The sequence below is a fragment of the Bufo bufo genome, chromosome 6 (genome assembly GCF_905171765.1).
Source record: "Bufo bufo chromosome 6, aBufBuf1.1, whole genome shotgun sequence".
NCBI lineage: Eukaryota > Metazoa > Chordata > Amphibia > Anura > Bufonidae > Bufo > Bufo bufo.
In genome coordinates this window covers 405,233,165-405,305,253 of record NC_053394.1, presented here as the reverse complement: position 1 = coordinate 405,305,253, position 72,089 = coordinate 405,233,165, and the positions used below count along the sequence as shown (strand labels likewise).

The window sequence follows — 72,089 nt, the reverse complement described above, 5'->3', positions numbered from 1 at the left end:
CATTTCAATAAGGCTGTGTACATAAGCGTTGTTTTTCACGCATCACTTCTGTGTTGCGTGAAAATCGCAGCATGTTCTATATTCTGCGTTTTTCACACAGCCCCGGCCCCATAGAAGTGAATGGGGCTGCGTGAAAATCACATTGCATCCGCATCCTGAGCCAATCCGTCACGCCCGTGTGAACCCAGCCTAATAAAGATACCTGTCACGCTAAACTTAGTGTACAAAAATGTAAAAAGAAGGAAATTACTGTATTTTTTTTTTATTGTAAAACAAACTTTTTAGCAAGAAAAAAGAAATCTTGCTATAAAGTGCCTATGATTTACAGTCTGCAGTCAGAGTGATGCAGCTTCATTATTGATCAGGCTGAGCGCTCCTGCCCGCTTCTCTTTCCCTGTCTGACATCGATCTGTGTGATCAGTGCAGGAAAGAAAAGAGACTGAGTGAGAGAAACACAGCTCTCCATCCTGAAGGTAGGGGGGTGAAAAGATCGGGCTAACTGCAGATTGAGGACCTTTACCCTAAGTTCACACTTGCGCGTTTTACAGCGCGTTCGAACGCGCTGTAAAACGCATAACCGATGCAAACCAATGCTTCCCTATGGGACTGGTTCACATTTTCGCGTTCTACAGCGCGTTCGAACGCGCTGAAAAACGCCCGACGCATAAATAAGTTCTTGAGCTTCTTTGCGGCGTTTTGGCCCCCCTTTTTCGGCCATAGGACACTGCTGTCAATCACACAAACGCGCGTTTTTGTCCATAGTCAATCAAATACGCTCAGGTCTGAACCCAGTGTTAAAGTCATAAATGGAAGGAGTCAGACCAGAAAAAGCTGTACAGTGGGTGTGCAGAAATACGTTTTTATTAGCCCCTTTTACCCCGGGCCAGCTTTCATCTTCCTGCCTAAGGGTACTTTCACACTAGCGTTATTCTTCTCCGGCATAGAGTTCTGTCACAGGGGCTCTATACCGGAAAAGAACTGATCAGGCATATCCCCATGCATTCTAAATGGAGAGTAATCCGTTCAGGATGTCTTCAGTTCAGTCATTTTGACTGATCAGGCAAAAGAGAAAACCGTACCATGATACGGTTTTATCTCCGGCGGAAAAAAAAAACTAAAGACTTGCCTGAATGCCAGATCCGGCATTTTTTTCCATAGGAATGTATTAGTGCCGGATCTGGCATCCGAAAAAAAGTAAATGCCGGATCCGTTTTGCCGGATGACACCGGAAAGACGGATCCGGCATTTCAATGCATTTTTTTGACTGATCTGGCATTTTTAAGACTGATCATGATCCTGATCAGTCTTACTAATGCCATCAGTTGGCATACGTTCGCTGGATCTGGCAGGCAGTTCCGGCGACGGAACTGCTTGCCGGATCTCACTGCCGCAAGTGTGAAAGTAGCCTAAGGCATTTTGTGCAAATCTGACGTGTGTCACTAAGGGTACTTTCACACTAGTGTTTTTCTTTTCCGATATTCCGGCTCAATACCGGAAAAAAACTGATCAGTTTTATCCTAATGCATTCTGAATGGGGAGCATTCTGTTTAGTGAGCATCAGTTCAGTCCCTCTTACGTTTTTTTTTGCCGGAGAAATTACCTCAGCATGCTGCAGTTTTCGCTCCGGCCAAAAATCCTGAACACTTGCTGGAATGCCGGATCCGGCATTAATTTCCTTGAAAGCATTCCGGCAAAACAGATCCGTTCTTCCGGTCCGCGCATGCGCAGACCTTTAAATCTGTGAAAAAAATAAATACCGGATCAGTTTTTCCGGATGACACCAGAGAGACGGATCCGGTATTTCAATGCATTTGTCAGAACTGCCGGCCGGAATTCTCTGCCGCAAGTGTGAACCCAGCCTTAGTGGTAATAATTTTGGAACACTTTTACTGATCCAAGCCATTCTGAAATTGTTTTCTTGTGACACATTGTATTTCATGACATGGTAAATTTGAGTTGATATATTTCAGCTTTATTTGAAAAAAAAAATAATCCCAAATTTCCCAAAAGTTTGGAAAAATTGGGAATTTAATTATTTTTTCTTTTTCTGCTTTTAATATTCCCCATATTTCAGTCAATGCCATTTTATTTTTCCCCTGTTTGTTTTGAAGGATAACACGGGCTGACCAAAACTATTAACCACTTCTACACTAGATCCCAAAGTGACTGGCCTCCACTATACGTCACACAGAGACAGCTCCGCTACATACACATCACATAGAGACAGCTCCGCTACATACACATCACACAGAGACAGCTCTGCTACATACACATCACACAGAGACAGCTCTGCTACATACACGTCACACAGAGACAGCTCCGCTACATACACGTCACACAGAGACAGCTCCGCTACATACACATCACACAGAGACAGCTCCGCTACATACACATCACATAGAGACAGCTCTGCTACATACACATCACACAGAGACAGCTCCGCTACATACACATCACACAGAGACAGCTCCTCTACATACACATCACACAGAGACAGCTCTGCTACATTCACATCACACAGAGACAGCTCTGCTACATACACATCACAGAGACAGCTCTGCTACATACACATCACACAGAGACAGCTCTGCTACATACACATCACACAGAGACAGCTCCGCTACATACACATCACATAGAGACAGCTCCGCTACATACACATCACACAGAGACAGCTCTGCTACATACACATCACACAGAGAGCTCCGCTACATACACATCACACAGAGACAGCTCTGCTACATACACATCACACAGAGACAGCTCCGCTACATACACATCACACAGACACAGCTCCGCTACATACACATCACACAGAGACAGCTCTGCTACATACACATCACACAGAGACAGCTCTGCTACATACACATCACACAGAGACAGCTCTGCTACATACACATCACACAGAGACAGCTCTGCTACATACACATCACACAGAGACAGCTCCGCTACATACACGTCACACAGAGACAGCTCTGCTACATACACGTCACACAGAGACAGCTCCGCTACATACACGTCACACAGAGACAGCTCCGCTACATACACATCACACAGAGACAGCTCTGCTACATACACATCACACAGAGACAGCTCCGCTACATACACATCACACAGAGACAGCTCCGCTACATACACATCACACAGAGACAGCTCTGCTACATACACATCACACAGAGACAGCTCTGCTACATACACATCACACAGAGACAGCTCTGCTACATACACATCACACAGAGACAGCTCTGCTACACACACATCACACAGAGACAGCTCCGCTACATACACATCACACAGAGACAGCTCCGCTACATACACATCACACAGAGACAGCTCTGCTACATACACATCACACAGAGACAGCTCAGCTACATACACATCACACAGAGACAGCTCCGCTACATACACATCACACAGAGACAGCTCCGCTACATACACATCACACAGAGACAGCTCCGCTACATACACATCACACAGAGACAGCTCTGCTACATACACATCACACAGAGACAGCTCTGCTACATACACAAATACTGATGGGACATTCAGCTCCAATGACAACCAGCACAGCAACACCTGGTCATGTGATCTCCTGACTCCTCCTACATATGAGCACATGGTCATGACATCATCACAGGTCCTTTACCTCCTCTAGCGACACACCTTGGAGTATGACTCCTCCCACATATGGTCACATGGTCATGACTTCATGAAAGGTCCTTTAGCCCACTAGTCTCTCCCTTCCCTCATACATGTAGTGCACTAATACAAAGAATGTATGGGCTCCTGAGAGGTTTAGGACAGCTGATGAGGTCATGTGATTCTGAGCTAAGTGGTGGTGATAAGTAGCCTTTAGGTAAGTCTGTGTTCTGGCAACTGTGGCTTCTTCTAGTCGTTCTGCGTGGTCTCTCCTGTGTTAGAAATAGGGCTCATGCACACAAATGTATTTTCTTTCCGTGTCCGTTACTTTTTTTTTGCGGACCGTATGCAGAACCATTAATTTCAGTGGGTCCGCAAGAAAACGGAAGTTACTCTGTGTGCATTATGTTTCCATATGTCTGTATGCCCGTCCGGCAAAAAAATAGAACATGTCCTATCATTGTCCGCATTACGGACAAGGATAGGACTGTTCTATTAGGGTTCAGCTGTTCAGCAAAATACGGAATGCAGACCGGTGTCATCCGTATTTTTTGCGGACCGCAAAATAAATATGGTCCTGTGCAAGAGCCCTTAAGGAGAGGTGTAGAGTGAAGGTTGTATGGCGGAGAACATTAGTTATTAGGATAATTTGGGGGCGGGGCTACATTCTAGACGTAGCCATTGTGTCCAGCAGTGCAGGTATGTGTCAGTGTCACCGTCACCGCCATTGTCTGTCAGGATTACTGGGGCAGAGGGGCCATTAACCCCTTCACTACCAGCTCTCTGATCTAGAGTCACCGCCTGGTCACTAAAGGGGTCCTCCGAGCACAGACCTCCTGGGAGGATTCTCTCTGTAGTGTACAGCGGAGGGACTTTTATCCTGCATTGATCCGTTATCTATGTGCTATATAGCGGAGTTATTTCTATACTGTGAGATGGAGTTATATCAGGGGCCACATAGACCTGAGGTGGGTCCCGCTCCTGTGTACACCTCTGGCCCCTTACACCATCATAGTGATGGTCCCAGCCCTTCTGGACCTCACTGCCTCCGTTACAGTGTGTCAGCATGCTTAGAGGACCGCACCCAATAAGCCGCTGATTGCCTCCATCTTACCAAAAGCTCTTCCAGGGTGAGATCTTCCTGAAGTTGCTTGGTTTCTAATTTTAGCTCTGTGCCGAGAACTAGGGAGCCACTCGATTGCTTTAGCAGCCTTGGGACTTCTGCAGGCTCCGTGGCCTGTCATAGCAAAGCTCCTATATAGCCCTTTCTTTGGCAGGATGTTTTGCTGATAACATCAAGACTTCAGATTTGGATCTTTAAAGAGACACTCTTAACTGCTGAGGTTCATATGATTTTATTAAATATAATAATATTAACCCCTTAAGGACTCGGCCCTATTTCACCTTACGGACTTCGCCATTTTTTGCAAATCTGACCAGTGTACTTTAAGTGGTGATAACTTTAAAACGCTTTGACTTATCCAGGCCATTCTGAGATTGTTTTTTCGTCACATATTGTAATTCATGACACTGGTAAAATGAAGTAAAAAAAAAATTCATTTTTATTTATAAAAAAATACCAAATTTACCAAAAATTTGTAAAAAAATACCAAATTTCCAAGTTTCAATTTCTCTACTTCTATAATACATAGTAATACCTGCAAAAATAGTTATTACTTTACATTCCCCATATGTCTACTTCATGTTTGGATCATTTTGGGAATGATATTTTATTTTTTGGGGATGTTACAAGGCTTAGAAGTTTAGAAGCAAATCTTGAAATTTTTCAGAAATTTTCAAAAACCCAATTTTTAGGCACCAGTTCAGGTCTGAAGTCACTTTGCGAGGCTTACATAATAGAAACCGCCCAAAAATGACCCCATTCTATAAACTACACCCCTCAAGGTATTCAAAACTGATTTTACAAACTTTGTTAACCCTTTAGGTGTTCCACAAGAATTAATGGAAAATAGTATCCACTTACTTTGTATACCACATTCACGCATAAAGCGTACAATTTTAATGCTCATTATAAATAAAGAATTATTTAAAAAAAAGAATTAATGGAAAATAGAGATACAATTTCAAAATTTCACTTTTTTGGCAGATTTTCCATTTTAATATTTTTTTTTCCAGTTACAAAGCAAGGGTTAACAGCCAAACCAAACTCAATATTTATGGCCCTGATTCTGTAGTTTACAGAAACGCCCCATATGTGGTCGTAAACTACTGTAAGGGCACACGGCAGGGCGCAGAAGGAAAGAAATGCCATACGGTTTTTGGAAGGCAGGTTTTGCTGGTCAGTTTTTTTTGACACCATGTCCCATTTGAAGCCCCCCTAATGCACCCCTAGAGTAGAAACTCCATAAAAGTGACCCCATCTAAGAAACTACACCCCTCAAGGTATTCAAAACAGATTTTACAAACGTCGTTAACCCTTTAGGTGTTCCACAAGAGTTATTGGCTAATGGAGATGAAATTTCTGAATTTCAATTTTTTGCTAAATTTTCAATTTTAATTCATTTTTCCCAGTAACAAAGCAAGGGTTAACAGCCAAACCAAACTCAATATTTATGGCCCTGATTCTGTAGTTTACAGAAACACGCCATATGTGGTCGTAAACAGCTGTACGGGCACACGGCAGGGCGCAGAAGGAAAGAAATGCCATACGGTTTTTGGAAGGCAGATTTTGCTAGACAGTTTTTTTTTACACCATGTCCCATTTGAAGCCCCCCTGATGCACCCCTAGAGTAGAAACTCCAAAAAAAAAGGCCCCATTTTAGAAACTACGGGATAGGGTGGAAGTTTTGGTGGTACTAGTTTAGGGTGCATATGATTTTTGGTTGCTCTATATTACACTTTTTGTTAGGCAAGATAACAAGAAAGCTGTTTTGGCACCGTTTTTATTTTTTGTTATTTACAGCATTCATCTGACAGGTTAGATCATGTGATATTTTTATAGAGCAGGTTGTTACGGACGCGGCGATACCTAATATGTATACTTTTTTTTATTTATGTAAGTTTTACACAATGATTTCATTTTTGAAGCAAAAAAAATCATGTTTTAGTGTCTCCATAGTCTGAGAGCCATAATGTTTTCAGTTTTTGGGCGATTATCTTAGGTAGGGTCTCATTTTTTGCGGGATGAGATGACAGTTTGATTGGCACTTTTTGGGGTGCATATGACTTTTTGATCGCTTGCTATTACACTTTTTGTGATGTAAAGTGACAAAAAATTGTTTATTTAGCACAGTTTTTATTTTAAATTTTTTACTGTGTTTATCTGAGGGGTTAGGTCATGTGATATGTTTATAGAGCCGGTCGATATGAACGCGGCGATACCAAATATGTATACTTTATTTTTATTTATGTAAGTTTTACACAATAACAGCTTTAAAAAAAATTAATAAATATGATGTTTTAGTGTCTCCATATTCTGAGCCATAGTTTTTTTTATTTTTTGGGCGATTGTCTCAGGTAGGGGCTCATTTTTTGCGGGATGAGGTGACGGTTAGATTGGTACCGTTTTGGTGGGCAAACGCCTTTTTGATCGCTTGCTGTTGTACTTTTTGTGATGTAAGGTGACAAAAAAATGGTTTATTTAGCACAGTTTTTATTTTTATTTTTTTACTGTGTTTATTTGAGGGGTTAGGTCATGTGATATGTATATAGAGCCGGTCGATACGGACGCGGCGATACCTAATATGTATCCTTTTTTTTTTTTTCCCTACAGTTATTTGGTCAGTTATAATGAGCCAAAACCAGGTGCGGATTGAAAACACAGAACAGGTGCAGATCTCTCACAATAACTGATGGAAACACGTGACCAAATAACTGTAGTGTGAACTTGGCCTTAGCTTTTAAAGTTTACCTAAGGAAGGAGGTGAAATATTCTACCGACCAAGACTGCTTCGATGTGTCGCTGTCAGATGATGTGAACTCAATCGGTAATGTAAGTTTTCTAATCTTTGTATATACTATACTTGCAAAAAGGACATTACATCCCTATATATATACTTTAATATTATTATATTTAATAAAATCATATGAACCTCATTCACACATCAGTGTTTTGGTCAGTGATAGGGATGAGCGAACTTGTGTTTCAAGTTCAGCGTGCAGGGTTCGGGTTATCTAAGAATTCCGTAATAGATTCCTCTACCACGGACCATAACTTATTGTCCGTGGTAGCGGAATCCAACGGAATTCTTAGATAACCCGAACCTTGCACGCCGAACTTGAAACACAAGTTTGCTCATCCCTAGTTAGTGATTTCTTTAAGTGATTGTGAGCCAAAACCAGGATTGGAGCCTCCACAGACATAAGGTATAATGGAAAGATCTGCACCTGTTCTGTGTTTGATCCGCACCTGGTTAAAAATCACTGACAGAACACTGACTGAATCCGGATAAAATGTGTTTTTCCCTGATGGTTGCTAGAAGATGTTACTTGTAATGCCTCACTCACACATCAGTGTATGGTCAGTGATTTCCATCAGTGATTTTGAGCCAAAACCAGGTGCGGCTCTAAACACAAGAACAGGTGCAGATCTTTCCCTTATACCTTATCTCTGTGCCGTCTCCAATCCTGGTTTTGGCTTACAATCACAGATTTTTTTCGAGCGAATGAAAAACGCATCAAAACTGATTGCACCCGCGTGGATAAAACGGAAACGCTTTACGCAGTTGCAGACAAAACTGACAGAATTTGCTTGCAAAATGGGGCGAGTTTCACTGAACGCACCCTGACACAATTCGTATTGATCATGTGAAAGAGGCCTAAGGGTTAAAATTTATATTTTGTTTATCTATTATTACTACAGACCTTGGAAGCCAATTCCCAGATCTGCAATAAATCAGAATTCCAAAATAACTTTGATAGACCATGCTTAACTCTCTTGCACAAACATTTCAAACAAGTCTCTTTCATTCATTTTCGCATAAAACTTCGTACAGTATTAGAATGTATTGGCTCAGATGAGCTGAAGTTATTACTTCACGAAGTCTCGCGAGACTTCGGGTAATAACTTCAAAAATTAATTTCTACCTTATTTTATTATTCACTGTTTGTCTGTTTTAACATGAAATGGAGAGAAATTAACTGGATTTCTTCTCCATTTCATGCATCATACCCAACTGGCCTGATGTAATCCTTCCCATGCAGATGCACAGAGTACAGCCACGTGACCTCTCTCCGATATTCTTTACTTCATTACATATTTCCGGCATAAATCTGTGACAACCCCTTTAATGGCCAGCATAATGAAGGCGACTGAGTAGTCACAGACTGTAGGAGTGCTCCCAGTCTGGTAGGAGATCCTTGGTGACAACCACAGCAGCCAGCATCACAGCAGTCACAGGGGTTGTCACCCACTTTCCCTGAAGTTCTCAATGCCAGCTCCTCCCACTTCTGCTCTGGATGGCTCTGCTTATGAGAGGCGGCCATATTGGCTGTCACACAGCTTTCTCAGAATCAGATGTGGCTGGCGAACATAAGAATGGACTGCAGTACCTGGGCTCCGGCAGCTCCTGCCATCTCTCCACCTCCAGCCCAGCTTCTTGCAGTTCCCTGAGGATAATATCCAGAACCCCAGCCAGAGGCGGCCTCCTCCTGCCGCTGCCGAGTCAGCACGTCCCCAGGTGTATAATATCCACTGCCATCCCCACGCTGATCAGCTGGGAGCAGCGCCACCGCCGACCGGAAGAGAAGATGGGACACGCCGCTGCAACCGCCGCCCGGATGAAGATGGGACACGCCTCCGCCACCGCTGATCTGGGCCATGAGGTATCGGCCGTGGTATCGGCGACATTTGCACGAGTACAAGTACTCGTGCAAATGTCCGGTATCGGCTCCGATACTGGTATCGGTATCGGGACATCCCTAGTTAGTAAATACTACTTGTCTTGCCAAAAACAAACCCTCATATGGCTAGGTGATCGGAAAAATAAAAAAATTATGCCTCCAGGAACATGGGGAGCAAAAAAAGAAAATGCACGAAAGGAAAATCGCGGGGTCTTGGGTGTGGTCTGGAGTGGCAGTAGGAAATTAAAAATGGGGATCTGGGCTCCTTCTATATGCAGCACTATTCATGTATTACCTCAGATAATAGTCCAGAATCTTGATGACAGATTCCCTTTAATGCTATAGGGCATATCTGTACATCCTACGCATTAAGGGGTTGTATGGGGTGGGCTGACACGCTGACCTGAACAGCAGACACCCAGGGCTAATGTCTGAGGATAACGCAGATCACAGACATTGAACCCCTCAGAAGCTGTGGTCGAATGTGACCATGGCACCTGAGAGCTGGGGTGCCTTCATTGTGATCGGGTAAGACGTTTCTTAGTAGTAATAGGCCTAAGCCTGTACAAGGCCTTATTACAGGTATATACTGAATTTGTAATGTATTATATTGAATTGTAATGTATTAGATTAGAGTGTTACATGGGGTTTTGTATGATTTTTACATCTTCTCTCCATTCAGGTTCCTACAATATAGGATCTGCTCAGTGGAGATGTTCTATATAAGATCCTTCTCCTGACTGACCCATCAAGGATGGATAGGGACAGGGACAAGATGGTGGAGAGTATAATAAATCTCACCCTAGAGATCCTCTTCCGGCTTACTGGAGAGGTGAGAGATTCTGATGATGTCACATTACATCATCTTATCTATGTTACTAACAGATGGACATGACTGGAGAGGTGAGGGACTCTGGAAATATATGGTCTTATATTTATTACTGTGTCTCTCCATAACCAGGACTACACAGTAGTGAAGAAGACCTCTAGTGGGCACTGTCAGGACCCTGTGTCTGAAGGATGGGGAAGAACCCTGAGCCCGATCACGGGGCCTCCACCTCACCCCCTGATACATGAGGAAATAAATAGAAAGAAGATCCTAGAGCTCACCAACAAGATGATTGAGCTGCTGACTGGAGAGGTGACACTGCTGGGAATGCTGGGACATTATACAGGAACGCTATGAAGGGATCTGGGTGATGACTGTATCATTGTGTTGTCAGGTTCCTGTAAGGTGTCAGGATGTCACCGTCTATTTCTCCATGGAGGAGTGGGAGTATTTAGAAGGACACAAAGATCTGTACAAGGACGTCATGATGGAGGATCACGGGCCCCTCACATCACCAGGTAATACACATGACTAAATACACACGTCCTCTCATCTGTATGTAAGGAATGAATTCAGTCACTGGATGTGTTTCCTGCAGTTAAGGAAGAGAGGAGATGTCCCAGCCCTCTTCTTCCACAGGATGGTTCAGAAGAACATCACAATGTCCTACAGGATGATCAGGTAGATGGAGACAAGGACGTCATGATGGAGGATCACCGGCCTCTCACATCCCCAGGTAATAGACATGACTAAATACACATGCCCTCTCATTATCTGTATGTAAGGAATGAATTCAGTCACTGGATGTGTTTCCTACAGTTAAGGAAGAGAGAAGAACACCAGAGAGATGTCCCAGTCCTCTTCTTCCTCAGGATGGTTCAGAAGAACATCACAATGTCCCACAGGATGATCAGGTAGATGGAGATAAGGTCTCATGAAATGTCCCCCATGATCTTTAGAAGGCTGTGAAGATCTTGTGTTCAGTCTTGTTTTATCCACTAGTATTATATGTTTTATCCTTCTATAATGAGAATGGTGGAGATGGCAGGATTACAGCTGACCGTAGACATTACATGTTGTCTGGATCTTCTCACAATTTTCTGGTTATGGAGACTTCTGGTTGTAATAAGAAACCAACAGGTTGGATTTATAAAGAGGATGTGGATCTGCTATGTCTCTTGAACGGGTTTGACTTGGGGGTACTCCTGACGGTGTTATCTAAGTGGATGCACTGGTCTTCACCATTTAACCCCTGTACCGGGTTCTGGACTCTGCTGCAGGGGAATCACCAGACTGCTACGTCTTAAAGTATTTTCTGTGTAAGTGACTACTGACCCATGGGGATCAAGAGACACCGATGCGGAGCATCAAGGGATCAGACAGAACCGTAGTCGTAGACAGGCTGAGGTCAGGACAGGCAAAGTATGTGCAATTTGATAAATAGTCCATTGTCAGGGCAGGCAGCTCAGGGATCATACTGGAGATCAGGCAAGGGGTCAGGTCAGGCAGTGAAGGGTCAAATCCAGAAGTTGGTCCACAGGCAAGCTAATGGCTGATCTTTGCAGGAAACTAGTGCACTAGTATCTAATACTCGGGCTGGAAAGATTAGGGTGTACGTGCTGGCCATTTTAGAGACCGAGAGTGAGTGCACATACCCTACTGGCATCGACAGCCATTTTTGGCAGGAAGCAGTCCTCGGCCTGTGTGAGGATCCGCATTACTTCTGCAGCTGGGACCACTGGGCAGGGATACAGGGATGCCTGTGGGGCCAGTCTGCTGAAGTCCTGAAGCTATGAAGCTCGTGAGCAAGGCAGTGGATATACCAACTGGCAGGAGAGGGCGGCTGTAGACACGGATAACTGCTGTCATCTCATCACTGGTCTTTATGTTAATTACTGATCTTTCTCATCACATAAAACATTCCACACAACTTCTCCAACCGTCTGATGACTTTTACAATATTTCTTTCACAGCTTGTGAATCCGGGTAAAGATCTGAACATTATATATGTTACAGAGACAGATGTGAGGGGTGATGAGCAGAGTATAGAAGACATTCCTACAGATAACCACCCAGGTGAGTAGTAACCACTAAATAAAACATAAAGACTCACAGATTCTACTCATTCACTGGATACTGATTACTCATTCCACTGTCAGGTACTAGTGGCAGTTTGGGGGGCACATACTTTCTGACAGGTTCGCTTTACTTGCACACAGTTCTTCATACTACATGGGGTCCTGCAGAGTATTGATCAGTAGTTTGGGTTTATCACATTTTTTTCTAACTTCTATGAACCCTCTTTTCGCAGTACTTAGAGGATTTACTTACACTTTAGAATTTTTGGGAGTTAAGAAGAGCCTTATGGCAGAGCCACCACCGGGGCAGAATAAACAGGGGGAATGAAAAGATCCACCACTGATCATTAGCAGCCGACTGTCTGTCAGTAAAGATCTCACAATGTCCTGGAGTAAGGAGGTAATCACAGGAAAGAATCCCCAGTGGTCAGTGACAGCTTGCTGTGGTGTTCTGCTCACCCTCTCCTGATAAAGACTTTAGTGCTATCCCCCATCGCCCCCTGGGACTCTGACCAATCTTACTATATGTCGCCCCAAAATATCTCATGGTGGCTGTTTAATGATCCCCTTGTAGACAGTTCAGGGAGCACGTTGTGAAGATAGTCATGGCGTGACATGGCAGCATATAGAATTATTGGATGTACAGAGCGGTTTTATAGCTGAGCAGTTCTGTATTTGCGATTACCAAAATAGCCTCAAAAAGGGTCCAGGGTATATGAAATATACTACAAAATTAGGCCTGAGCTAAAGAAATCACTGCAAAAAATGCACCAAAATGATACGCAAATGACAATACTAGCTAATTCCTCAGGCCGATGTTAAAAGCTGAGAACTTTGCCAATATCGTCCAGTCAGGAACATATCGGAGCCCCTCATGCACCACGTCACGGTGTCTCAGCACGCATGGGGTCCTACAACTCAACTGCCCGTGGTGTGTGAACAGGGTCTGAACCCTGCTAGAAACCAACTCGCAGCCAGGCTCTCACATGCCTCCATAGTGGTATCACCAATGCATTGTGAGGTCGGATAAAGCTGTGAGCCGCACCCACAACAGACCATGTGACACAGAAGCTTTTAGGTGCAAAAGAATGTTACCAACAAAATGAAGTGCCACAGTCCATACACATAAAGTAAAAAACTCACTGAAAAAAGTTGCCTAAACGGGTGAAAATGCCTCAAACCCAGACACTGTAGCGTGTCTATAACCGGGGGAGCAATTCCTACGCATGCGGTTCGCAGACAATGGCAATCCCCAGCAAAAAATGCGTACAATGGAGGATGCCGGGGTGGACCGCATGCACCACAAGAACATCTTACACAAAATGATACATTGTGTCTGTTGTCTGTCAGAGCAGGTCATTACAGATGCTTTTGTTTTTTTGCGGGATGTTGTGACGTTTTCATTGGTACCATGTTGGGATGCATACGCCTTTTTGATCGCTCAATATTACACTTTTTGTTTGGCAAGGTGACAAAAATTGCTATTTTGTGACATTTTAATACACTGACAGTTGCCTAGGAGACCCAGCTTGGGACTGGGTCTTCTAGGCATCTGTAGCTATCAGGCTCCGATGCCTGTGTAAACCATCTGGGCTGCCAAAGCAACCATCAGCCCCCTGTCACCACAGCGTTGGGGGAGGGCAATGGGGTCAGAGAGGCAGCCCCCTCCCCCTGCAAAACCCGCACGTGCTTTAGTTAGCATTGACCACGGCACCTGAAGGCTTAATATGCCGGCATCGGCTCTTTCAGCGATGCCAGCGGATATAGAAGTAAGTCAGTAACAGCCGGACCCATGCCGCTGATCGAGTAGGCGCAGCTCCTGCACCCGCCCAATCAGAACACATACATGTACGTGAGAATGTGTGAGGTATTATTCTCCTCCAGTGTCCGTCTATCGCGGCCTCTGTGATGTACCGTATTTTTCGCCCTATAAGACGCACCTGCCCATAAGACGCACCTGGGTTTTTGAGGAGGAAAATAAGAAAAGAAAAAATTTGAACCAAAAGGTGTGCTTTTGGTAGGTTTTGAACTACCGTAATGGTGGTCTGTGGATGACACTATTATGGGGGATCTGTGGATGGCACTGTTATGGGGGCATCTGTGGATGGCACTGTTATGGGGGCATCTTAGGATGACACATATATAGCATCTTATGTGTCATCCACAGATCCCCCATAAGTGTCCCTGTGTAGTGAATGGGGGCCGGCATCTATTTCTGTAATAGCAGCGGGGCCCGGTGCAATCACTGTATTCTACTAAATCGGGCCCCGCTCTCTGTAGTATACGGTAATCATATCTAACTTGTGGGTATTGTTAAAGTATTCCAATCATCTCAAATCTAGTGCTGTACTACTTACAACTAACTTCTTGGCAGTCAGGAGGCCGGGTGGGCGCTCGTAGCGTAGCTCACTGCGCCTGCGCCATTCATAAAGTGGGCGGCGCAGGCGCAGTGAGCTACGATTGCCAGCCCGCCCGGCCTCCTGACTGCCAAGAAGTTAGTTGTAAGTAGTACAGCGCTAGATTTGAGATGATTGGAATACTTTAACAATACCCACAAGTTAGATATGATTACCGTATACTACAGAGAGCGGGGCCCAGTGTAGTAGAATACAGTGACTGCACCGAGCCCCGCTGCCATTACAGAAACAGATGCCGGCCCCCAGCCCCTCCTCCCTCTCAGCATATTCACCGGACAGTCGCAGCATTCGCCCCATAAGACACACTGCTATTTTTCCCCCATTTTTAGGGGGGGGGGGGGGGGGGTCTTATAGGGCGAAAAATACGGTATTCGGTATGTAATAAAAGTTAAGTTTTAATGCATAGTCAGTAACAAGATTTCTTTAGCTCAGCCACCTATAGACTCCATCCAGTATCCGAAAAATAATTCTCCTCTAACTTTTGTCTTGCATGAAAATTAAACTTTTATTATTCCTGTAAAAATGTTTTAGAACCGTCCGGTATATTACACATAAAGTGCAACCATTATTAATAATCGATTAGTGTCTGCTAATCCAACTTATTTAACAGAATTATCTGCATTTTACCGAAAGAGCAGCTACATTATCAGCAGATAACACTGTGTCCAATAATTACAGTCATGTGCACATTAATTGGGACATTAAAGTGAATGTTGTGAATTGAAGCATCGAAAGTGGAATTCAATTCGAAGTTTAGGAAAAATTTGATTCACCACAAATCAAAATTGAGAACGAATCTGATTTTTTCTTAAAATGGCTGCTGCTCATTTTACAAAGTGAAAGTAAGAAGCCCGGGAATGCAAGATCACCCATAATGCCTTGCAGCCAGCCAATCAGCAGATAGCCATCCCCTGTGATGTCACAGCACAATAAAACCCTAATCTCTTCTGCCATTCTCTGTTCATGTAGCCATCAGTGTGTGAAAATAGAATTTTGCTCCATGCCTTGTAATTTGTATGGAATTTTTGAAATATAATGTTAAGGTTATATTATTTAAAGTGAATAGAAATCAAATTTATTATTGGCAGATGACTGTACCAGGAGCACAGAGGAACATTTGATATCTTCAGATTTTAAAGTAGATGATCGTGGCACCAAGCAAGATACCTATGAAAAGCATGCCATTATCCCAGATGTAGCCTCCATCAGCCACAACAAATATCCTTCATCTGATACTTTGGCTCGAGTCCAATCTTCTGATTCATCACACGCTGTTAAGCTAAATAAAAATCACAGAAGTAGTGTTCAACATCAAAGAACTCACACAGAGAATAATGCATTTTTATATTCATGTGGCAAATATGTTAAATCAGCTCTTGTTACACACCAGATAATTCACACAGAGGTGAAGCCATTTTCCTGTTCAGAATGTGGGAAATGTTTTAACTATAAATCACATCTTGTTAAACATGAGAGAACACACACAGGAGAGAAGCCATTTTCCTGTCCAGAATGTGGAAAAAGGTTTATCCAGAAATCAGATCTTGTTAAACATGAGAGAACTCACACAGGAGAGAAACCATTTTCCTGTTTAGAATGTGGGAAATGTTTTAACCAGAAATCAGATCTTGTTATACATAAGAGAATTCACACAGGGGAGAAGCCATTTTCGTGTTCAGAATGTAGAAAATGTTTTAAAAATAAATCGCATCTTGTTACACATCAGAGAATTCACACAGGGGAGAAACCATTTTCATGTTCAGAATGTGGAAAATGTTTTACAGATAAATCACATCTTGTTAAACATGAGCGAATTCACACAGGAGAGAAGCCATTTTCATGTTCAGAATGTAGCAAATGTTTTACCGATAAATCACATCTTGTTAGACATCAGAGAATTCATACAGGGGAGAAATCATTATAATGTTCAGAACATGACTATTGTTTTAAAAAGAAGTCAAATCTTGTTAGATGAAAGAAGTCAAACAAGGAAACAATTTTAACCACTTAAGTGCCTCAACTCTACTTTGGTGTTTGAGAAAAGGACTTAACAGTTCAGCCTGAACAGAGCTTAGACAGCAAGGTGGTGGGGGATGGGAGGGTGGCTTTAGGATATGGGACTTATCTTGTTTGAAAACTGGCATTCCAAGCTTTCAAACAAGACCAGCATCACAGTATTATCTCTACTACATCTCAAAATCGGATTGGGAGGGAAAACAGTGAAACCTAAATTCTACACTTTCAGCTACATTTACTGCAAATCCGATTTCTAACAGCTATATTTTCTGATATAGTGGAGATCATACTATTATTCTGGTCTTATTTGAAAGGCCCATATCTCTAGCTGTTACCAATTCTGAGATATGAGGGGTTAAAGCATACCTCCCCTCCTCCATCTGGTGGGGAGGGGGGTAGCTAGGGAGCTGGCTGCAGGAAGAAAGAAAAATCTACATATAAATTTGGCATTATCATATTTGTACTAACAAAGTAATGATAAAATTGCTGTTTTTATCTGTCCCCCTAAGAATAAAATAATAAAAGTTATTTAATACATTACATGTTCTCACAACTCATCCTGCAAAATCATGAAAAAATTTTAGAAGTAAAAATTAAAGAGTTATGACTGCTGGAACACAGAGGGGGAAGATGTTACTGATCCTTAAGGCTAAAATTGGTTATGTCACTAATGGGTTAAAAATGCAATGGTCTCCCCGGGGTCGTGTGCCAACTATATTTACTTTAGACATATATTAAACATCTACAATAAGAAAGAGACATTGTCGGGAGGGTTTTTCCAATTTCATCAGGTATCCACAACCGAAGCTTATTAGGAAAAATCACTAGGGAGGTAGAAGGATGCTCTCATGACCCTAAGAGGAAGTGGTGAGGGATGGCATGCCTGGATGAGCCAATCAGTGCTGCAGCAGGCAAGGAGGAGCACTTGCAGAACATCATTCGATGTTTGGCTGTGAATAAGATTGGACAGATCTTGCAGTGTCTGACAGAAAAACGATCATAGGGACACTGTTCAGTCAAAATCAAGCTGCTATTCTACTGTAAGGCTCTGTACGTTTTAGCCATCCGTTTAGCTTATACGAAAAACATATTTTTTACCAGACTCTGCAGGACACGAAAGCGTGGTGTTTAACAGATGTCAAAAACGGAATGTGCACCCACCTTTAGGACATTGAGGAGAAAGGCTAGAATGAAGAATTGTGTACAATGAAAAAAGAACAATTGTGTAGAATAGGGAAAGCTGTCAGCCAGGGAGTGAGGACCTAAGGCTGGGTGTGCCTGCTTCCGCCCTTGCTGGATCCTATTCTGTGGAATGCTTTGCGTTCCAGATATACAGTACAGACCAAAAGTTTGGACACACCTTCTCATTCAAAGAGTTTTCTTTATTTTCATGACTATGAAAATTGTAGATTCACACTGAAGGCATCAAAACTATGAATTAACACATGTGGAATTATATACATAACAAACAAGTGTGAAACAACTGAAAATATGTCATATTCTAGGTTCTTCAAAGTAGCCACCTTTTGCTTTGATTACTGCTTTGCACACTCTTGGCATTCTCTTGATGAGCTTCAAGAGGTAGTCCCCTGAAATGGTTTTCACTTCACAGGTGTGCCCTGTCAGGTTTAATAAGTGGGATTTCTTGCCTTATAAATGGGGTTGGGACCATCAGTGGCGTTGAGGAGAAGTCAGGTGGATACACAGCTGATAGTCCTACTGAATAGACTGTTAGAATTTGTATTATGGCAAGAAAAAAGCAGCTAAGTAAAGAAAAACGAGTGGCCATCATTACTTTAAGAAATGGTCAGTCAGTCAGCCAAAAAATTGGGAAAACTTTGAAAGTAAGGGCTATTTGACCATGAAGGAGAGTGATGGGGTGCTGCGCCAGATGGTTTGGGGTAAGCTGGACCGCAGAGTGAAGGCAAAAGGGCCAACAAGTGCTAAGCATCTCTGGGAACTCCTTCAAGACTGTTGGAAGACCATTTCAGGGGACTACCTCTTGAAGCTCATCAAGAGAATGCCAAGAGTGTGCAAAGCAGTAATCAAAGCAAAAGGTGGCTACTTTGAAGAAACTAGAATATGACATATTTTCAGTTGTTTCACACTTGTTTGTTATGTATATAATTCCACATGTGTTAATTCATAGTTTTGATGCCTTCATAGTCATGAAAATAAAGAAAACTCTTTGAATGAGAAGGTGTGTCCAAACTTTTGGTCTGTACTGTACATCACGTGAGAGGACCATGCTTGAACTATTTTAGTTATAAATAATGGTCTCTCATTATGCAGATGTATATATACTATTGTATATTTCCTGCAATGCAGCCACATATTACTTCTCCTTCATTCAGCGCTCATAACATGTATGACCTAATTGCACTCACGGACATGCGCAACTGCCAACCCAAGCTTTAGTGCATGTGCGGTTCGCGCTTTCGCCCTCACAGGAACTCACCCGGTGAAACGCACTGCGTTCCACACGTATACCGTGTGCGTGTGCTTCATTTGAATTGTTAGGCTACTTTCACACCAGCGTTCGGGGCTCCGCTTGTGAGTTCCATTTGAAGGGTCTCACAAGTGGCCCCGAACGGATCCGTCCAGCCCTAATGCATTCTGAGTGGATGCGGATCCGCTCAGAATGCATCAGTTTGGCACCGTTTGTCCTCCGCTCAGCAGGCGGACCCCTGAACGCAGCTTGCAGCGTTCGGGTGTCCGCCTGGCCGTGCGGAGGCAAACGGATCCGTCCAGACTTACAATGTAAGTCAATGGGGACGGATCCGTTTGAAGGTGACACAGTATGGCTCAATTTTCAAACGGATCCGTCCCCCATTGACTTTCAATGTAAAGTCAAAACAAATCCGTTTGCATTATCATGAACAAAAAAAAAAAATTTTTTTTTTTTTTTTTTGTTCATGGTAATGCAAACGGATCCGTTCTGAATGGATCTAAGCGTTTGCATTATAGGTGCGGATCCGTCTGTGAAGATACCAGACGGATCCGCACCTAACGCAGGTGTGAAAGTAGCCTTACACACTTAAACAATGTCTTTTTCCAATCCAGCCATGTATCACCACCTCACTTTTATTACTCCCTTGATTCTTAAGAAGTATTACCAAAGGGATGACCGCAATTTGAAGACCCTGGTCTGTACATAACGTTGATACAGTTGTGTTCAAAATAATAGCAGTCAGACATCACTAAGCTGATTAATCACTGTTTTTGGTAGAAATTATATTTCTACATGGCAAATAATTTACAAGCAGGTGTAGTAAAGTAATAGAAACACAACAGACCCAACTGTCATGACATGCATGCTGCTGATTGTAATTCAATCACTTATTGAAAGGGGCATGTTTAAAATAATAGCAGTGTGGAGTTCAATGAGTGAGGGCATTCATTCTTCGAAAAACAGGTGGCAATTAATGCCCTTATTTAAGTAAGGAAGGCAGCAAATGTTATACATGCTGGTTGCAGTGCATTTCTCTATCAAATTCTGAGGAAAATGGGTCGTTCCAGACATTGTTCAGAAGAACAGCGTACCTTGATTAAAAAGTTGATTGGAGATGGGAAAACATATAGAGAAGTGCAGAAAATGATAGGCTGCTCGGCTAAAATGATTGCAAATGCTTTAAAATGGCAACCAAAACCTGAAGGATGTGGAAGAAAGCTAAAAACTACCATTCGAATGAATAGAAGAATAGCAAAAATGGCAAGGACTTAGCCATCAATCAGCTCCAGGAAGATTAAAGAAGGTCTAAAGTTCCCTGTGAGCACTGTTACAATTAGAAGACGCCTATGTGAAGCCCAAGCTATCTGCAAGAAGCCCCCGCAAAGTCTTACTGTGGAAAAAAAGACATGCGCTGAAGAGATTACAATTTGCCAAAGAGCACATTGACGGCCTAAAGAGACATTTTGCGGACTGATGAAAGTAAGATTGTTCTTTTTGTGTCTAGTGGCCGGAGACAGTTTGTCAGACGACCCCCAAACACTGAATCCAAGCCCCAGAACACTGTGAAGACAGTGAAGCATGGTGGACAAGCATCATGATATGGGGATGTTTCTCATACTAAGGTGTTGGGCCTATTTATCACATACCAGGGATCATGGATCAGTTTGAATACATTAGAATACTTGAAGAGGTCATGCTGCCTTATGCTGAAGAGGAAATGCCCTTGAAATGGGTGTCCAACAAGACAACGACCCCAAACACACCAGTAAACGTGCAACATCTTGGTTCCAGACCAACAAGATTGACGTTATGGAGTGGTCAGCCCAATCCCCGGATCTTAATCCAATAGAAAACTTGTGGGGTGACATCAAAAATGCAGTTTCTGAGGCAAAACCAAGAAATAGAGAAGAACTATGGAATGTAGTCCAATCATCCTGGGCTGGAATACCTGTTCACAGGGGCCAGAAGGTGGTTGACTCCGAGCAACACAGATGTCCAGAAGTTCTCAGAAACAGCGGTTATACAACTAAATATTAGTGACGTGATACAAAGGAAAGCAAAATCTTCAAACATTTTTCAGTTTATATAGTGAATGTTTGAGTTTGTAAAGAAGTATACAAACACTGCTATTTTTTTGAACAGTCTAATATTCACTTTTCTTAAATTTTTTTAGAGGAACAACACAAATTTGATATATTTTTCTTCATGTTGTGATTTGGAATAGAATGTCTAGTGTTCCAATGCATTTGTGTGTATGGAAATAAAAGCTATTAGAAGGATTTTGAGCTTTATTCACTTTTTTAAACACACTGCTATTATTTTGAACACAACTGTATGCAGAGGCATGCTCTTTTTCCCTACACTCCACAGTATTTATATTGTGCAACCAATGTATACTATGTATTTTTGTATTATTCATTCGTAATGTTTTGTAATATAGTTAGCTGGTTCCACCACCTTGACCCCCACAATGACATGGGGTTAATTGGTAGACCGGCCCATTGTGATGATGTCACTGGGTGGGTATTTAAACCCCACTTCACTTGGTGTATGCATGCTTGACAAAGGCTTCTCGGCTGAAACGTTGCATCTGGACGTGCTGTCTCCATCCTTTCTTTTTCATTTTATGTAGACGACCCTATTGTATATGGGGAAGCTTACCAATTCCCCAGTAGACGTACAGCCATTGCTTATTTTCTCAGGAGTGTTGTTTACCCTGTTTCTTTTTTGCTTTGGGATCTGGTGATGCCACTGACACTGTGGTTGGGACAGGCCTCTTTCACACTTGCATTGTTGGGATCCGGCATGCACTTCCGTTGCCGGAGGTGCCCGCCGGATCCGGAAAAACGCAAGTGTACTGAAAGCCTTTGAAGACGGAACCGTCTTCCAAATGCTTTCAGTGTTACTATGGCACCCAGGACGCTATTAAAGTCCTGGTTGCCATAGTAGGAGCGGGGAGCGGGGGAGCGGTATACTTACAGTCCGTGCGGCTCCCGGGGTGCTCCAGAATGACGTCAGAGCGCCCCATGCGCATGGATGACGTGCCATGCAATCACGTGATCCATGAGCTTGGGGCGCCCTGACGTCACTCTGGAGCGCCCGGGGAGCCGCACGGACGGTAAGTACACTGCTCCCCCGCTCCCCGCTACACTTACCATGGCTGCCAGGACTTTAGCGTCCCGGCAGCCATGGTAACCATTCAGAAAAAGCTAAATGTCGGCTCCGGCAATGCGCCGAAACGACGTTTAGCTTAAGGCCGGATCCGGATCAATGCCTTCCAATGCGGCAAGTGTTCCGGATTTTTGGCCGGAGCAAAAAGCGCAGCATGCTGCGGTATTTTCTCCGGCCAAAAAACGTTCCGTTCCGGAACTGAAGACATCCTGATGCATCCTGAACGGATTTCTCTCCATTCAGAATGCATTAGGATAATCCTGATCAGGATTCTTCCGGCATAGAGCCCCCACGACGGAACTCTATGCCGGAAGACAATAACGCAGGTGTGAAAGAGCCCTAAGGCCCAAAATGTGCCAGGGTGAAGCCGAGCTCAGGGACCGTACATGGCTTTCATGGCCCACAGCTCATAGCCAAGCTATGAGCTGTGCGCTGCGATTGGCCAGCGCTGCAGCAAGGGACACGCCTCATACAAGAAATCAGTCAGAGGGAGCGCAGACACCGGAGCCTATACCGGGCGAACGGAGCGGCGCACAGACTTACTAGTAAGTGCAGGGGGACCCCTGGGCGCCACTCTGCCCACTGATCTAGTTAGTTTTTAGTTTCTACAGTAGTGAAAGGTCCTCTTTAACTGCAGACTGTCAGCTTTAATTTGAGGGTATTTACATCCAAATCAGGTGAACGGTGCAGGAATTACAACAGTTTGCATATGTGCCTCCCACTTGTTAAGGGACCAAAAGTAATGGGATAGAATAATAATCATAAATTAAACTTTCACTTTTTAATACTTGGTTGCAAATCCTTTGCAGTCAATTACAGCCTGAAGTCTGGAACGCATAGACCTCACCAGACGCTGGGTTTCATCCCTGGTGATGCTCTGCCAGGCCTCTACTGCAACTGTCTTCAGTTCCTGCTTGTTCTTGGGGCATTTTCCCTTCAGTTTTGTCTTCAGCAAGTGAAATGCATGCTCAATCGGATTCAGGTCAGGTGATTGACTTGGCCCCTAAACAGCTCAGTAGACATAAGTATAAAAGAAGTTATGGGGGTCAGAATATGGTGATATAAAAATTTATATTTTTACACTATTTAGACATAAAAAACTTATACATATGGGGTATCGTTGTAATCGTACTGACCCAGAGAATGAAGGGCATGGGTCAGTTTTGCCGTCAACAAAACACCGTGGGAACAAAACCCGTAAAACGGTGGAGGGATTGCTTTTTTTTTTCCAATTTCACCCCATTTGGAATTATATTACCGCTTCCCACATTTTATGCCATAATTAATGGTGGCATTAGAAAGTACAACTTCTCCCACAAAAAATTAGCCCTTATACAGCTATGTGACTGGAAAAATAAAAAAGTTAGGGCTCACGGAAAATAGGGAAGAAAAATGAAAACGCAAAAACGAAAAAACCTCCAGTATCCAACGGAACAAGTTGTCCTCTGCCAGTGTCAAAATAGCACTTTTCTCAAAATGAACCAAGCCTGGATTCAGGAGGATTTTCACATTCCTCCGGCTGAAGCCGATAAATAGATCTGGCCTTGGTGACGGAGCTTCATCTTGCCACTGTTGTTGTCTGCCTGACTTCCTGCCTACCAATATGTTGCTTGTCTACCATCATGTTTCGTATGGCTGCCCCATCATGCTACTGCTGCTGCCTGCCACCATCATGTTTCGTACAGCTGCTGCTGCAGCCCCCATTATGCCACTGCCCCCATCATGCCACTGCTGCTGCCTGCCAATCATGTTTCGTACGGCTGCTGCTTCAGCCCCCATTATGCCACTGCTACCTTCATGCGACTGCTGCTGCTTGCCTACCATCATCTTCCGTAAGGCTGCTTCTGCATCCATCATGCTGCTGCCTGCCAACATGTACCATATGGCTGCTGCTGCCTCAGCTGCTAAATTCCTACTGCCACCACTATTAACGCTATACATCTGCCACTACTATGGCTACTATTACTACTACCCATAGACAGCCTACCTACTGCCTTGTATGTTCCGTGCTATGCTTATTCTGGTGTCAATTGCTGTATGCCTCAAATACACTACCCTTTCCACATTTACACTGCACTGCTTCTGCTCCCAATTAAGGGTCCACATCCACGGATCCGCAAAACACGAACAGCGGCAATGTGCGTTCCGCATTTTGCGGACCGCACATCGCCGACACTTAATAGAAAATGCCTAATCTTGTCCGCAATTGCGGACAAGAATAGGACATGTTCTGTTTTTTTCGGAAACGGAATTGCGGGTTCCACAATTCCGATGTGCTGCCCCATAGAAATGAATGGGTCCGCAATTCCGTTCTGCAAAATGCGGAACGAAATTGCGGACGTGTGAATGGACCCTAAAAGGGAGAATTTTTCTAGGCTCGTTCACAACAAGCCACTTTTTCTTCTGACAATCAACACTTCTGCGTTTCATATGGGCAGGCATTCTGACCCTGTCAAGGCATAAGTTTGGATGCTTGGTCCCCCAACAATACACTTTTACATTTTTTTTATCCCATAACACCGTGTGTGTTTAAACATCATCTGCCCCAATAAGGGACAATTTTTGGAAGCTTTGGAATATGATAAAGCATGAGACGTGATGGCGCAGTTTGTTTTAAAAAAAGCTGTTTGTTAACACTGTCACCATGCGTTTACCCACAGCTACCGTGTTTCCCCCAAAATAAGTCACTCCTCCGTCACCTACAGATCTGGGGCAGATGAGACAGCACCTACAGCAGCTGTCACGATGGGGTAACGTAGGAGAGACAGCACCTACAGCGGCTGTCACGATGGGATAACGTAGGAGAGACAGCACCTACAGCGGCTGTCACGATGGGGTAACGTAGGAGAGACAGCACCTACAGCGGCTGTCACGATGCGGCAGATGAGAAGGGCTGCCCGCGTCTTCTTTACCGCTCTGCGCCGGTACATAGCCATGCCCATCACTACGGCTTATTTTCGGGGTATGTCTTATATTGAGCATATAAGCTGCAACCCTGCTACAGCTTATTTTATGGGTATCTCTTATTTTCGGGGAAACACGGTACATATGTCAGTGTCTCTATGACATGATTTACTAACGCTGTCATTGCGTTCAACAGCTTAGGGAGGGGGGAAGAATAAGTAAAAATTCATAAAAAATGAATGTTTTCCTAAAAATTCCTAGTCCTAGAAGACTATATAAAAATTTAATTCAACCCCTTTCCCCAAAATTAAAATAATCAAAAAAATGAACATCATAGGCATCACCGTATCTGAAAATGCCCATGCTATTAAAATACGGTGAATGACATAACAGAAAAAAAATATCAATATGGCTGATTTGCCATTTTTACATCACTTCCCACAAAAATAAACTAAATAAAAAGTGATTAAAAAGTCATACACACATAATGGTAACAATAAAAACTAAAGATTATCTTACGAAAAAACACATCTCTGTAGACGTAACTATAAAAAAATAATGGGTGTCAAAATATGGAGATGAAAAGAAAAAAAAAAATTTCTCCCCAAAATTTTTTTTTTTCTGTATTAAAATACAATATGACTGTGGTAACGCCTTAATCATACTGACCAAGAGTATGAAGAGAACATGTCAGTTTTAACACATACTGAATGCTGTAAAAACAAAACCAATAAAACTGTGGTGGAATTGCATTTTTTTTTTCCCAGTTCCATCACATTTGGAATTTCTTTTCCAGCTTCCTACTAATATTCAATATTAAATGGTGCCATTAGTAAAACTTGTCCCGCAAAAAAACAAGCCCTCATACGGCTATGTGAATAGAAAAATATAAAAAATATGGCTCTGGGGAGAAATTATAGCACAATTTCTAAATTGCTAACGTGTCTAATTGCTAAGCACAATTTATTTTTCTTTGAGTGTTCACTGGCAGGAGTGTCCACATGTCAAGAGGGATTCAAGTGTATGAACGTTTAATATTGAGCAAATTAAAATAATTACCCGTAAAAAAAAATATAAGCATTAAATAATAATTAAAATAACATTGAGCAAATATACAATAAGAAGACAGCACATATAAATTGGAGAAAGAATAGATCCTTCTGCAGGTGTACATAGAACATCAGAGCTAGTGAGATCCATGCAGCTGTTTCTGGAGCATGTTCATGGATTTCTGAAAGCCTCATTCAGATGAATGCACTCGAAATCTCAATCTTTGACCAGTTATTGAATGGAAAATGATAAAACTCTTTTGTTTATCATTAACGGCATCTTTTAAGTGGACATAAAATTATAATTTTTCGGCAGCATGTCCTCTCATATAAACGGCACATGCTCCAGAGGATGATAACTGTATGGAAAGACTCATTGATCAATCACATAAATGAACCTCTCATGAAAATCTCAGCATGAGTATATGAGTATCAATCAAATCGCTGCAGGATCATTCCCTGCCCGGGTAAAAGGAACTTAGGGGAAGATTTCTCACCTCCTTGCATGTTTGCGTTTTTTTTTTTTAAATTGTTGCAAGTGGAGGTTTTTATGCCTCCTTTGCCACCTTTTCAAAAGGGGGCATGGCCATGAGCAGTGAAAAATTGGGCAATTTTCTGGTGCAAATGAAGCCAAAAATCTGTGGCAGCTCTGAGCTATCATAGATTAGTACTGACAGAGGATACAACTAATTTGTGATGGGACGTGCGCCTCGCCATAAATTAGGCATATCCACCCTACTAAAGTCACTTTCATGTGTCAGTTTTTGCATCAGTATTTGTAAGCCAAAACCAGGAGTGGAGAATAAACATAATAACTATGATGGAAAGATCTGGATTTGCTATGTTTCGGGCACGTTTCCGGTTTTGGCTACAACTTGTCACGAGTTGGAGGTCCAAGGAGAGACCTCTGCGTCGTCAAGCAATAAACAAATAGAAATCCGGTACAGACACACAAGAGTTTATTGCACAAACAAAAACCAGGGAAGGCAGCACAGACAAAACATGAGCTCTATGTACCGTCAGCACAGTGGGAGAAAACCCCCATCGCGCCACTGTCTAGTAATACTCCAGAGGGGCGTGACTAAGCAACTCCTGGTATTCACTAGGGCCCCAGATGGTAGGGTTAGACTTTGCAGCAGGAAGTTGCCAGGGTCCACTCCAGAGCGTGAACTAGACAGTGACAGCAAGAACGAATGGACAACAGGTACCAGAAGGTACCAACGGCACATAGGCAAACATAACATAGACAGGCAAATACAAACAGGGCAACTAATAACACAAGCAGGAGTACATAGCAAGGAAACAGGAGTGACAATGAGCAGAGAAGGACTTGCTCCACCAGTAGTAAACTGCATGGCCTTGCCCATGGCACTCTGCTGCAAAGAAAGGTGCAGCAAGGGCTTGCTGAACAGAGACATGAATACACACAAGGTAACTAAAACAACTGGCAGAACAGATAACAGAAACACAGGAAAGAGGACGTCAATGAACAAGTAGGAAACCCACAGAGCATAGACAGACACGGATCCCATGGGTCAGCAGCATGGGAGAGTGAGTACAAACTGGGAGCAGGACAAGACAACACACACCAGGAGAGCTGACACAGAACTGAGGAAACCTCAGCCTTATATATAGGTTCCATGGGTGCAGCAGAGAGGCCACACGCATGGAGCAGACAGAGAGGATTAACTCCAGATAGGAACACAAGGGAGTTAACCCATAAGGAATCACAAACACACAGGAACGGAACTGCAGCGAGAGCATAGACAGAAGGTCACAGCCAGAGGTAACGACTGTGACACTCCCACCCCTCAAAGCCCCCCCATCTCCTCCCCAAACAGAAAAGGGGAGGAAGTGGGGCAACAAACCAAACAGAACCAGGCAAGGGGATAGAAATCAAAGGGGTGACGAGGTACATGGGCAGGAACACACACGACGACCGCAACCAGCCCAACCCCTGAAAACCAGCCTACACGGAGGGTCCGCAGCCAGTACGCCAGGGGAAGATAGCCAGCCAACACGGCATACACGTCAAGTGAACCGCACCATGCAGTTACCTCCCCCTCCACTCTCCCTCTGGAGAATGACATGTCTGCCAAGAACTGATTGGCCAGACTTGCAGTCACCCCCGTCCGGAGGAGTGGGACCAGGAACGGTAACCAGACTGGAATACAAAGAAAATCGGAATCAAAGGGGTACAGAGGTACACAAGCAGAACACATAAGACGACCGCAGCCAGCACGCAGCCCCTAGCAACCAGCCTACACGAAAAACGCAACAGGAGTGGCAATGAGCAGAGAAGGACTAGCTCCACCAGTGGTATACTGCGTGGCCTTGCCCATAGCACTCTGCACGCCAAGGGGAATGCCGCCAAGCCTACACGGCCACAAAAGTCACGGTGAACTGCAGTGTGCTAACACCTCCCCCTCCACTCTCCCTCCGGAGAATGACTTGTCTGCCAAGAACTGATTGGTCAAACATGCTGACACCCCCTTCCGGAGGACCAGGACCAGAAGCAGATACCTGCGCCGATAACGGAAAACACGGCCGTAGGCAGAACTGCAAGCTAAAAAGGTTAAACCAAAAGCATACACGGAGAACACCGCAGCCAGTACACCAAGGCAACCAAATCCGATACCTAAGGGCACCATAAAGAGGGAAACAAAAACAGAAAGCACACACCACAGATAAGCAGAAAACAGAACACAAAAACTCTGTGAAAGTTCACTTGTTCATTCTGTCACGAGTTGGAGGTCCAAGGAGAGACCTCCACGTCGTCAAGCAATAAACAAATAGAAATCAGGTACAGGCACACAAGATTTTATTGCACAAACAAAAACCAGGGAAGGCAGCACAGACAAAACATGAGCTCTATGTACCGTCAGCACAGTGGGAGAAAACCCCCATCGCGCCACTGTCTAGTAATACTCCAGAGGGGCGTGACTAAGCAACTCCTGGTATTCACTAGGGCCCCAGATGGTAGGGTTAGACTTTGCAGCAGGAAGTTGCCAGGGTCCACTCCAGAGCGTGAACTAGACAGTGACAGCAAGAACGAATGGACAACAGGTACCAGAAGGTACCGACGGCACATAGGCAAACATTACATAGACAGACAAATACAAACAGGGCAACTAATAACACAAGCAGGAGTACATAGCAAGGAAACAGGAGTGACAATGAGCAGAGAAGGACTTGCTCCACCAGTAGTAAACTGCATGGCCTTGCCCATGGCACTCTGCTGCAAAGAAAGGTGCAGCAAGGGCTTGCTGAACAGAGACATGAATACACACAAGGTAACTAAAACATAACTGGCAAAACAGATGTTGTGGAAATTTTATTAGGATGTGTATTTAATATATTGTGTATTGTCATTATGTCTCTCAGTGTCAGGGTAAACCATTGGAGTGGATATCTTCCCGTGTATGTCCTGTCACAGCTGCTGGGCGCAGAGGTCTCCGTCGGCGAATGGTCCATGTGCTAAGCACTGGGCTGTGGGCCGGGGGAGACTGATGTGTTCAGCAGAGCAGTGTTTTGTTGGCTGATGTGTGGACGCCGGCTAGGGCCCCCGCGCAAGACACAGATTTATTGGCTTGGCGTGGATGCTGTAACGGACTGTTTCAGCAGACAAGGGGTTAAAATCCGTTTAGGCGATATGCCCCTTTCTGAGAGACAGGCACAGCTACTGCAGAACACCAAACCCCCGAACTGGATACAAAATAGCACTCCAAACTGGAACCTCACGAATAGCTGCTAGCAGACGAACAGGAATCAGCTTACACTCCTGGCAATCAATCTCTAACAGCATACAGCGGATTCCCCCAATAACGAGACAAGGCTCCGTGTTGAGGGTCAAGCAGTGGTCTGAGGTGCTGGCACACCCAGCCTGGTTTTTATTACAGTTGTTGCAATTACAGGTCCGCCCACAGGGAGGTATAAAACAACCAAGCCCATCTGGTGTACACGCCCCTAGGGGACCAGAATGAAGACTGTGACATAGGACAGATAAACAGCACTTAGGACACACAGACACAACACATCCCCACAATGCATCATGGTTTCCTCCTCTCTGCCCTGGAGACACCCGAGGCGTAATCTAATTATCTCTCAAGACAAAGAGAAGTCACCAATACACATGTGCAGACAACAGGACAGACATCACCATTTAAACACACAATGGGACAATGGCACAATAGAAACACACCTAGCATTTTCCTCCCAAGCTGACAAGTTACACTTATTATAAATTGTTACAACTTTGTGAGTTTACATTGGCCATACATATAACTTACATCAATTTAAACAGTATAACTTGGGGACAAACCTATCCAAAATTCACTTGAATAGGTTCAGGGGTTTAAAAGTTAGTATATGGCCCATAATCCTGGGGCAAGAGGCCAGCAGCCAGGCCTCTCCAAAACCCAGTGGCGAGGTTGGTTTCGCCACACATCTCCCCCCCCCCCAGGGAAGACTAACCAGATACCTGACCTCACGCCGGTCGGTACCTGAGTTAGTCTGGCAGCTTACCCACAACCCAATACTGGACCTGTTGCATTTGGTAGCCTGTCTCTGTCCAGTGAGTCCACCATGGTTATGTTGGAAGCTGGTACTCCCGGTCTCTGTGTTGCTCCCTGGCTTAGAGTCTGGTTGTTGGAGGGGGAGACCGACTGTCTCTACCCCCTGTGCTGTAAGTGCAGAGACCACGGTCCCATCTGCACTGTTGTGGGGCTTACTGTCTCCCCCTGGTGCGTTAAGCTGCCGCTGGGGAGAGGGGGTAACAGGCTCCTCTCCCATACATACTTTCAGCCGCTGGGGAGGGCGACCGACCGCCTCCGCTCCCAATACAGTGTCCTGCTGCTGGGGAAAGGAGACTGGGCTCTCTATTCCCTGCTGGACACTCTGCCGCTGGGGAATGGAGACTGGGCTCCCAATTCCCGGAACATCACTCTTGCTGCTGGGGGGCAGGAACTGCCCCCTGTAACTCAGCCTGCCGCTGGGGAGGGAGGACGCTGCTCTCCTCTCCCTGCACTTCACACTGCCGCTGGGGAATTGAGACTGGACTCCCAATTCCCTGCAGGACCGGTGGAGAGACCTCGGTCCCATCTCTACCGGCCACCTGGGGTCCTTCCCAGTAACACTCTACAATATCTGCCCAACTGAATGGGTCTGGATCTGGGTCTGTCACCTTACTGTCCTGCTTAGCCTTCTCACTGGCGTGGAACAGCTGCTGGTAGCCCTGTTCCAGCTCCATCTCCCGGGTCACCAGGTGGACCAGATCCTGCTCAATCTCATGAGTGTCGTCCCAGTCATACCTGCTCTCCCTCCATTCCAAGAGATCATGGAACCGGGCTTGTGTAGGGCTCCCAAACTCCAGCTCTGAAAAAGTCTCCCATAACAAGCCAGGACCATCAAACTCCTCTCCCTCCGGCTTGTCATGCTCAGCTGTCCTGGGTAGGTACTGTGCCCCATACCACCAGAGCGCCTGGTAGGCATCTTCCAGCCACAGCTCCCGCCATGCTAGGAGTTCCAATTCCTTTACCCATTCCTCCCGTGGCTGCTCTCCCAGGAAGGGCATCCGCAGGGCTACTCGCTTCTGCAACCGCTGGTCTTCCGTGGGGAGTCTCTCGTCCTGCATATACTCCACAATACCCAGTACCTGGTACCAGATGCCTTTGCGGACTGCATCTCGGTCATCCATGACACCCTCATCGTACTCCACTGCTGTTTCCATTCTGGTGCTGTCAGGGTCGCTGTACTGGGACATGCGTTGTCCTCAAATTGTAATTTCAGGGAATGATGTTTCTTTGTAGCTGTCCTTCTGGGCTGTGGGAATGATCCCGCTGCTTGCCACCAATGTAACGGCCCGTTTCAGCAGACAAGGGGTTAAAATCCGTTTAGGCGATATGCCCCTTTCTGAGAGACAGGCACAGCTACTGCAGAACACCAAACCTCCGAACTGGATACAAAATAGCACTCCAAACTGGAATCTCACGAATAGCTGCTCGCAGACGAACAGGAATCAGCTTACACTCCTGGCAATCAGTCTCTAACAGCATACAGCGGATCCCCCCAATAACGAGACAAGGCTCCGTGTTGAGGGTCAAGCAGTGGTCTGAGGTGCTGGCACACCCAGCCTGGTTTTTATTACAGTTGTTGCAATTACAGGTCCGCCCACAGGGAGGTATAAAACAACCAAGCCCATCTGGTGTACACGCCCCTAGGGGACCAGAATGAAGACTGTGACATAGGACAGATAAACAGCACTTAGGACACACAGACACAACACATCCCCACAATGCATCATGGTTTCCTCCTCTCTGCCCTGGAGACACCCGAGGCGTAATCCAATTATCTCTCAAGACAAAGAGAAGTCACCAATACACATGTGCAGACAACAGGACAGACATCACCATTTAAACACACAATGGGACAATGGCACAATAGAAACACACCCAGCATTTTCCTCCCAAGCTGACAAGTTACACTTATTATAAATTGTTACAACTTTGTGAGTTTACATTGGCCATACATATAACTTACATCAATTTAAACAGTATAACTTGGGGACCAACCTATCCAAAATTCACTTGAATAGGTTCAGGGGTTTAAAAGTTAGTATATGGCCCATAATCCTGGGGCAAGAGGCCAGCAGCCAGGCCTCTCCAAAACCCAGTGGCGAGGTTGGTTTCGCCACAGATGCATTTGTTAAGAGAACAATATAACGAAAGGAACGTGCGTTTGTTGTCTCTAGTGCGCCTGATCAGCCGATGGAGATAATGACGTTGTCCTGTAAATAAACATGCATGAGGATCATAGTAACTTTATCTGGCATTGATCACTGAGCAAGGCTGGATAAAGTTACCTCCAGTGGTAATGGTAGATTATTGCATACATGTGTTTGTTAGCTAGGGTATTCTAAATGATGGTGTCTTGTCTTCCTATGTCATCACTTCCTGTATCCTTGTCTTGGGACAGCCCCTTTTACACCTTTTGTTAGTAAATAAAAGTGAACAGACTGAGCAGGGGGGGCATAGGCTCAGCAGAACTTGAGATGAGAACACCTTTGGCTGACTGTGGTTGAGATTTTTACCTCTCCTTACACAAAGGCATTGGAGAGCGGATTTCTAATATTAATATTTCTACAACAGATAATATTTCTATTTCACAGATAACAGAAACACAGGAAAGAGGACGTCAATGAACAAGTAGGAAACCCACAGAGCACAGACAGACACGGATCCCATGGGTCAGCAGCATGGGAGAGTGAGTACAAACTGGGAGCAGGACAAGACAACACACACCAGGAGAGCTGACACAGAACTGAGGAAACCTCAGCCTTATATACAACGGAACGGAACTGCAGCGAGAGCATAGACAGAAGGTCACAGCCAGAGGTAACGACTGTGACACAACTACTGATATAAAAATGTGAAAGTAGCTTTAGTGTCTGTACTTAGTCTGTGCACAACTTTTCATTAGCCTTTCACTTGGTAACTACAGGTTCTCCTCTTTCCACAGTGTTGAGGAAGGGTGGCAGATATGCATAAATATATATGCATGCCTACTGGGGCATGCATGTGTGTATATATATGTATTAGTGGTGCATAATGTTCCCCTCAGAGAGCGATGTGCGCAGATGTGCCCAGCACCTGCACCCATCGGCCTCTGATATTCCCCAGGGGCTCATTCATGCCCCTGTGGGAATTCATGTGTGTGCCCCCTTGATATATATATATATATATATATATATATATATATATGCCCCCTTATCATGTAAAGCTATATATATATGCCCCCTGAATATGTGATTCATATAAAGCCCCTTATCATATAAATCCCCCCTTACATGGACCCAGATGCATCAATGTGAATGTGCCCCAAGCATCCACATTGATGTAATCTGGGTGAAGGCGCCAGGATGACCGGACAAGGTCCGGTCATTCTGGTGAACTCAAAGGATTCAAATTCTATAGAATTTGAATCCTTTTGTTCTAATTATCTGCAGCCCTGCTGGAGATAATTAAGCATAATAGAGAGAGAGGACATACCTTCGCTCCCTCTATTATGTGCATTCTGGCATCGCAATTACCATTGCGATGTCCGGAATGCCGAGAGTTACAGGCGGGAGATCAAAGGATCTCCCGCCTGTCAGCAAGTGCACACGGTCCTGCGGCGCGCGTGCAGGGACGCGCGGGCAGGCGCGGTGACGTCATCTCACCGCGCCGGCCCACGTGTCCTTCACTGTGGTGCGCGCTCACGCGCCGCTGTGTGGGCGGTACGGCAGTACGGGCGGCCGGACATATAAGTCCGGTAGGCCCTGCACTGAGGAAGAAGAGAGCCGGCTGCCCACCCTCCCTGAAGGATCATCCCCAGGACGACGAGCATCCCCTAGGCAACGAGCGGAAGGACTAAGTATCCCCCCCACTATCCCACCAATGAACCCCCACTCCATTAACCCCCCACTATCCCACCAACGAACTCCCACTCCTCCCCATAACCCTCTAACTCCTGATCACCCTTGACCCCTACCACTATCCCACCAACGTTTTACCCTTTAAATCCCTGACCCCATACTGCCCCTTGTAACCCTATTGCCCTAATTTACCCTAGTCCCTGCCCTGATACCCTAGTTACCCTGTAATATTTCATAGTTAACCCTCGTTGTACCCCATAGGGATAGTAAATAGAACCAGGTGGGTGGGCTGTGAATATACTTGTATGTGTGAATTGTATAGATAGTTTATGGGTGGAATTTGGGAACGTGTAGTGTAGTTTAGGATTGTATATGTGTAGTGCTGTGTATTTACTGTATATCGTGTGCGTCAGGCGATAATAAATACCGTAATATTTGTACCCTTTGTGTAGAGTGTACTTGTTAGCGGTAGTGAGTTAGTAAGGCGCATGCAGCTAGTGTAGTGATTAGTGTAGAGCATAGTGAAAGTATTGTTATTATTATTATATAAAGGCATAAATGGGCGGAGTCATCAATAGACGGCTCCTCCCATTTATGAATATTAATTATTGATATTTGCATAAATATTGGTGAGTAATATTCCCCCCTTACATTTGCATGCATATATGTATATATATATGCATGCGTCTCAACCCTTCCTCAACACACAGAATAGGGTTTAACCAACTGATTAGTGGGTGTCCATCCAGTGAGACCACCAGCAATTAAAAAAATGGAGGTCCTGTTCACCTATCCTGATAGAATGGCAGGTCGAGTCTTTGTCCTGTAACTCCATTCATTCTCTATGTGACTACTAGAGATAGCCAAGTGTAGCTGGCCAGCTAAGACCTGTCCTAGGTTGCTAATATGGCTTATATGTTTATACAGCTAGACCTTCCAATAACCTTAAAGACAAAAGCAGAGTTTTTTACTGTGACTTCATGTTATGGATGTCATATAACATTGGAACTGTATACTGAACTAGTTATATGTATGTTTACTTACAGTTCCACCAAATTGCTAAAGCAAATTACGAACTGTTCATACCAGATCATACTGAGCTAAAAAAGCAAACCGCTCAAAGAAAATGTATCGAGCAAACTGCAACCCAAGTAGAGCAAGTAGAACTATTGGTTAAACCTCAGATATACCACTCAGAGAGATCATAAAGTGCATAAATAACTTAAAGTGAGAGTACAGATACTGAAGAAAGAAATATATCCACCATTCTATGTTGTGTGTATAATGTACAGTGCAGAGATGTGTGTGTATAATGTACAGTGCAGAGCTGTGTGTATAATGTACAGTGCAGAGCTGTGTGTATAATGTACAGTGCAGAGCTGTGTGTATAATGTACAGTGCAGAGCTGTGTGTGTATAATGTACAGTGCAGAGCTGTGTGTATAATATACAGTGCAGAGCTGTGTGTATAATGTACAGTGCAGAGCTGTGTGTATAATGTACAGTGCAGAGCTGTGTGTGTATAATGTACAGTGCAGAGCTGTGTGTATAATGTACAGTGCAGAGCTGTTTTTGTATAATGTACAGTGCAGAGCTGTGTGTATAATGTACAGTGCAGGGCTGTATGTATAATGTACAGTGCAGAACTGTGTGTATAATGTACGGTGCAGAACTGTGTGTATAATGTACAGTGCAGAGCTGTGTGTGTGTAATGTGCAGGGCTGTGTGTATAATGTACGGTGCAGAACTGTGTGTATAATGTACAGTGCAGAGCTGTGTGTATAATGTACAGTGCAGAGCTGTATGTGTATAATGTACAGTGCAGAGCTGTGTGTGTATAATGTACAGTGCAGAGCTGTGTGTATAATGTACAGTGCAGAGCTGTGTGTGTAATGTACAGTGCAGAGCTGTGTGTGTATAATGTACAGTGCAGAGCTGTGTGTGTATAATGTACAGTGCAGAGCTGTGTGTATAATGTACAGTGCAGAGCTGTGTGTATAATGTACAGTGCAGAGCTCTGTGTGTATAATGTACAGTGCAGAGCTGTGTGTGTATAATGTACAGTGCAGAGCTGTGTGTATAATGTACAGTAAAGAGCTCTGTGTGTATAATGTACAGTGCAGAGCTGTGTGTGTATAATGTACAGTGCAGAGCTGTGTGTGTATAATGTACAGTGCAGAACTGTGTGTATAATGTACAGTGCAGAGCTGTGTGTGTATAATGTACAGTGCAGAGCTGTGTGTATAATGTACAGTGCAGAGCTGTTTTTGTATAATGTACAGTGCAGAGCTGTGTGTATAATATACAGTGCAGGGCTGTATGTATAATGTACAGTGCAGAACTGTGTGTATAATGTACGGTGCAGAACTGTGTGTATAATGTACAGTGCAGAGCTGTGTGTGTGTAATGTGCAGGGCTGTGTGTATAATGTACGGTGCAGAACTGTGTGTATAATGTACAGTGCAGGGCTGTGTGTATAATGTACAGTGCAGAGCTGTGTGTATAATGTACAGTGCAGAGCTGTATGTGTATAATGTACAGTGCAGAGCTGTGTGTGCATAATGTACAGTGCAGAGCTGTGTGTATAATGTACAGTGCAGAGCTGTGTGTGTAATGTACAGTGCAGAGCTGTGTATGTATAATGTACAGTGCAGAGCTGTGTGTGTATAATGTACAGTGCAGAGCTGTGTGTATAATGTACAGTGAAGAGCTGTGTGTATAATATACAGTGCAGAGCTCTGTGTGTATAATGTACAGTGCAGAGCTGTGTGTGTATAATGTACAGTGCAGAGCTGTGTGTATAATGTACAGTGAAGAGCTGTGTGTATAATGTACAGTGCAGAGCTCTGTGTGTATAATGTACAGTGCAGAGCTGTGTGTGTATAATGTACAGTGCAGAGCTGTGTGTGTATAATGTACAGTGCAGAGCTGTGTGTATAATGCACAGTGCAGAGCTGTGTGTGTATAATGTACAGTGCAGAGCTGTGTGTGTATAATGTACAGTGCAGAGCAGTGTGTGTATAATGTACAGTGCAGAGCTGTGTGTGTATAATGTGCAGTGCAGAGCTGTGTGTGTGTATAATGTACAGTGCAGAGCTGTGTGTGTATAATGTGCAGTGCAGAGCTGTGTGTGTATAATGTACAGTGCAGAGCAGTGTGTGTATAATGTACAGTGCAGAGCTGTGTGTGTATAATGTGCAGTGCAGAGCTGTGTGTGTGTATATAATGTACAGTGCAGAGCTGTGTGTGTATAATGTGCAGTGCAGAGCTGTGTGTGTATAATGTGCAGTGCAGAGCTGTGTGTGTATAATGTACAGTGCAGAGCTGTGTGTGTATAATGTACAGTGCAGAGCTGTGTGTGTATAATGTGCAGTGCAGAGCTGTGTGTGTGTATATAATGTACAGTGCAGAGCTGTGTGTGTATAATGTGCAGTGCAGAGCTGTGTGTGTATAATGTGCAGTGCAGAGCTGTGTGTGTATAATGTACAGTACAGAGCTGTTTAGAGCAATACAGATGTGTTTGTCTCTGGCTCATTCTCCTGAGGAAACAGAGCCTGGAGCCTGACTCCTCCCACACATGATCACATGGTCATGACATCATCACAGGTCCTCTACCTTTACCCGCAGCATAGCTTGGAGCCTGACTCCTCCCAAACATGGTCACATGGTCATGACATCATCACAGGTCCTCTACCTTTACCCGCAGCACAGCTTGAAGACTGACTCCTCCCACACATGGTCACATGGTCATGACATCATGAAAGGTCCTTTAGCCCACTAGTCTCCCCCACCCTTGTAGTGTTTACTGTCAAGCGGTGCAGGTGGAGGTATGTATACAGTCACCGCCATTGTCTGTCAGGATTACTGGGGCAGAGGGGTCATTAACCCCTTCACTACCAGCCCTCTCCCCGGATCCGCTCTCCCTCTGGAGCAGATTCTGCCCTCCAGCCCCTTCTTCAGGCTCTTTCCAGCAGTGGTGACATCATATCTCCCAGCCATCACAGATCTGCCTTGACAGTTGCGGATTTCGGAGGCTGTCACGCGGTCCCAGGATGGCTGAGGTGTGTACCACTTTCAGCTGTATCTGTGTCCTTCGTCGAATGCAGTGGTGAAGCAGGGAGACACAGCTGTGAGGGGGTCGCACTTTTTGATGGGGACTGCACTATTGGGCGTGTATAAATAGCCATTGGCTGGAGTTAGAGACGTGGCTTAGTGAAAATACATTGCCTCGGTGCACTATCCTCCCGTCTGGTCTTCTCCCTCATCGGGAGGTGAGATGTAGACATGGTAGAACATTCCTCAGACAAATGGGGTGAATGGAAAAAAAACGCAATTCCTTCACCGTTTTACAGGATTTGTTCCCACGGCATTTCGGGTTCGTTTGCAGCAAAACTGACCCATGCATTCATTTTATGGGTCAGTACGATTACAACGATACCCCATATATATAGCTTTTTTTATGTCTAAATAGTGTAAAAATAAATTTCAACTTTGATAACAATTTTTTTTTTTTAAATCACTATATGCTGACCCCTGTAACTTTTTTTTTTACACTTATGTCTACTGAGCTGTTTAGGGGCTGATTTTTTGCGGATCAATCTGTAGTTTTTATTGATACCATTTTGGAGTGTGTGTGACTTTTTGATCTCATTTTATTACATTTTGTGGGGTAAGAGAAGCAATGAATAGATGGCAAATCGGCCATTTCGACCCTTTTTTTCCGTTACGCCATTTGCCGTATTGGATTTAAAAAAAATATATTTTAATAGTATGTGCCTTTTCGGTCTCGGTGATACCCATAATGTTTATATTTAATGTTATTTAGGTATTTATTTTTTAATTATACAGAAAGAAGGGTGATTTAAACGTTTTATATATATATTTTTTTATATTTTTTTTTACTTTTTCTTTATTTTTTGTGATGATTTTGAAGCTCATATATGAACCTATAAATTTAGTTTTTTAATTATATACTATCGGATTTTTAAAATGGGGTTTGGATTGTATTTTGCTAATTTCTTATGCTGGCCTGCCATCTGGTGGCCAAAATAAAAATTGCAGCATGAACACTATCTGCCTCCTCAACAAGGCTGATAGTGTTCAGTGCAACTACCGATGTCCCCATTGGCCGCACGGGACATCGGTAGGAAGCCTGGAAGCATGAGCTTCTGGGTTTTTGCGCATTTAGATGCCGTGATCTCACTTGATCACGGCATCTAAAGCCTTTAATTACCGCATTATTGCCGGCCATGACGCCCGCTGCACGTGCGAGCAGGCGCCATGTTCGTTCGCACATCGCTCCAGCGCCGTACATGTATGGCGCTAGTAGCGAAAGGGTTAACATGTCTATCCATCCTGTGATTTTTCAGAATTCCACCACTTTTCCTTCCTAGTTTTACAATCTCAGCGCTAAGGACTGTATGTTTAATAGCCCCGAGAAACGAGCTGTATTTGGGGTAACTCCTGAGATCCCAGCTGACAGGACGAGGGTAGTTTGAGTTCTGGATCTATGACGTCATATACCAGATTATAGCTTTATACTGACATCACCGCTGCTACCTGTAATTGTCTATAGCGTCACGTGAAGGGGGACATGGTATGTCCTGAAACCTGAAGGAGCTGCCTTCACTAGATATTCAGCATCTACACTTTATTATCTTCTCTGATGTCTCCTCTTATTATCTCCAGTAATTGTATTTTACATGGGATTTTGTTTGATTTTACATCGTCTCATCTTCTCTCCATTCAGGTTTCTACAATATAGGATCTGCTCAGTGGAGATCTTCTATATAAGATCCTTCTCCTGATTGACCCGTCAAGGATGAATAGGGACAAGGACAAGATGGCGGAGAGTATAATAAATCTCACCCTAGAGATCCTCTTCCGGCTTACTGGAGAGGTGAGAGATTCTGATGATGTCACATTACATCATCTTATCAATGTTACTAACAGATGGACATGACTGGAGAGGTGAGGGACTCTGGAGATGTATGGAGTGATATTTATTACTGTGTCTCTCCATAACCAGGACTACACAGTAGTGAAGAAGACCTCTAGTGAGAGCTGTCAGGCCCTTGTGTCTGAAGGATGGGGAAGAACCCTGAGCCCAATCATGGGGCCTCCACCTCACCCCCTGATACATGAGGAAATCAATAGAGAGAAGATCCTAGAACTCACCAACAAGATGATTGAGCTGCTGACTGGAGAGGTGACACTGCTGGGAATGCTGGGACATTATACAGGAACGCTATGAAGGGATCTGGGTGATGACTGTATCATTGTGTTGTCAGGTTCCTATAAGGTGTCAGGATGTCACCATCTATTTCTCCATGGAGGAGTGGGAGTATTTAGAAGGACACAAAGATCTGTACAAGGACATCATGATGGAGGATCATTGGCCCCTCACATCACCAGGTAATAGACCTGACCAAATACATATGTCCTCTCATTATCTGTATGTAAGGAATGAATTCATTTACTGGATGTGTTTCCTACAGTTAAGGAAGAGATAAGAACACCGGAGAGATGTCCCAGTCCTCTTCTTCCACAGGATGATCAGGTAGATGGAGACAAGGACGTCATGATGGAGGATCACCGGCCTCTCACATCACCAGGTAATAGACATGACTAAATACACACATCCTCTTATTATCTGTATGTAAGGAATGAATTCAGTCACTGGATGTGTTTCCTACAGTTAAGGAAGAGATAAGAACACCGGAGAGATGTCCCAGTCCTCTTCTTCCACAGGATGGTTCAGAAGAACATCACAATGTCCTCCAGGATGATCAGGTAGATGGAGATAAGGTCTCATGAAATGTCCCCTATGATCTGTAGAAGGCTGTGAAGATCTTGTGTTCAGTCTTGTTTTATCCACCAGTATTATATGTTTTATCCTTGTATAATAAGAAAGGTGGAGATGGCAGGAGTACAGCTGGTGCATAGACATTACATGGTGTCTGGATATACTCGCAATTTTCTGGTTATGGAGACTTCTGGTTGGAATAAGGAACCAACAGGTTGGATTTATACAGGAGGCCTGCAGATATTTGGGTCAGATATCTCCTGCTGTCATTTGATCACTGGTTGCCATAATAATTAATGATCTTTTCTAGTCATCTAAAATATTCCACATGACTTCTCTATAACCATCTGATGGCTTTTAATATATCTGTTTTACAGCTTTTCAACAGTATTAATGCTGCAGAGACACATGTGAGGGATGATGAGCAGAGTATAGAGGACATTCCTACAGATAACCGCCTAGGTGAGTAGTAACCACTAAGTAAAGCAGAGAAGACTCACAGATTCTACCCCTTCACTGGATACTGATTCCTCCTTCTACTGTCAGGTACTGGTGGAAGTTTGGGGGCACATACTTTCTGACAGGTCTCCTTTACTAGCACACAATTCTTACCGCTACATGGGGTCCCACAGTATTGATCAGATGTTTCTGACTTCTATGAACCTTTTTTCAGTAGTAAGCTTCACTTCTGAATTTGTGGGAATCAGTATGGGCAGAGCCATCACCGGGGCAGTGTAAACAGGGGGAATAAAAAGATCCACCATTGATTCCTAGCAGCTGCCTGTCTGTCAGTAAAGATATCACAATGTCCTGGAGTAAGGAAGTACCGTATTTTTTGCCCATAAGACGCACCTAGGTTTTACAGGAGTACAATAAGAAAAAAATATTTTTCATTAGATCTCAGATCAGGCCAGCAATCAGACCCCCAATGTTAATCAGACCTCATCTGACAGCCCCAATCAGCACCCAAATGTTAATAACCCCCGTAATCTGACCTCAGATCAGACCCCCAATGTTAATAAGACCCCAGTCAGACCTCAGATCAGACCCCCATGCCTCAGATCAATCACCATGCCATTTATGAGCCCCCATGGCAGTTAAGAGCCCCCATTATTAGCCCCCATGCCAGTTATGAGCCCCCAGTGCCATTTATGACCCCATGCCATTATTATGCCCCCAATGCCCTTTAATATGCCCCCAGTGCCATTTTAGATGCCCCTAGTGCCACAGAGCAAATAAAATAAACAACCCACTTACCTCTCCTGCTCCTGGACGCTGCCGCTACTCACCTCCAGCGTGTTCAGTCTTCCTCCTCCTCTGTCTGCTGTGCTGTGACCCGGCGCGCACAGCGTGAGGTCACAGAGCACCCTCACGCTGTGCTGAGCCTGCACAGCCGACAGCGGAGGACCAGGAAGCAGTGAGTACAGAGCCTTCACTGTTTCCCGGTCCTCTGGTACTAATGAGCGCTTCCAAAATGGAAGCACTTCATTAGTATTCACCCCATAAGACGAAGAGGCGTCTTATGAGGCGGAAAATACAGTAATCACCACTCCCCGATGGGACGAGACCAATCTCAACACATTGCATTGGAGAAGCCTGGTTGCCCGCCTGCTCCCTTTCTATGGCCCCATGTTGAAACGCTTGATTTTCCCCTGCAAAGACATGAAAGCCGGGTCATTTGGTACTTGCCCTATTTGAACAGTGATACCCCAGATAGCTATGCCATGGAGCCCATTCGGATAACGAAAGACTATGTGAAAGAATTTGCTCCATGGCGATTCTACTGTATTCGTGTAGTCTGAGTGCCATTCACCTAATAAAATGCACTCAGACCTGAGCTATATGGGGATATGTTAAATGTCTGTGTTTACTGTAATGGTTGTGACATTGTATATTTGAATAGTGATTTCTGTCCTGTTGTCCCCACGTGTACAATGGCGATGTCCCTTTGTCCTGAGAGATAATTGAATTACTCCTAATAATATGCACTCAGACCTGAGCTATCTGGGGATATGTTAAATGTCTGTGTTTACTGTAATGGTTGTGACATTGTATATTTGAATAGTGATTTCTGTCCTGTTGTCCCCACGTGTACAATGGCAATTTCCCTTTGTCCTAAGAGATAATTGAATTACTCCTCGGTTGTCTCCAGGGCAGAGAGGAGGAAACCATGGGGATGCATTGTGTCTGTGTATCCTGAATTGCTGCTTTATCTGTCCTGTTTCACAGTCTTCCATCTGGTCCCCCTAGGGGAGTGTCCACCAGATGGGGACCTGCATAAATACGGGCGGGTAGCCCTCAGTAAAGGGAGATTCTGATTTACCCTCAACACAGAACTTGGTCTTGTTCTTGGGGGGATTTATTGTATGCTGTTCCAGTTCGACTGCTAGGAGTGTAAACCTTTCATATGGTTTTTCCTATTCGGCAGTATGCAGCATTCATATGGTTTCCAGTTTGGGAGATTGGTGCCTTTAGTAGCTGCCTTTGCATCTGGAAAGGGAATATCTCTTAAACGGCTTTTACCCCCTTTTATGCCCGGGGTGCCGTTACACCCTATATTACCAATGTGCTGTTCTGCTAACCCGCCTCCTGATAAACATCTCAACGCTATCCTCCACCTTCCCTGGGGCTCTGACCAATCTCACTCTATGGGGCCCCAAAATATCTAATGGCTGCGGGCTAATAGTCCCCTTGTAGACACCTCAGGGAGCACATTGTGAGGATAGTCATGGTGTGACAAGACAACATATAGAATTGTTGTATGTGCAGAGTGGTTTTATAGCTGAGCCGTTCTATATTTGCCGTACACCTCGGTTTCTCACCCATACAGGGCGGGGGAATATTGCTGCCACCTATAGACTCCATCCAGTGTCCAAAAAAAGAATTCTTCTCAAAGGTCTGATTCACACTGATGTGATCGGTCTATGAAATTTATGATAGTCCGTTCATATCTTGTTATGTATCTTTTGTACTGTGCTCGTCTTTGTCAGTGTCATCAACCCTACCAGGCTATATGCCTGGTAGGGTAGGTTTGATCTGGGTGACAGATCCTCTTTAAAGCTACAAGTAGATTATACAGTATAAAATGCTTCTCCTAAAGAAATAAATGAAAATATAAATAGAAAAAATAGAAAAATGATAATTTCCCATTGAAACGTGAACCTATAAAGATGCTGGCTTCAACAAAAGAGTGGGAGATACAAGAGAACAGCCTGGTGACCTAACATCATAATCTGCTGGTCCTGGCTACTGGTCTACTGATCTGTTTTCTCACCATTGTCAGTTGAATTTTGCTCAATGCCTTGTAATTTGTATGGAATTTTTATATAAAAAAATGTTATAAAATTTTAGTGTAATGTTAAGGTTATATTATTTAAAAATAATAAAACTCAAATTTGTTCTTGGCAGATGACTGTACCAGGAGCTCAGAGGAACATCTGATATCTACAGATTTTAAAGTGGATGATCATGGTATCAAGCAAGAGCATGCCGCTTTCCCAGATGTACCTTCGGCCTTTCACAGCAAAGATCCATCATCTGATCCTTTGGATCAGTTTCCATCTTCTGATTCATCACAGACTGTTAAGCAAAGTAAAAGTTCACAGTGTGGGAAATATAGTGTTAAATCAACTCTTGTTACACATCAGAGACTTCACACAGGGATGAAGTCATTTTCCTGTTCAAAATGTGGAAAACATTTTAACCGTAAATCTAATCTTGTTAAACATGAGAGAATTCACGCAGGGCAGAGGCCATATTCATGTTCATATTGTGGAAATCATTTTATGCAGAAATATGCTCTTGTTTCACATCAGAAAATTCACACAGGGGAGAAGCCATACTCGTGTTTAGAATGTGGAAAATGTTTTAGCCACAAATCAGCTCTTGTTCAGCATAAGAGAATTCACACAGGGGAGAAGCCATATTCATGTTCAGAATGTAAAAAAAGTTTTAACCGTAAATCAAATCTTGTTAAACATGGGATTATTCACACAGGGGAGAAGCCATTTTCCTGTTCACATTGCGGAAAACATTTTAACCGTAAATCAAATCTTGTTAAACATGAGCGAATTCACACAGGGGAAAAACCATATTCATGTTCCGAATGTAGAAAATGTTTTAGAGATAAATCAAATCTTGTTACACATCAGCGAATTCACACAGGGGAGAAGAAAAATCACATTCTGATGTGCGGTATGTGGAAAGTCTTTTAACCAAAAAGTCAGCTCTAATTACAAATCGAAAGATTTGCATGAAAAATGTTTTCATGTTTACAATGTGGGAAATGATTCATCTTCCCAACAGTAACAGTAAACCCTTAAGGACTGATTTAGGAAATCTGGTATGTCTGAATACGTATTTAAAGGGAATCTGTCACCTATTTTGAGCATATAAAACTGTTAACATAGCAATGTTCAATAAAGTACCTTCATTCCAGCATGTGACTTCTTGCTTTTATTCATCTTTTCATTTAGATCAAAAAGCGATTTTTCTGATATGCTAATTAAGCCTCAAGGTTCCCAGAGGGGCGTTATTATTACTCTCCTCTAGTGCCCAGTAACGCCCCCCTGCAGTGCCCAGCCCGCCTTTCTTCCAAGCCCAGCACGCCTCCTAAGAAATAAATTTTCTCCCACATCCTTGCCAAACGGCGCCGCCCCCTCCACTACGTCATGTAATTTATTCACCCCGCCATCCTTGCGTCCTCCTTTCTTGGCCTCCGAAATCTCGCGCAGCCGCAGTATCGCTGACTGCTTGCGCCTGTACGATACTCCGGCTCCTGAGGCAACAGCGCTCTGATTACGTCACTGGGCCCGGTGCATGCCCAGTGACACTATTGAGGCTGTTGCCCTCTGGAGCAGGAGTATCGTACAGGCGCAGGCAGTCAGCGATACTGCGGCTGCGCGAGATTTCGGCAAGGATGTGGGAGTAAATTTATTTCTTAGGAGGCGTGCTGGGCTTAAAGAAAAGGCGGGCTGGGCACTGCAGGGGGGCGTTACTGGGCACTAGAGCAGAGTAATAACGCCCCTCTGGGAACCTTGAGGCTTAATTAGCATATCAGAAAAATCGCTTTTTGATCTAAATGAAAAGTTGAATAAAAGCAAGAGGACACATGCTGGAATGAAGATACTTTATTGCACATTGCACATTGCTATGTTAACAGTTTTATATGCTCAAAATAGGTGACAGATTCTCTTTAACTGTTTTGTGTAATTCTGTTATTTTTTTCTTTTTATTGTTACTTTCTTTTGCTGGTAAAAATATTTAAATGGTTACTCAAAAATGTACTTTTTTCATTTTTAACAGCTATATCAATTGTATATATACAGTACTGTGAAAAAAGTTTTAGGCATTTGTATAAAAAAAAATTCTGCAAAATAACAATGCTTTCAACAACAGAGCTGTTTAATTGTTTATTTTTCACAAAATGCCCAGTGAATGAAGAAATTAGAAATCTAAATCCAATCAATACTTGGTGTTACCGCCCTTTACCTTCTAAACAGCATCAGTTCTTCTTGGTACACTTGCACACAGATTTTGAAGAACTTGGAAGGAAGGTTGTTCCAAACATCTTGGAGAACTAACTACAGATCTTCTGGGGATGTAGGCTTGCTGAAATCCTTCTGTCTCTTCATGTAATCCCAGCCAGACTTGATGATGGTGAGTTTCTTGTAGGAATGAATGTAAAGCAGGTGTGAAAAATTCACATTTTAGCCTTGTTTATGGTTTTCTGGGCTACTTTTCACTCGGCTGAGGTTTGGGTGCCCTTTCATGTTTGCAGAGGTTCTAAGGAGTTAGCAAATAAACCTGCAAAGTATTCATCTAGAAGTGTAAATTAATTTATTTTATATTTTGTCTGTCAAATTCCATTTGGTAAGTAATAAAGGTTGTAATGAACAAAAATGACAAACTTAGTGAAGCTGTGATGGGCATGATGGGATATCATCTAAAATAAATTTAATCATTTATGAAATGGTAAGTCTGAAAGCAATCCTTGATGCAGAGTTCTGGTTTAGAGGGGGATGTGACATGTGGTGTCCTTACGGATGCCTTTCTTTTATTATACACGTCATCTTTTTTCTGGATACTTATCCATCATGCAGTAACATCAGGTAGGCTCCAAGTGTATTCTGCAACAGGACAACAACCCCAAACATAGGAGTAGGGGGCACTCTAGGAGACTTGGTTAATTTTATACAGGAGCAGCAGCGGTCTTATTCACCACAGGGACAGACGTCCATTCTCCAGCTCTGATCTCACACATCGGAGGTGATTACAGACGCTGACTGGAGTGTGTTACTGGGTTTAATGCTACAAATTCTGTGATCGCTGGCTAGGAACAGGCCGGATTAGTCTTCTTCCCGGCAACTGAGATGGTCAGTTGTCATCACTCTTCTGTCATTGTGCGCTTATACACAGGGACAGTTAAAGGGGTTGTTCCACAAAAAATATTCTACAGTTTTCAAACCAGCACCTGGATCTGAATTATTTTGTAACTTTTTTTTTTTTTTTAATTTATAATATTTTTTATTTTGAAAATATACAAAGTTAATACATAAACCAATTTAAAGTAAGTCAATATATAAAACAGACATACATATCCTTATTTCCCCCCCCCCTCCCCCCCCATTGGCTGTCGTTCTCCTTAATTCTTCAAATACAACATAAGAGTAAATACATTCAAAAATATCTACCTACGTGGCTCTGCGTGCTACTCTCCGCTGCCTTTCCATATCCTCATACATTTTTATTTGCTGAAGGTATAGATCCCACTCCCTTGAAGAGGGCTGGGAGACTGAGCCCAGTACTTCACCAATATAGCTTTCGCCACCATCAAACCCCTCATCCAAATCCGTCTAACCTGGGGGGGGACTTCTGTTTCAGAACCATAATCTCCTAAGATCACTGTCGATACTCCCGGGTTATATTTCATTGAAGATTCTTTTTGTAGAGCAAAGAATACCTCATCCCAATATTTACTTATTTTATTGCAACTCCAGAGCATATGAACATAGTTCGCATTTACATGGCCACATTTAAGACAACAGCAGTCCCGTCCCCTATTTTGGGGAAATTTTCCTTGGATTTGGGGCGTATAATAAAGCCTATGGAGGATCTTGAATTGTATTAGTCTATGTGCACCGGAGACTGTCGCCCTTCTCACGTTCCTATAAATAGAAGACCAATGCAAAGAGGGGCAATTCAAGTCTTGCTCCCATTTACTTGGACTTTTGAAAGGCGTTACAGCCACCAGCGCCATACGGAGTTTAGAGTATAATCTAGATATTTTCATCTTCTCATCCTTCTGGGCATAACAGTAATCCAGGAATATATTCTCTCGTAGGAGAATACCCCCCCTATTCCTGTGGGCTTCAAATAAGTGTTTCAAACGTGTATACATAAATAAATCCAATGTTGAGCAATAATTAAATCCAAATTCCGAAAGTGTTTTAAACCGACCTAAATAAAAAAGGTGAGACACCATATAGATGCCTTTACGTGTCCAGTAACCAAAATCTGTAATTTTGAAGGACTCCTCCAGCGCCCCGTTCCCTCACAGAGGAGTGAAACCAAGCGGGCCGGAGACTTTAAGAATCTCCTTCAGCCTGTTCCACACCCTCTGCAGTGAGTAAGGGACCAGCAAGGACCTCCTCATTCCCATAGTACCAGTTTCCAAACATACAAAAATATTATCTATTGGTGTGTCAATCACTTTATTCAAATATCGTGATAATAAACTCTCTTTCCAATGACAACACCGCTGAATCTGTGCACAAAAATAGTAACCCTGAAAGAAGGGTAGTGCCAGCCCACCATCTGCCTCCGACAGCCATAGATATCTCTGCTTTATACGAACTCTCTTCCTGCCCCAGATTAAATCATTAATCAGAGTCTCCAATCTATGAAAAAAGATGTCATCAATCCAAATAGGGGAAGCACACATCGGGAACAAGACTATAGGTAGAATAATCATCCTGATCAGTGCTATTCGGTCTGTCTGTGCCAATCTTAGCTTCCGCCAAGCGCCAACTTTAGTTCTCACTTTATTCAAAACTGGGGCGAGATTCAGATCGTAAAATCTACTTATTGGAACCCCGATCTTAACCCCCAAATAATTCAAAGAATCGTTAGGGGCCAAAATACAGACTCGGCTCCCCACATCTGCAGCTTTCCGGTTCAGAGGGAGGAGCGATGACTTTGTCCAGTTAATCATATATCCTGATAGTTTACCGTAAGATTCTATTACCTCTATAACATACGGAAGGATTTTCCATCCCTGGTCCAGGAACAGAATCACATCGTCTGCATATAGGCTTATTTTATCGCTTACTCCCGCCACTCCGAAGCCTTCTATACGATTCTCCAAACGGATCCTACAAGCCAATGGCTCGATGAAGAGAGCGAAGAGAAGGGGAGACAGGGGGCACCCCTGTCTCATCCCTCTAAACATCGGCACAGGAGAGGAGCTCATACCATTGATACTAATACGTGCAACTGGCTGTGCATATAACATCTGAGTCATTTCCAAAAATGGAATTCCGAAACCGAAGTGGGACATCGTAGCCCAGAGAAAAGACCACTCCATCCTGTCAAACGCCTTTGCGGCGTCTAGTGACAGGATGGAGTGGTCCACACCTCCCCCAACAGACAAGTTCAAATAGACCCTATATATGCTCGTCTGAATTTGGCGGCTAGGGATAAAGCCCGTCTGGTCAGGGTGGACCAGACCGGCTATAACCCTCTTCAAGCGATTAGCCAAAATTTTTACTGCCTCTTTGAATGATGATGGTAACGAGCCAGATATGCAGGATTCATTGAAGACCTGTAACAAAATTGGCAAGAGAGACCTGGCATGGAATCTATAAGTTTCAAACGGTAGCCCATCTGGGCCAGGCGAAGAACTATATTTTAATACCGGGAGAGTCTCTTGAAGTTCCTCCAAGAGGATAGGGGAGTCCAACATCGCCCTCTCCTGGATAGATAACTGGGGTAGCGCCAATTGTTGGAGATATTGATCCGTATCCGTACGTCCAGACATAGAGTCGGATTTATAGAGGGTAGAATAATATTTCACGAATTCCTCTCTTATCTCCTCTACGGATCTCACCCCAATTCCTTGGGAATTCCTGATTTCTTTTATATTAGTGACCTCTCTCTGGTTGGCCACCAAACGGGCCAAAAATCTACCTGTTTTACCAGACTCACAAAATCGATTCTGACCTTGAGAGAAGAGCTTATGTTGTGCTTTTTTATATAACATTGTCTTAAGCTGAGAATTTGCCTCCTTTAATTGAGCAACAAGTTGCTCCTCATGACAGTTAACCAATGCATCACGCAGACTCCTTATTGAGTCTGTCAACTGTTTTTCGCTCCGACGTATTTCAGTTCTAAATCTATGAATTTTATTAACGTACAGGCCCCTAATATATGCCTTCAGCGCGTCCCACACAAAGTGGATGTGTGTTGATCCTACGTTGAAGCCCCAGAATTCCTGAATATCATGGTCTACCCCGTCCTGCTCCCCTATCACCTCAAACCAGTGTGAGTTCAATTTAAAGGCTCTACTTAAAGTTGGAGCCTCCACAAACATAATCAACATGGGGGAGTGATCCGAGATTCCATGAGGCTCGTACCTCATTCTCCGGACACGTCCGCACAGATCCCGACTAGCAAAAGCCAGATCAATACGGGACATAGACCCGTGTGACTGGCTAAAGCATGAAATTTTTTTTTTATTGCCATAGAGGTGGCGCCAGATATCAACCAGCGCCAGCTCCTGGCACACCGCAGTCAAAGGGGACCCGCTGCGATTGCGCCCAGAGAGTGAAGAGAACCGGTCCAGCTCAGGGTCTAGTACCGCATTAAAATCACCTGCCACCAATAGAGCACATTGATTTTTAGTAGAAATATATTGAGCTAAGTGTGACATAACATTTGATTTAAATGGAGGGGGAATATATATAAAGGCCAGTATCGCCTCCTGCCCCTTCCAAAGCCCATAAAGGAATACATAACGTCCCTCTTTATCTATTACACTGTCTAGCGGTTGGAACTCTATCCCTCTGTGTATTTATACACTGACACCTCTTGAGTAAGATGAAAAGCAGGAGTGATACTCCAGAGAGGCCCACTTCTTTTTCAGTGTATAAATCCTATCTTCTGTTGCATGAGTCTCTAATAATGCGACAATCGCGGGCAAATGACGGGTCACAAGGTCAAATACCACCGTCCTTTTCACTCTGTCTCCCAACCCTCTCACATTCCAACATAAGATGTTACATGGCATACATATGAATAAGAATATCTACACTCTCAACGGAGAGGCACACATAGCCACGAAACGGAGAACAACAGCCAATCCCTCCCTAGAACCCACCCCCCAAAGCCCCCCTATGTGGCTGACAAGGCGTTTTACAATGCCCATCAACCTCTCACCTACCACCAAACCTCCCCCCGCCACCTCCCCTCACCCACACCCCTCCCCACCTCATCTTCATAGTGTTTCATAGACCTCTGGAATCCAACCATTGTGCCACCTCCTCATGACTAGAAAAGAAGCGAACAGTATCTTTATCTACCACTCTTAATTTAGCGGGGTATAACATTGAATATTTGATATTGGCTGAGATCAATCGTTTTTTAACCTCAAAGAAAGTTCTTCTTTGGTTTTGTGTCTCACGAGAGAAGTCAGGGTATATCGATATCATGTTATTATCAAAATATGTTTCTAGTACTTCTCTTTTACGTTTAAAGACCCAGTCCCGATCCTTTGAACAAACAAATTTAGCTAGTATTGCCCTAGGAGGGGCACCTGGAGGCGGTTTTTTAAAAGGGATCCTATGGGCCCTTTCCACACAGAAGGTAGATTTATTTTGTAACTGCATGTAAATAAAAATTTAGCATAGCCACAGAGTTATTCACTGAAAACTATCTATAGCGCCACTTGATGTTTGTTTGTTTTCTTATTTTTTTTGATCTTCTCACTGAGTAGGTCGCACATGCTCAGTTTCATCCTTCAACTGCCTCCTGAGTTGTGATAGGGAGACCTTGGACACGCCCCCTTTAGCTACAGCAGAAAAGACACACCCCTTGAGGATTCAGCTTGATATAAATCTAGCAGAGCAATAAATGGGGAGATCTCTGGATCCATGTGAGGTACAGGGCTGGTTCTAGCTTTCTTAGAAAGAGGTTGTCATGTACCATATGATGTGTTTTATTTTTTACATCACTCATGGAATAACCCCTTCAAATCAGCTAAATGACGGTTAAGGCTTCCCGTACCCAATGAGGCCCTAGCAGTGGGATCTCACCTCTAATTGCCAAGACGCCCCTGTAATTGTTGGCCGGCTCCTTTACATGCTGATTGATTCTAATATACTATCAGTATTAGAGATTTTATAATAGGATAAATTGTCACAATAGTTTTTTAAGTAAAGAGCATGTGTGAGCAAAAGAAAGTGACTTGTTAAAAATACCTTTAATAAATATTCAAGTGGGTATAGGTATATATATACCAACAGTGAAAGAACTACATTGGCTGAGAATACTCAGTGGGGGAGTAGTAACCCCTTGGACAAAAAACATACAAAATGAAACGGTATACACTGAAATGGATAGGTACGGGAAAAATAATTATAGCCCGATGTGTACAGGGCTAGAAACAAAAACCAACTACCCCTAGAGTCCCTAGAGGTCTGCTGTGCCCAGGGCGGCCCCCTAATGGTGGAGGTTCCCTGTCCCCGAACCTAGTGCTAACCGGTCCCTGGAAATCCCTACATAAAAAAATGCTCCAGGATGAACAAAGTAAAGAATAAATGGTGCTCTATATGGATGTATGTCACCATTACTCTCTAAAGATCAACATCTGATGATCACTAGTAGTTCCCAAATTTAATGGTCACTAGTAGTACCCGACGCGTTTCGCATAATACTTATTAGGTTCATCAGGGGGTAAAATGATTTGTGGTACTTAGCTTTGCGACCAGATATTAAGACCACGATACTTTTTTTGCTGCTGGTCCCCAAGAGGAGGAGATGGACCTCTTTCGTCCCGCTCAGTGGTGCAGGCGGGAGAGATGGGGATTTATCCAGGCAGAAAGTCGGGCTTTGTGGGTCCACTTGAATATTTATTACCCACTTGATACCCACTTGAATATTTATTAAAGGTATTTTTAACAAGTCACTTTCTTTTGCTCACACATGCTCTTGATTGATTCTAATACCCTGTAGAAGCGCTGCCTGGCAGTTATCAGAGAGCCGTATGCAGATCCCAGTGCCGAGGTTGCATCGTGAACGGGCAGCCTAAGAAATGTATGAAATTAGCAATAAATGTCTGTTATCTATACAGCAGAGAGAATCCAGATAACATCTATACATCCACCATGTGCAGAGAATATTTCCCAGTAAAGGCAATGTGTCATCGGGTATAGCTGCCCTATCTGAGAGGCCGTGCAGTGTCACTTACGTCGGGTTCACATAATTTTTTTTCCATTCTTCTGATCTGTCAAAAGAACTGAAAAATAAGGAAAAAACAGTTATGCACATTTGGCATTTGTTTTAGCCATTTCCATCAGAGAGCCGTTATTTTAGATGGAAAAAAAAAACTGCATGCAGTGGTAGTTCCTGACTACACTCTTACCTTTATTAATATATTGGTTCCTGAATTTCTTTCCTTGGTTGTGTTTCATACCTCCCTACTGTGACCATGCCTCACTATTGTTACAGTGCACCAGCTACAGTGATCCTGGACCATCTGTCAATGTCATGACCAAGCCTGCTGCTGGGTGCTTCTCCTGGCATCCTCTGGGTCCAACCCCGACCTGTTCATGGACTCTGCTCCAGGCATTTATTGGTTCTAAGTTTGAGAACTTTTCCTGGTCGCCCTTCCTGGTGTCTCCTGATTTCATCTAAGACCTAATTAATTCAGAATAATTCCTATTTCCCAGTTTTATTGTTTGCATGTGAAATGTTGTGCTGCCATACCTTTTTCTGTTTGCTTTCTGCATAGTAGCTTTATGGATGTGCACCTGCGACTATGAATGTGCTAGTCTAAGCTTTCTTGTAGTATATTTTGAGGGTAGCTGCCTCTTTTAGATTAATCTGCCTAGGGCTTCTGTGCAGAGTATACATGTAGCTGGTTCTTACACTGCCCTGAACATTGTAGGCTTAGGTTAAGCCCAGGAGAGGCAGTTCTGTTAGTGTTAGGTACCCATCTGCGGAAGCCACCTTGACGCTTGGTAGATGGGCCCGACACATGTTTGATCAAAAATGTGCGCAAAGAGCTTCTAATTTTTTCATTTATAGTAGGTATAATACCACTTTAATTCAGAATAATTCCTATTTCCCAGTTTTATTGTTTGTATGTGAAATCTTGTGCTGCTATACCTTTTTTTGTTTGCTTTCTGCATGCTAGCTTTATGGATGTGCACCTGTAATAGTCTAAACTTTCTTGTAGTTCAGCTAAGACCTTGTCCTCATTGCTGATCCTATTTTTCTCCAAAGCCTAGTCTGTTCCTGGTGTCTCCTGGTTCCATCCAATGTGTATTTCTGGCTGCAACACCCAGTATTTACTGGTACCACACAAAATCTGCTACTGGCCGTAGCTCCTGGTATCTCCTGGGCTTGTATTTCTGCTTCCTATCTCTGCTGCTATGCCCCATGTTTGGTCCCTGCTCTACAATTACAAATTCAACTTTACAACTCTGCTCTGCTGCCATTTCCTGGACTGTCTGGTTATGTCTCTTTCTGAACTCCACATGTGGAAGTATTTGTTTTGCCCTAGATGCAAGGGACGTACTGATTGCCCTGATCATTTGACCACCAGACCTGGGACTGCTCATCTTTGGAGCTCTTCTTTGTTTATTTTAGCATCAATTTGAACTATGTTTACAATGTGCCTGTCATGTTGATTATATGTTTATTGTTGTGGTATCGTCCCCTTAGGCACCCTTCAATGGGGGAAATGTGTTGGGACACCTTTTGAATTATAAATCTGCAGTTTATGTTGGGGATTATGGGTTGTCTTTATTTCCTGTTTTTTTTATATGGTCACAAATCAGTTAAATTACTTTTTTGATACTACAATTGAGGTTGTGGACAATATTTATTGAGGATGGCCTTCACCCCCTTACTTGGTATTATCGGGACTATGGGACTATGGTATGTATCAGCGGTCTAAATAGTCTGTTTCCAGTGACTTCTTTTTCTTGTGTTCTATATTTTTAGTCTCAGTGAATTGATTATGTCACTTCCTGTTCTGTTCTCACACTCAATGTTCATGTCTTGTTGTCTGCTGAATTTACCTAAGAATCCACATTTGTAGTATTCTGTATGATGAAAGCTGAACGTTGCTTGATGACTGCATCTTCTGTCTGTAAGAAAGTCATGTAACCAGAAGAATTATTTCTACAATTTACAGTACATTTTGGAGCCCCATCACAGATTCCCTCAGATTTCCATGTAGAATTAGTGCAGTATACAGGTCGACACCATGGAACCACTGTGGAAACTGATGGACTCCATTATACCTCCATAGGGTCAGCTGGGGGCAGTTGGTATATAACTGGAATATACACTGCTCAAAAAAATAAAGGGAACACAAAAATAACACATCCTAGATCTGAATTAATTAAATATTCTTCTGAAATACTTTGTTCTTTACATAGTTGAATGTGCTGAGAACAAAATCACACAAAAATAAAAAAATGGAAATCAAATTTTTCAACCCATGGAGGTCTGGATTTGGAGTCACACTCAAAATTAAAGTGGAAAAACACACTACAGGCTGATCCAACTTTGATGTAATGTCCTTAAAACAAGTCAAAATGAGGCTCAGTAGTGTGTGTGGCCTCCACGTGCCTGTATGACCTCCCTACAACGCCTGTGCATGCTCCTGATGAGGTGGCGGACGGTCTCCTGAGGGATCTCCTCCCAGACCTGGACTAAAGCATCTGCCAACTCCTGGACAGTCTGTGGTGCAACGTGACGTTGGTGGATAGAGCGAGACATGATGTCCCAGATGTGCTCAATTGGATTCAGGTCTGGGGAACGGGCGGGCCAGTCCATAGCATCAATGCCTTCGTCTTGCAGGAACTGCTGACACTCTCCAGCCACATGAGGTCTAGCATTGTCTTGCATTAGGAGGAACCCAGGGCCAACCGCACCAGCATATGGTCTCACAAGGGGTCTGAGGATCTCATCTCGGTACCTAATGGCAGTCAGGCTACCTCTGGCGAGCACATGGAGGGCTGTGCGGCCCTCCAAAGAAATGCCACCCCACACCATTACTGACCCAATGCCAAACCGGTCATGCTGGAGGATGTTGCAGGCAGCAGAACGTTCTCCACGGCGTCTCCAGACTCTGTCACATGTGCTCAGTGTGAACCTGCTTTCATCTGTGAAGAGCACAGGGCGCTAGTGGCGAATTTGCCAATCTTGGTGTTCTCTGGCAAATGCCAAATGTCCTGCACGGTGTTGGGCTGTAAGCACAACCCCCACCTGTGGACGTCGGGCCCTCATATCACCCTCATGGAGTCTGTTTCTGACCGTTTGAGCAGACACATGCACATTTGTGGCCTGCTGGAGGTCATTTTGCAGGGCTTTGGCAGTGCTCCTCCTGTTCCTCCTTGCACAAAGGCGGAGGTAGCGGTCCTGCTGCTGGGTTGTTGCCCTCCTACGGCCTCCTCCACGTCTCCTGATGTACTGGCCTGTCTCCTGGTAGCGCCTCCATGCTCTGGACAGTACGCTGACAGACACAGCAAACCTTCTTGCCACAGCTCGCATTGATGTGCCACCCTGGATAAGCTGCACTACCTGAGCCACTTGTGTGGGTTGTAGACTCCGTCTCATGCTACCACTAGAGTGAAAGCACCGCCAGCATTCAAAAGTGACCAAAACATCAGCCAGGAAGCATAGGAACTGAGAAGTGGTCGGTGGTCACCACCTGCAGAACCACTCCTTTATTGGGGGTGTCTTGCTAATTGCCTATAATTTCCACCTGTTGTCTATCCCATTTGCACAACAGCATGTGAAATTGATTGTCACTCAGTGTTGCTTCCTAAGTAGACAGTTTGATTTCACAGAAGTGTGAGTGACTTGGAGTTACACTGTGTTGTTTAAGTGTTCCCTTTTTTTTTTTGAGCAGTGTATTATAAATGGTGACCATGATGGAGATATGAACATAATCTTAGGTTTTATTAGTGATCCCTGCTTAACATGTGCACCAGGAAAAGTTCCCAACATACATGTCCATAGTGATTAATTACCTGACAGAGGAAAAATGAGCCTTAGTCTAGCCAGTATATGTTGGTATCGCAGTAGACCATACTGCTCCATATACGTATCCAGTAAATAACTATATGGCAGGGGTATCATATTTTTCTTTTTCAGAATTTTTCAAATTCAGTGAGCCTGAAACAAATTGAATATTAAAAGGTTTGCATCGCGTAATATATATAGGACATCAGGAGATGATAAAGTGCTAAGTATAAGATTTGCCTAGCCTGTAGGGGTACGCATATAAAAAAGCGAAGGAAGAACAGGGGGAGGGGAGTGAGGGAGTGAAAGAGTGCATAAACAGGGAACAGAATACAAGAGACTGAAGCTGGCAGGCAATCAATTCTGTATAAAGAAATACATGTGCAAAAAAAGGATTTATAGGCTGCCACAGATATTTTATAGTCACATAGTCAGATGAGATCGTGGTATTACTTGATCCAAAAATAGTTAGAAAATAACAATAATTATACAGAGGAGAATAAGTAAATTAATATAATGATGCCAAGGGAAAAAAAAAAAAAAAAGGATGTTTTCAAGGGAGGTCAGATGCAGTCACACTTCCACTGATATGGTCCACAGCTCCAAGAAATGTCATAGGTGGTACTAAATATGAAATAAAGAAAACACGACAAGTTAAGAACGGGGGAATGAAGGGAAAATAAGCAAGTTAAAAACAAGGGACCCAGGATGCGCAGAGGTACCTCAAGAAGACTCCAATTAGCGTATATATAAACATATTTGTTAGAGAAAAGGGGCAAAGGACATGTCCTCGTTCAGTCCCTTAGGTGTCATGCAATCTAACTCATGGATCCAACGTACTTCTTTTTGTGCCAAGATCTTTCTCCAGTTGCCGCCACATGGTGTAATATACACCCTGTCAATGCCACGAATTCTAAATAGAGTACTATCACAATCGTGAAACAATTTAAAGTGTTTTGGAATGGTTTTTAACAGGGTGATATCTTTTTCATCCTTGGCCGCCTCGATACCTAAGATGTGCTCACGTGTCCTTCTCTTGAGTTCTCTGGAGGTCAGCCTAATGTAGATACGTAGACATGGACAAATCCCCAAATATATAACACCAGATGTATTACACGTGATGGTATGTGTAATGGTGTATTGTTTGGTATTCACAAATGGATTACCAAAAGTGGAGGCTCTGTCAATGTTAGAACATGCCACACACTTCCCACATGGGGAACAACCCCATTTGGTGCCTTTTGAGTCAGGATTCAATTTAGTCTGATGACCTGGATGGTAGCTATTCACCAAAAGATCTTTTAAGTTTTTTGTACGTCTATACGTAATAGACGGACGGGTGGGAATTATTTTTGCCTAAATGGGGTCCAGTTGTAATATCTCCCAATGTTTTGCCAGTATGTTCCGAATTGATTTCCACTGTGGATTATAGGAGGTAATGAATCGTACCTTATTGGCTTGGTTGTGTCGTTTGCGCCTATATACCAACAGTGTATCTCTTTGTGCTTGTTTGGCTTTTTGATGGCATTGTATGATATTCGCTTCTGAATAGCCACGTTCCAAAAACCGTTGGTGCAGGTCCCGGGACTGTCTATTGAATGCTTCGTCCGTTGAACAGATCCTCCTAGCTCTCAGAAATTGACCATTTGGGATGCTCTGAATAAGGCTGTATGGGTGACAAGAGTGCGCATGTAAAAGAGAGTTGGTAGATGTCGCCTTACGGAACAAGTCAGTGGATATCTTCCCAGACTCATCCACCATGATATGTACGTCAAGAAAATCGAGATGGGTCTTATCGCACCTGAACGTCAGCGTGATGTTCCGATTGTTGCGGTTAAGTGATTCCACCAATTCGGAGAATCTCGACTATGGGCCCTGCCACACGACAAAAATATTGTCAATGTAGCGGCCCACATCTGGACACCACCAATGTCACCATATACCTCTGCGAGAAACACCTCCCTCTCCCACAGCCCCAGGAACAGGATGGCATAGGACGGCGCACAGGCCGCCCCCATAGCTGTCCCCTGGAGCTGTAGGTAGAAGGCGTCCCTGAAGAGAAAAAAATTGTGGGTCAAGACAAACTCCAAGAGTTCCACAATAAACTCACCCAGGTCATCTTCTATGTTAGATATAGACAAAAAGAACCGGACCGCCTCCAAACCGTCCTTATGGCGAATACTGGTATACAGTGATTCAACATCGCACGAGGCAATCCACATGTCTGGTTCAAGGTGCAAATCATTAAGGTGGCGTAAGAAATCGTTGTGTCCTTCACAAAGGATGGAAGTTGTTCCACAAGGGGCTGCAATATAAAATCAATGAATTTGCAAGCTGGTTCACATAAGTTGCCGTTCCCGGACACGATGGGGCGACCGGGGGGACATGTCCCATTTTTATGGATTTTGGGGAGTAGATATAAACGCCACTTTTGGGTATTCAGGGACCAAACTTTGGGCTTGTTTCTGAGTGATAATACCATTCTCCCTAGCATGTTCCACAAGAGCACCCAATTCCCGTTTGTATTGCTCACTCGGATTAAATGTCAATCGTTTGTAACAGGTGGAATCCCTAAGTTGCCTATATGCCTCCTTTTCGTAAGCATCTCTAGGCCACACTACCACATTACCGCCTTTATCGGCGGGCTTGAACAGCAAGTCCTTCATTTTTTGTAATTCCTTTACGGCTTTTCTCTGTATAAGAGACAGATTGTTTAGACTGGGTGGATACGTGGCCACAATTTTATGGAGATCACGGATGACAAGCTGGACAAAGGCCTGAACATTAGGGTACAAATTGAGTGCGGGGAACCTCGTTGACTTAAGTAAAAGGGAAGGTGGAAACTTACCACAAGATCCGTCTATCTTTGGTTCCTGCTCCTCCAAAAGTTCTTCCAATATTGTGACTGCTTCCTTCTCTTGTGGGGTAGAAAGACCTTTTGACACTTCTTTGATAGAAAACATCCTTTTAAAAATCAGCTTTCGAGCGAAAAGGTTAAGATCTTTTATTGCTGTAAAGCAATCAAAATAATCAGATGGAACAAAAGATAAGCCAAGACTTAATACATCCAATTGTGATTGAGACAACACTTTGTCCAATAGATTAATTACCTTGGATTTAGTATCGGGTGTTGGGTTATCAACATTACGTTTCAGGTAATTTTGCTTATAATGTGTAGGAGACGCTTTCCTTTTCATTCTGCGGCTGGGATATCGTGGGGGTATCCGACCTGGTTGGCTGGACTCACTGCCCACAGATGTACTAGAGGACACAGAACTAGACCTTGATCTATTTTCAGCCGGGATCTTGCGCCATTTATAAATAAAATTATTTTCAAAATCTGATTTATCATGCTGGAACTTTTTACTTTTAACCGCCTTGATTTGTTTTTCCCATACATCATAGGAGACTTGAATCTCTTTTTTCCACCTTTCTAGCTCACTGGCGGACAAACGTGCCACCAGCTGTTCGGTGGTATGTTTGATAGTTGGTTCCAGTTCACACAGCGTTTTTTTGTTTAGTTCGATGATTGCCTGTATCAAGGACCTAGAGCAAGCATTGCATGACTCCTCCCATTTCATCAAGAAATCCGTGTCCTGACTATTGTACGTAGGAAAGATTTGGATCCTTAATCCTCTTGGGATGTAGTTGAATTTCAAATAGTTTTCAAGTGATACCTGGTTCCACCAGGTCTTGACTTGTTTAAGATGGTGTTTTGTGTCACGAGAAAACAATCTCAGAATGGCCTGGATAAATAAAGTGTTCGAAAGTTATTACCACATAAAGTGACACATGTCGGATTAGCAAAAAATGGCCTGGGCAGGAAGGTGCAAACTGGCCTGGGGTAGAAAGGGTTAGTGTGTCTATTTAAGTTTTATTTAGCCTCTATTTTTTAAATGATTATGCTGAGATTTGAACGCACATCCTTCTACATTAAAGTCAAGAACCTTAACCACTGGGCTATAGAGCTTCATGTTAATCTGCTGTACATATATTATGGCTAAAAACCTCAGTAGTAGTTTCCCACATAATATACATTCAGATATATATCAGAAGTATGATTATATATATATATATTTATTTATATTTTATTTTTAGTAATTACACATTTATTTTATTTTTACAATTACTAAAAAAAATATAAAATTATACTTCTGATGTATAGGAATACCTAATACATGAGAAACTACTAGCACAGCACAGCACTTCATAGTTCAGTGGTTAAGGTTCTTGCCTCTAATGTAGAAAGTTGTGAGTTCAAATCCTGTCAGAAACATTTCAGAAATAGATGCTGAATTAGACTTAAATACACTGGGTGTCCCCAAGCATTCTCATAATGCTTGGGGATACCCCCTTCATGTTCATAGCACTGACTCCATATATGGACATATATGGAGTCAGAGCAGGGAGTCCTGACTGTTCAGTAACACTGGGGGATTCCCTGTACAGCGATCTTCAGCATAGACCTGAGTGGGCCCGGGTTTGCCGGGTGCTGATGCCGGCTCTGCATCACACATGATGCAGTGTGTGATGTATGTGGCGCAGCGTGTAGTGAATGCAGACAGGCTATTATAGCCAAGTGGTAAAGTGCAGGGAAGATCCGCCAAATTGGACTGGACTGTTCCACTTGGCTATAATTGCCCGATGTTAGACCAGTAATGCATACCAACCTCTTAGGCCTTGTTCACACCAGCGCTATTTATTTCTGTTGTTCTACTCATCTAATGGAGCGGAACAATGAAAATAACGGAAGTGGGTTTTTGTCAACACACATCAGATGCCATACTGTGGCACCCAGCACCATGGAGATTCAATGTATGGTCTATAGTGACAGATGCTACAGTATGGCGTCTGTCTGAGGCGTCTGGTAACATATATACGTTTTTTGTGTGTACATTAAATGTATGACAAAAACGTGATGTGAACCCAGCCTAACTGACAGGGAAGAAGCTGAACAGTCTCAGCCGACTATGATGGTGTCCGTTCAGTTTCCGTTTGGGATCTGTCTTTTTACCAGACAGAAAAGTCCTTCATACAAGGCTTTTTTGTTTGGCCTTCTTGACAGAATCTGCAACAGAAGCTCCAAACGCAGCCTCCAAGGAAGATGTTAGCAAGTGTAGGCCTATATATCATGTATCTGAATTACTGCAAATTTCGTACTCCTCCTCGGGTAAAAATACTCCTCCAAAATGGTCAGAGGAGTATTTTTACTCTTCTGGAAAAAATGTAGTGCGATCTCTGAAGACAATGATATTCTCTTCAGTACAGCACCTGCTGAGTGGAGGAGTAGACCAACCATCTGGACCTGAACGAAGCACTCTCTGCTTATCTTCCCACATTAGCAAAGCTAGAACTGTTTTGGAATAACCTGGTTAGTAAGGATCATTTTCAGGATGTTTCATAGCTTTTTTCAAACCTTCAACCACTATGAAGGCCCTATGCCCCCTAGAGGTGGAGACCTGAGCTTCCCCCTGGTCAACATCAAGGTCCCTTGACCAGATGGACATGAACAATTTCTGTTCTGTTTTGTTTCCTCAGAATGAATATTCCCCTCTTTATTCTTCCCCTCCTCAGAGCAGGAGGAAAACAGTTTATCGTGAATTCTTCATCAGAATGGTGCACTGACCGGGGCTGTTGCACCTGGCTATGCCTACAGTTTTCCTGATAGAAGAGAGACTTACTCCCATCAGCTAGATCTTCGAATCAGTCAACTATTAGTGTTCCACGAAGCATCCAAAGCAGAATTCGGTCCGAAGTTTAGGAAAATTTCAATTGTAAACTAATCAGAGTTTCCTTGCACTTTGTGTTAACGCAACAGTTTTCCTAAAGTGGCAGCTGCACGTGTTAGGGCTCATGCACACGACCGTATGCCCTCTGAGACATACGGTCCGTGAGCAGCATACATCGTGCGCACAGCATCATAGGTTACTATGATACTGTGCGCATATGGCCCGCTCATGGACCGTATGTCTCAGAGGGCATACGGTTGTGTGCATGAGCCCTTAGAAAGTGAAAGTAAGTGTAGAGGAGACAAGCCCGGGAACACGAGATCACCCATAATGCCGTGTAGCGAGTCAAAGCTAGGCAGAGCCCTATAAAACCCTCATCTTCCGCGGCCGCCGCCATTTTCCTTTCCATTAGGGAGACATTACAAGACGCTCGTGTGCTTGGGACAGTGTTGCTGCTAACTCTTAACAGAGAGTGGAGGGAGAGCGTAGGAGACTATCGTGACCTGCAGAAGAGTCTGTCACCAGAATTTGCCTTTTTACACCGCTTACATAGCGCTGTAGCATAACTATAGATGAGTCAAACGGTACCTTTGTCCTTTTGTTTTGATGTTCACTAGGGAAAAAACGTGCAAGTGCCCAGGGCCGGCGTTCGCGCTGTAAGTGCCCAGGCTGCTCTGCCTTCTTCTCACATAACCCCTCCCCAGCCTGTTGCTTGGCCCGCCCTGTAAGCCTCTTACGCCATCCAGTGTACTGGCCGATATCCCGCCGGCGCATGTGCACTGCATGGAACAATGCTGCTGCCCACAATGGTCATCACTGCCTGCCGGATCCGTACTAACGCCAGCCCATGCGTGCCGCCAGCAGCCCACTCCGGCCCCATTCACAGCCTGCCGAACCCTGCTAACGCTAATGTGAAAGTAGCCTCAGTCAGACTGCCTAGAGGGGAGGAAAAGGAAGTGCATTAGTACAAAACATCCAAAACTAGGAGGGGCTAGGTATCCTTATAGAGGCTCAGGGGTCTCTAATTAATTAGTAATTAATTTGATTAAATTGACAATTCCATCTGTCCTACTAGTACACAGGGGCTGCAGCCTGACTCCTCCCACACATGGTCATGACATCATCACAGGTCCTTTACCTCCTTCAGCAGCACAGCCTGAAGCCTGACTCCTCCCACATATAATCACATGCTCATGACATCATCACAGGTCCTTTACCTCCTCCAGCAGCACCACTTGGAGCCTGACTCCTCCCACACATGCTCATGACATCATCACAGGTCCTTTACCTCCTTCAGCAGCACAGCCTGGAGCCTGACTCCTCCCACATATAATCACATGCTCATGACATCATCACAGGTCCTTTACCTCCTCCAGCAGCACCACTTGGAGCCTGACTCCTCCCACATATAATCACATGCTCATGACATCATCACAGGTCCTTTACCTCCTTCAGCAGCACAGCCTGGAGCCTGACTCCTCCCACATATAATCACATGCTCATGACATCATCACAGGTCCTTTACCTCCTCCAGCAGCACCACTTGGAGCCTGACTCCTCCCACACATGCTCATGACATCATCACAGGTCCTTTACCTTCTTCAGCAGCACAGCCTGGAGCCTGACTCCTCCCACATATAATCACATGCTCATGACATCATCACAGGTCCTTTACCTCCTCTTCCACCAACACAGCCTGGAGCCTGACTCCTCCCACACACGATCACAAGGTCATGACATCATGAAAGGTCCTTTAGCCCACTAGTCTCTTCACTTCTGAAGGTCCTTCCCGTTCATGGGATTTAGCCTTTACCATACATGTAGTGTCCAGCGGTGCAGGTGGAGGTATGTGTACAGTCACCGCCATTGTCAGGATTACTGGGGCAGGGGGGGGTCTTTAACTTCTTCACTACCAGCTCTCTACCCTGGATCCCCTCTCCCTCTGGGGCAGACACTGTCCTCCAGCCCCTTCCTCAGTCTGTCCAGCAGTGATGGAGCAGTGGTGACCTGTATACACAGTGACCACCACCAGCTTTACTCACTGGATATAAACTCTGACTTATTTCTATTGAGAAATGACAGGACTCAGTAAGGCTTCAGCTTTAGGTGTCTGGAGTGATGGACCAGAGTCCAGTTTATACAGATATTACTGCTGCAGCAGTCAGTGACTATAGCGTCATGTGAAGGGGGACATGCTGTCACTGCTCTGATCTCAGACATGGAGGAGCTCCTGGGACAAGGGGTCAGACCTGACTGAGGAGGGTTCAGGTTCTGGAGTCGTATACGAGGCTCCTGCTCTAGAATGGAGGAAGGAGACCGGCGGCACTGGAACAAGGATGTTACTGGGATCTTGTGGACAACAGGCTAACTGGTTACAGGAACCAATGAGGCAACTAGCTTGGTGGTTATGGCCACAAATGGGGCAACGAGCAAGAGGACACAGAGAGAGCGCAGTCTCTAAGGGTTGTGCCAAACTCCTTAAAAATGATCTGCGCTGCCTTCAACTTCCAAGAAAGAAATTCAGGGGAAGAAATAAGCTCTGTTTGCTCTACAAGTAGCTCCACATGGAAATCCAGGTAATCACTGCATTCAGCTCCTCTAGGTGCTTCAAACACTTCAAATCTCTGCCTAGATCCCTCTAGTTCCTCCACAACTTGTGATTTTTCCCCGCTCACGCCAGATCTAAAAAAGTGGACGGGGAAGGACCAGCAGGCCCCTCTCATTTACCGTTTTCTATGCCTATTTCAGGCGTAGAAACCCATCCAAATGTAAAAAGGCTCGGAAGCTGTCTTACATTTAGAAGTGGCGCTGGATCTGCCGAAGTTATGAAGAGGTCGGCGCCTGTACATCAGTCCGGAGGATCCACCGCCAGCTTAGAGGTTTATTAAGACTGGCGTCTAAAACACCGGTATTAATAAATGTGCCGCTAGGTCTTAGCACAGCTTCAGGTCCAAATCTATGTTGAGACTGTGGGGTTCAAGTGAATTCATACAGAAGATCCGTTCAAAGTCTTTCTGATTCATTTTCTCAGCCGGATCGCCGCCTCTCCCTTTTCTACTTACTAATTCCACACCCACAAATTTCAAAACATTTGGATTACCGCTATGTAACTTTTTAATCATGTCATTTTTGCCCAAAGTTCATAGAAACCTGGAACAACCCCCTGGTAGACCGGTTGTCTCGGGGATCATTTCTTCGACTAGAAGGTTAACGGAGTATATTGATATCTTTTTACAAAAATATGCACAAGCGGCACCTTTAGAGGCCAAACTATAGAGAACATGGGAGAGATGGAAAACGGCGCGGCTCGGATTACTGTAGATGCTTCCTCCCTTTACACTATTATTCCTAGGGAAAAAGGCGGTGAATTATCATCTGATGGAGAATCAAAGAGAATTTATTTTAAAATGTATTGATGTTTGTTTAAAGCCTCATTCGCACCCTCAGCGTTCCACAGATGTGTGCAGTGCGTGTGCTCCACGGACAGCGCATGTACCCATTCATTTTAATGCGTGTATTCACACATTAGTGTTTTAGCACGGTCCGTGTTTTTTTTTTTAGCAGGGTGCGTGCTCTATTTTGTCTGTGTTCATGGATCCATCACGCCCATTATTATAGTCTTGGGATCTGTGAAAACCATGGACGCAACACGGACACCATCCGTGTTGCGTCCGTGTTTCACTGATCATTAGGAAGAGATGCTTTGAAAATTATATTTTAGCTGTGCAGGGTCAGTGAAACACGGATGACACACGGACAGCAAAAAATGGACACACGGATCGATCACGGATGCATCACTGACGACCTTCTTACGTATTTGAGCGCGGACACACACAGTTATTTTTTCTCTAGTAATATATGTTAGTAAACCATCTTCTCAATGAAAAGGTTCCACCTCTGTTCCTGTCCTTATTTGGTATACGACAGAGAGGGAATCCAAGAAGTGATTGGTTCCTTGGTGCACAAGACCTTCGGGGAAGCCATGATGCAACCTTGGGGGAGTGTCTGAAGATAGGAATGCAATCAGTGATTGGAGGTAGTGATCATGTGATTTTTTTTATTTTTTATTTTAAATGGCCCAACAGTGGTGTTTGAATTATGTAACAACTGAAAGCTGTTTTGTGTAAGTTCTGTATTCTGAGTATGGAGTGTGATTTTAGGAATTATTGGATGAAGTTTTTTATTGAAATTTTATAAAATATGGAAAATTCTTAATGGGATGAATAGGGCAGTGTAAAAGGAACTTGGAAAGGCTGAAAGAGTTAACTTCCTTGAGGAAGCAAGTGCGAAGCTTTGGTCGGGCGTGCCGAGATAAATACAATAAAGCGCTTAGGCCCCTTTCACACGGGCGAGTATTTCGGGCGGATGCGATGCGTGAGGTGAACGCATTGCACCCGCACTGAATACCGACCCATTCATTTCTATGGGGCTGTTCACATGAGCGGTGATTTTCACGCATCACTTGTGCGTTGCGTGAAAATCGCAGCATGCTCTATATTCTGCGTTTTTCACGCAACGCAGGCCCCATAGAAGTGAATGGGGTTGCGTGAAAATCGCAAGCATCCGCAAGCAAGTGCGGATGCGGTGCGATTTTCACGCACGGTTGCTAGGAGACGATCGGGATGGAGACCTGATCATTATTATTATTTTCCGTCACTCCGGTCATCACATGGTACGTCACATGATCTTTTACCATGGTGATGGATCATGTGATGACCGGAGTGACGTCATCAAAGGTCCTTTACCCAGGTCCTAAAGAAAGAATACAGAAGAGATGCCGGCTGCGCTATCAAGTGGACTAAGGTGAGTTAAATTATTTTTAATTTTTTTTCAACCCCTCCAGCGCTATTTTACTTTGCATTCTGTATTCAGAATGCTATTATTTTCCCTTATAACCATGTTATAAGGGGAAATAATACAATCTACAAAATACCGATCCCAAGCCCGAACTTCTGTGAAGAAGTTCGGGTTTGGGTACCAAACATGCGTGATTTTTCTCACGCGAGTGAAAAACGCATTACAGTGTTTTACACTCACGCGGAAAAATCGCGGGTGTTCCCGCAACGCACCCGCACATTTTCTTGCAACGCCCGTGTGAAAGAGGCCTTATTAGAGAGAGGGATCTAGGCAGAGATTTGAAGTGTTTGAAGCACCGGAGGAGCTGAATGCAGTGATTACCTGTGGAGCTACTTGTAGAGCCGCCAGAGCTTCTATCCTCCCCTGGATTTCTTTCTTAGAAACTGAAGGCAGCGCGGATCATTTTTAAGAAACTCTGGTACAGTGGAGTCGACTTGGTTCAAGTGGATCCTGCAGCAGCGAACTGGAGGAAACTGGACAATAATGTTATTTTTTTTGTGTTTTGCCAAACATTGTCTCTTTCTAGGCCTTTTTTGGCTTGTGGCATGTTTTTAATCACACATTCCTTTTAGGCGTTTTGAGCTAGACATGTTTATGGAGAAACATGAAAACGGCAAGGAACAAAAAACATAAATAAAAAACGGGGTTGTTCACCCATGGGGCAGCGCTCCAGACTAAAAAAAAATATCAAGGAGCCATTGGCTCCTAACCTGAAAAATTTACGAGGCAAATAAAATTTTTAGTCTCCAAATTTTAAATACATATAATTACGGTATAATAATAAAAAAAAAACACGTCTTACCTAGGGTTGTCACGATAGCAAAATTTTGATTAGATTTCGATACTATAAAAAAGTATTGTGATACTCGATACCATGCGGAAAAAAACAACAACAAAAAAGCCGCGTGCATTCCGCATTTTATGGAACGTCTGGACCATAATAGAACAGTCCGATCCTAATTTTTGTCGGGACAAGGTGACTAAAAAATGGCAAATTGCGTGTTTTTTTTTTTCTTACGGCGTTCACCACATAGGAGATATTTTTAAATATTTTAATAGTTCGCACTTTTTTGGGCATGGCGATCTGTAATATGTTCATTTTTTTATTGTTTATATATTTTATATGTAAAATTGGGAAGGGGGGCGATTTAAACTCTTATGCCCCTTGCAGACTAGCGTTCCTCCCGCAGCGAGTCCGCATCGCAGCTCCCGGCCTGACCTCCCAGCACTGATAGTATTCACATAGCATTATATTGATTTATGATGCTATGTGACCCTTACAGTTCTGGAATGTATTGGATAACGCTGGCATAATGTTGCCAGTGTTATCCAATACATTCCAGAACTGTAAGGCCCCTTTCACACGGGCGAGATTTCCGCGCGGGTGCAATGCGTGAGTTGAACGCATTGCACCCGTACTGAATCCAGACCCATTCATTTCTATGGGGCTGTGCACATGAGCGGTGATTTTCACGCATCACTTGTGCGATGCGTGAAAATCGCAGCATGCTCCTCTTTGTGCGTTTTTCACGTAACGCAGGCCCCATAGAAATGAATGGGGTTGCGTGAAAATCGCAAGCAAGTGCGGATGCGGTGCGATTTTGACGCACGGTTGCTAGGTGACGATCGGGATGGAGGGCTGGAGGGGTTAAAAAATATATATATATTTTAACTCACCTTTATCCACTTGTTTGCGCAGCCGGCATTTCTTCTGTCTTCTTTTTTCAGGACCTGGGTAAAGGACCTGTAGTGACGTCACTGCGCTCATCACATGGTCCATCATCATGGTGATGGAGCATGTGAATGACCATGTGATGAGCGTAGTGACGTCATCAAAGGTCCTTTTCCTCACAGATGAAGACTGAAGAGATGCCGGCTGCGCGAACAAGTGGATTAAGGTGAGTTAAAATATATATATATATTTTTTTAACCCCTCCAGCCCTATTTTACTATGCATTCTGTATTCAGAATGCTATTATTTTCCCTTATAACCATGTTATAAGGGAAAATAATACAATCTACACTACAACTAACCCAAACCTGAACTTCTGTGAAGAAGTTCGGGTCTGGGTACCACAGTCGGTTTTTTATCACGCGCGTGCAAAACACATTGCACCCGTGTGATAAAAACTGAACAACTGAACGGAATCGCAGTCAAAACTAACTGCAATTGCGTACCTACACGCGCGGGTTTGCCGCAACGCATCTGGACCTTATCCGGACACGCTCGCGTGAAAGAGGCCTAAGGGTTACATAGCATCATAAATCAATATAATGCTATGTGAATACCGTCGGTGCTGGGAGGTCAGGTCGGGAGCTGCGATGCGGACTCAGAGCTAGAACCTGGGATCTTTTCATCCCTTGTCCTATTCACCCTAATAGAGCTCTGTTTCTGCAGCTTTCTCCACAAGACACTTCTTTTTATCCCCACTGCTAGCTTACCTGCGAACATCGGTGTTGTGGCCCTCACACAAATTATAATTTAGCTTAAATTTTAATGCGTTACTGGGCAAATAACCCATCACTGTCTCCAATATACCTTATAATATACATTGTACAATATATACAGTGTGTTTCACAACATAATCAGTGCAATTCACCTGCAATGCTAATCGATATCTTGCATAAGAAAATATGACCCCAGAGTGCCAGTACACGTTACACATTCTCATCATAACCTCAGTACATACATGGCTGTCTTACTGGTGTCTCTCCATAGTATAAGGAAGAACATGGAGTATCATACATGGGTGCAGGTTACATGGTGCACTAAAGTGTCCTCAGCAACAGTCACATAACAGATCAACTTATGTGATATTCAAACCCAGAGCAACAGAACACTGAGAGGTTACATTGTCTTTGTAAGAAGTCAAGACTGTTTCCAACCCTTTTATAAACTCGTGTTCCAATCCATAGAGTAAGAGAGAACACAACATCTACACTTTATTATCTCCTCCGATGTCTCCTCTTATTATCTCCAGTAATTGTATTTTACATGGGATTTTGTAGGATTTTACATCTTCTCATCTTCTCTCCATTCAGGTTCCTACAATATAGGATCTGCACAGTGGATATCTTCTATATAAGATCCTTCTCCTGATTGACCCGTCAAGGATGAATAGGGACAGGGACAAGATGGCGGAGAGTATAATAAATCTCACCCTAGAGATCCTCTTCCGGCTTACTGGAGAGGTGAGAGATTCTGATGATGTCACATTACATCATCTTATCTATGTTACTAACAGATGGACATGACTGGAGAGGTGAGGGACTCTGGAGATGTATGGAGTGATATTTATTACTGTGTCTCTCCATAACCAGGACTACACAGTAGTGAAGAAGACCTCTAGTGAGCGCTGTCAGGCCCCCGTGTTTGAAGGATGGGGAAGAACCCTGAGCCTAATCACAGGGCCTCCACCTCTCCCCCTGATACATGAGGAAATCAATAGAGAGAAGATTCTAGAACTCACCAACAAGATGATTGAGCTGCTGACTGGAGAGGTGACACTGCTGGGAATGCTGGGACATTATACAGGAACGCTATGAAGGGATCTGGGTGATGACTGTATCATTGTGTTGTCAGGTTCCTATAAGGTGTCAGGATGTCACCATCTATTTCTCCATGGAGGAGTGGGAGTATTTAGAAGGACACAAAGATCTGTACAAGGACATCATGAT

General features: G+C 43.8%; 3 protein-coding genes and 1 long non-coding RNA gene across 4 annotated transcripts in view; all 4 read left to right on the top strand.

Annotated features, from left to right (window-relative positions):
* Positions 1 to 16,407, top strand: part of LOC121004503 (oocyte zinc finger protein XlCOF6.1-like) — a gene marked incomplete at its 3' end in the record, with an annotated part of 28,187 nt that extends 11,780 nt beyond the window's left edge. Inside the window, exon 4 of the mRNA XM_040436766.1 lies at positions 16,203 to 16,407. Within this exon, the coding sequence (XP_040292700.1) occupies positions 16,203 to 16,407 (205 nt within the window). The remainder of the gene's footprint in view (positions 1 to 16,202) is intronic.
* A 22,165-nt stretch (positions 16,408 to 38,572) lies between these two features.
* On the top strand, positions 38,573 to 40,832 carry LOC121004560. The gene is made up of 3 exons (XR_005779757.1): positions 38,573 to 38,593; positions 40,516 to 40,665; positions 40,795 to 40,832. It is a non-coding gene; the product is annotated as an uncharacterized LOC121004560 (long non-coding RNA).
* Positions 40,833 to 41,532: 700 nt separating this feature from the next.
* On the top strand, positions 41,533 to 45,931 carry LOC121004522 (gastrula zinc finger protein XlCGF7.1-like). The gene is made up of 3 exons (XM_040436790.1): positions 41,533 to 41,558; positions 41,949 to 42,033; positions 44,980 to 45,931. Exon 3 carries the CDS (start codon positions 45,234 to 45,236, stop codon positions 45,783 to 45,785), a length of 552 nt encoding a protein of 183 aa, XP_040292724.1. The 5' UTR covers positions 41,533 to 41,558; positions 41,949 to 42,033; positions 44,980 to 45,233; the 3' UTR covers positions 45,786 to 45,931.
* Positions 45,932 to 71,546: 25,615 nt separating this feature from the next.
* LOC121005781 (oocyte zinc finger protein XlCOF7.1-like) overlaps positions 71,547 to 72,089 on the top strand; it is a 7,175-nt gene continuing 6,632 nt past the window's right edge. Inside the window, exons 1-3 of the mRNA XM_040438546.1 lie at positions 71,547 to 71,603; positions 71,733 to 71,912; positions 71,995 to 72,089. The exon at positions 71,995 to 72,089 is cut by the window's right edge and continues 29 nt beyond it. Coding sequence (XP_040294480.1) covers positions 71,547 to 71,603; positions 71,733 to 71,912; positions 71,995 to 72,089 — 332 coding nt within the window. The remainder of the gene's footprint in view (positions 71,604 to 71,732; positions 71,913 to 71,994) is intronic.

Coding starts and splice junctions, on each gene's coding strand:
- LOC121004522 (XM_040436790.1), top strand. CDS start 45,234: ATGAAGTCATTTTCCTGTTCAAAATGTGGAAAACATTTTAACCGTAAA.